Here is a 72089-nt window from a genome sequence, read left to right on the forward strand (position 1 = left end):
TGACTAGTGTTATGGAACATTGTGATCACAAGGTTTTGGGGCATTGTGATGACAGAGGTCATGGAGCATTTTGATTTCATTGTGATGACAATAGCACGAAGCATTACGATGATGGGCAAGTTGCATTGTGATGACAGCGTTCATGGAGCCTTGTGATGAAAAGTGGCATGGACCATTGGTCTGACAAGTTTCATGGATTTTTTGGATAAGAGTGGGCATGGCACATTGTGATGACAAGGGCATGGAGCACTGTGATGACAAGTTCATGGATTATTGTGAAGAAAGTTGTCAGGGAGCATTGTAATTAAATATGTCATGTTTCAGTTTGATGACAATATCATGGAGCATTGTGATGCCAAGTGCCATGGCGGATTGTTGTGACAAAGTAAAGGAGCATTGTGATGACAAGGGCATGGAGCATTGTCATATCAAGGGACATTGATCATTTTAATGTCCAGGTCGTGAAACATTGCGATGAAAAACACATGGAGCTTCCTATGACAGGGGTCATGGAGCATTGCGATGACAAGTGCATGGAGTATTGTGATGACAAGTGCATATAACATTGTGATGTGAAGTGACATGGAGCATTGTAATGACAAGGACGTGTAGAATTGTGAGGACAAGGGACATTGAGATTTGAGATGACAAGGCATGGAGCATGGTGATGGCAAAACCGTGGAGCATTGTGATGAGAATATCTTGGCTAAATGTGATGTCGAGCATCATGGAGCACTGTAATGACAAGGGGCATGAAGCATTGTGATGACAGGTGTCAGGGAGCATTGTGATGACAGGGGTCATGGAGCATTATTATGACAAGGGCATGGAGCATTGTGATGACAAGTGCATGGAGCATTGTGATGACAAGTGCATGGAGCATTGCAATGTCAATTGCATGGAGAATTGTGATGACAAGAGCATGTAACATTTTGATGAGAAATGTCATGTAGCATTGTGATGACAATGACGTTGAGAATTGTGATGACAAGGGACATGGAACATTGTGATAACCAGGGCATGGAGCATTGTGATGATAGGGGTCATGGAGCATTATTATGTCAAGGGCCATGTTGCATTCTGACATAAGATATCACTTATCAAGGGAATGTAAACATGGCTACATATGAACTGAATTAGGGAAGGGAACAGAGTCTCAGATTTAGAAAACACTCAAACGCTTGCTTAAGGAGAAAGAGAGGTGGGGAGATGCACAAAACAAAAGTTTGATATTAGCACAGGTACCGTTCCATAAAGCAAAAACAGAAGAGACAAGCCCTACTCCTTCCTCAGTGAACGGAACTCAACATCCCTATTCCCCGCAGAGAAATATATCTGACTAGTAAGAATTTTAAAACCTATGTATTGATATGTCTCCGTAAGGGAACCAAGTGTGTCTAGAACGACATAAACATGGCAGTGAGAATCAGCTCAAACCCACTATAAAAATGAATTTCAAAACAAAAGATAAAAACAGTAAAATTCTTGCACAATACCTTCAGGGGTTCTGATGAAACCTAGAATGACCCTATCTACAATGACAGGTGTATGTGGCATAAGGCTGGTCACTTGGGACTGAGAGGATTGGTGAGATTGGGTGAGCAAATGCAGACCCTTTAAAACAATAATGCCTGCCACCCATTCCATGGTTCCCAACTCTCCAGATAGTAGGGAATATCATTACTGTTATAACATGTATGGGAACCTAGAGAACGGAAACCATCTGATGGTGAAAGAATTCTAAAACTCTACTACTTTTCTCTCTCATTGTGTTCCAGTTTGACATTCCAACTGCTTTACTATCCATCTCCCAAATTGGAAACTCAGCCCCTATAACCTCCTGGTTCGCACAGTTGGCAAATTGTGTAGAAGATATAAGGGAAGAGAGAGAAACAATGAGAGAGTAGCTGTAGGCATTTGGACGGCCACAAGTCACTCTAATTTCCCGTCCAGAAGAGGAATTAACCAAAGTCTCAGCCTGCCCCCCAAGAACCAGTATAGGTCCAGAAGCAAAACTGTGGATTTGCGGTCAACTCACAAAAACGCGAGTTAAAAAATGGAGCTCAGGGCCACAGCAATTCACGAAACTGTGTTGTTATAAAGGACTACTCTCTTCCAAAAATCTGTTGAGGGAAAGCCACGAGGCAGAAGTGAAAATGAGGCAGAATGGTATGAAACAGATTTCAAAAGGTACATTGGAATCGCCTTTAAACACAGGAAAAGCATCACAACTTCGAAAATTATGGAAATGGCCATAAAGGGCATATGGGTTTTCCCGTGAATACATTCAGGAAAAAATACATATGCCCTTTTTGGACAAGCAAGCAATTGGGCAAGGCAAATCTGCACTACAAAGAAGTATCACTTCCCACGGGTCAAAAGGGACATCAGCAAAATTTGTAAAAACCAAAAAGGCAACACAGGTCCTGGAGAATAGGGAGCATTGTTATGCTGATGGGCGGGATGTAAATTGCCAATGGCCTCTCTGGAGGAGTGCATTGTGTTCCCTAAAACAAGTAAACAACAGAGCTACAGAGCCAAAGGCACTTCCAGTCTAGGGAATATACCTTGGGTAAACTGAAAATCAATAAGACAGATCCACACCAAAATTCAGGGCCGCACTGCTTACAAAAACCGCAACTTGGGTACATCTTAAATATCAAAGGAAAGACAAATATGGTACAAGAAATTGTGGTACTTAGGTATGATGGAATATCCCTCAGCCATGAAATCAATGTCATAAGTCCAGTAGCAGCAAAGTGAGTGGATTCAGGTACGACAATTCTAAGTGAAATAAGTCACGCAGAAAAAGAAACTTATCATAAGATATCACTTATGAAGATCCTGTAAACATGGCTACACATGAACTGAGTTAGGAAAGAGAAGAGAGTCTCACATTTAGAAAACACCCTTATGCCTTCTTAAAGGGGAAGGAGAGGTGGAGTGATGCAAAAAACCAGAGTTTGATATTACTATAGGTACCATTCCAAAAACCAAATACGGAATAGACAAGACCTACACCTTCCTCAGTGAAAGGGACTCAACAACCCATATCCACCGCAGAGTAATATATCTTACTAGTAAGAATCTTAAAACCTATGTATTGATATGTCTCTGTAAGGAAATCAAGTGTGTCTAGACTGGCATAAACATGGCAGTGAGAATCAGCACAAACCCCCTATAAAAAGGAATTTCAAAAACAAAACAAAAATACAGGGAAATTCCTTACAAATCCTTCAGGGTCTGTGATGAAACCTGGAATGACCCTATCTACAATGACAGCTGGATGTGGCATAAGGCTGGACACTTGGGACTGAGAGGAATTGTGAGATTGTTTGAGCAAAGGCAGACCCTTTAAAGCAATAATGCATGGCCCCCATTCCTTGGGTTCCAACTCTCCAGGTTGAAGGGAATATTACTACAGCTATAACATGTAGGGGAAACCTGGAGCATGGACACACGGTGAATACGAAAGGTTTCTAATACTCAACTAATAGTCCCTCTCCTGGGGCTCTGGTTTGACTTTCCAACTGCTTTACTATCAATCTCCCAACTTGGAGAGACAGTCCCTTTAACCTCCTGGTTCTCACAGGTTGCCAATTTGGAGGAGGATGGAAAGGAAGAGGGAGAACCAATGAGAGAGTAGCTGTTAGGCATTTGGACGGGCAAATATCACTCTAATTTCCTGGCCGGAAGAAGAATTAACCAAAGTCTCAGCCACACACTGGACACCAGTATAGGTCCTGAACCAAAATTTGGACTTGCATTCAGCTCACAAAATATGAGTTGGAAAATGGAGCTCAGGGGCACAGCAATTCACAAACTGGCAGAGTAATAAAGGACAAATATCGTCCAAAAATCTCTTGAGGGAAGGCTAAGAGGCAGACTTGAAAGTGAGGCCGAATAGCAGGAAACAGATTTCAAGAGGTATGTTGGAATCGCCTTGAAAGCAAAGGAAGACGGGCTCAATGTCGACAATGATGCACTTGGCCAAGAAGTGTGTATGGGTTTTCACCTGAATATAATCAGGAGAAAACGCATATGCCCTTTTTGGACAACCAAGCAAGCAGGTAATGAAAATCTGCACTACAAAGAAGTATCACTTCCCACGTGTCCAAAGGGACATCCGCAAAATGTGTAAAAACCAGAAAGGCAAGACAGGCGCTGGAGAACAGGGAGCCTTTTTATGTTGATGGGCGGGACGTAAATAGCCAACTGCCTCTCTGGAAGAGTTCATTGTGTTCCCTAAAACAAGTAAACAACAGAGCTACAGAACCAAGGGAACTTCCAGTCTAGGGAATATACCATGGGAAAACTTAAAATCAATAAGACAGAGCCACCCCCAAATTTAGGGCTCCACTGCGTACAAGAACCTCAACATGGGTACACCATAAATATCCCAGGAAATATAAAAATGGTAAAAAAAATTGTGTTACTTATGTACGATGGAATATCCCTCAGCCATGAAACCAATGTCATAAGACCAGTAGCAGCAAAGTGAGTGGATTCAGGTACGATGATTCTAAGTGAAATAAGTCACACAGAAAAAGAAACTTATCATAAGATATCACTTATGAAGATCCTGTAAACATGGCTACACATGAACTGAGTTAGGAAAGAGAACAGAGTCTCACATTTAGAAAACCCTCTTATGCCCGCTTAAGGGGGAAGGAGAGGTGGGTGATGCAGAAAACCAGAGTTTGATATAAGCACAGGTACCGTTCCAAAAAGCAACTATGGAATAGACAAGGCCTACACCTTCCTCAGGGAAAGGGACTCAAAACCCCTTATTTCCCGCAGAGGAATAGATCTGACTAGTAAGAATCTTACAACCTATGTATTGATATGTCTCCGTAAGGGAATCAAGTGTGTTTAGACTGGCATAAACATGGCAGCGAGAATCAGCTCAAACCCACTATAAAAAGGAATTTCAAAAACAAAACAAAAAAACAGTGAAATTCTTTACAATTCCTTCAGGGTCTCTGATGAAACCTGGAATGACCATATCTACAATGACAGCTGGGTGAGGCATAAGGCTGGACACTTGGGACTTAGAGGATTGGTGAGATTTGGTGAGAAATTGCATACCCTTTAAAGCAATAATGCATGGCCCCCATTCCATGGGTCCCAACTCTCCAGGTTAAAGGGAATATTACTACAGGTAAAACATGTACGGGAAACCTACAGAATGGACACACTGTGAATAAGAAACTTTTCTATAACTCAACCAATAGTCCCTCTCATTTTGATCCGGCTTGATTTCTAACTGCTTTACTATCAATCTCCCAACATGGAGAGACAGCCCCTTTAACCTCTTGGTTCGCAGAGATTGCCAATTTGGCAGAGGATGGAAGGGAAGAGGGAGAACCAATGAGAGAGTAGCTGTTAGGCATTTGGACGGGCACATGTCACTCTAATTTCCTGGCAGGAAGAAGAATTAACCAAAGACTCGGCCACCCATCGGGAACCAGTATAGGTCCTGAAGCAAAATTTTGGACTTGCATTCAGCTCACAAAAAAACGAGTTGAAAAATGGAGCTCAGGGGCACAGCAATTCACAAACTGGCAGAGTAATAAAGGACAACTATCGTCCAAAAATCTGTTGAGGGAAGGCAACGAGGCCGACATGAAAGCGAGGCAGAATAGCAGGAAACAGATTTCAAGAGGTACGTAGGAATCGCCTGTAAATCACAGGAAGAGGGGCACAACTTCGACAATGATTCACTTGGCCAAAAAGGGCGTATGCGTTTTCTCCTGAATATATTCAGGAGAAAATGCATACGCCCTTTTTGGCCAAGCAAGCAAGCGGGCAATGCAAATCTGCACTACAAAGAAGTATCACTTCCCACCGGTCCAAAGGGACATCCACAAAATGTGTAAAAACCAGAAAGGCAAGACAGGCCCTGGAGAACAGGGAGCCTTGTTCTGCTGATGGGCGAGATTTAAATTGCCTACTGCCTCACTGGAGGAGTGCATTGTGTTCCCTAATACAAGTAAACAACAGAGCTACAGAGCCAAGGCCACTTCCAGTCTAGGGAATATACCTTGGGAAAACTGAAAATCAATAAGACAGAGCCACCCCCAAATTTAGGGCTGCACTGCTTACAAGAACCTCAACTTGGGTACACCTTAAATATCCCAGGAAATATAAAAATGGTTCAAAAAAATGTGGTACTTACGTACGATGGAATATCCCTCAGCCATGAAATCAATGTCATATGCCCAGTAGCAGCAAAGTGAGTGGATTCAGGTACGATGATTCTAAGTGAAATAAGTCACACAGAAAAAGAAACTTATCATAAGATATCATTATGAAGATCCTTTAAACATGGCTACACATGAACTGAGTTAGGAAAGAGAACAGAGTCTCACATTTAGAAAATACTCTTATGCCTGCTTAAGGGGGAAGGAGAGGTGGGGTGATGCAGAAAACCAGAGTTTGATATAAGCACAGGTACCGTTCCAAAAACCAACTATGGAATAGACAAGACCTACACCTTCCTCAGTGAAAGGGACTCAAATCCCCATATTTCCCGCAGAGGAACAGATCTGACTATTAAGAATCTTAAAACCTATGTATTGATATGTCTCCATAAAGGAATCAAGTGTGTCTAGACTGGCATAAACATGGCAGCGAGAATCAGCTCAAACCCACTATAAAAAGGAATTTCAAAAACAAAACAAAAAAACAGGGAAATTCTTTACAATTTCTTCAGGGTCTCTCATGAAACCTGGAATGACAATATCTACAATGACAGCTGGATGTGGCATAAGGCTGGACACTTGGGACTGAGAGGATTGGTGAGAATGGGTGAGCAAATGCAGACCCTTTCAAGCAATAATGCATGGCCCCCATTCCATGGGTCCCAACTATCCAGGTTGAAGGGAATATTACCAGAGCTATAACATGTAAGGGAAACCTAGAGAATGGACACACTGTGAATATGAAAGGTTTCTAAAACTCAACGAATAATCCCTCTCCTGGTGCTCCGGTTTCACTTTCCAACAGCTTTACGATCAATCTCCGAACTTGGAGAGACTTCCCTTTTAACCTCCTGGTTCGCACAGGTTGCCAATTTGGCAGAGGATGGAAGGGAAGAGGGAGAACCAATGAGAGAGTAGATGTTAGGCATTTGGACGGGCACATGTCACTCTAATTTCCCGGCAGGAAGAAGAATGAACCAGTCTCAGCCACCCACCGGGAACCAGTATACGTCCTGAACCAAAATTTTGGACTTGCGTTCAGCTCACAAAAAAAAGAGTTGAAAAATTGAGCTCAGGGGCACAGCAATTCACAAACTGGGAGAGTAATAAAGGACAACTATCGTCCAAAACTCTGTTGAGGGAAGGCAAGGAGGCCGACTTGAAAGCTAGGCAGAATAGCAGGAAACAAATTTCAGGTGGTACTTAGGAATCGCCTGTAAAGCACAAAGAGGGGCACAACTTCGAGAAAGATGCACTTGGCCAAACAGGGTGTATGCGTTTTCTCGTGAATATATTCAGGAGAAAACGCATATGCCCTTTTTGGCCAAGCAAGCAAGCGGGCAATGCAAATCTGCACTACAAAGAAGTATCACTTCCCACGGGTCCAAAGGGATATCCACAAAATGTGTAAAAACCAGAAAGGCAAGACAGGCCCTGCAGAACAAGGAGCCTTGTTATGATGAAGGGCGGGATGTAAATTGCCAACTGCCTCACTGGAGGAGTGCATTGTGTTCCCTAAAACAAGTAAACAACAGAGCTACAGAGCCAAGGGCACTTCCAGTCTAGGGAATATACCTTGGGAAAACTGAAAATCAATAAGACAGAGCCACCCCCAAATTGAGGGCTGCACTGCTTACAAGAAACTCAACTTGGGTACACCTTAAATATCCTAGGAAATATAAAAATGGTTCAAAAAATTGTGGTACTTACGTACGATGGTATATCCCTCAGCCATGAAATCAATGTCATAAGACCAGTAGCAGCAAAGTGAGTGGTTCAGTTACGATGATTCTAAGTGAAATAAGTCACACAGAAAAAGAAACTTATCTTAATATATCACTTATGAAGATCCTGTAAACATGGCTACACATGAACTGAGTTAGGAAAGAGAACAGAGTCTCACATTTAGAAAACACTCTTATGCCTGCTTAAGGGGGAAGGAGAGGTGGGGTGATGCATAAAACCAGAGTTTGATATAAGCACAGGTACCGTTCCAAAAACCAACTATGGAATAGACAAGACATACACCTTCCTCAGTGAAAGGGACTCAAATCCCCATATTTTCCGCAGAGGTATAGATATGACTGGTATGAAACATAAAACCTATGTATTGATATGTCTCCGTAAGTGAATCAAGTGTGTCTAGACTGGCATAAACATGGCAGCGAGAATCAGCTCAAACACACTATAAAAAGGAAATTCAAAAATAAAACAAAAAACCAGGGAAATTCTTTACAATTCCTTCAGGGTCTCTGATGAAACCTGGAATGACCCTATCTACAACGACAGCTGTATGTGGCATAAGGCTGGACACTTGGGACTGAGAGGATTGGTGGGATTGGGTGAGCAAATTCAGACCCTTTAAAGCAATAAGGCGTGGCACCCATTCCATGGGTCACAACTCTCCAGGTTGAAGGGAATATTACTACAGCTATTACATGTACGGGAAACCTAGTGAATGGACACACTGTGACTCCGAAAAGTTTCTTAAACTCAACTCATAGTCCCTCTCTTGGTGCTCCGGTTTGATTTTCCAACTGCTTTACTATCAATCTCCCATCTTGGAGAGACAGCCCATTTAACCTCCTGGTTCACACAAGTTGCCTATTTGGCAGAGGATTAAAGGGAAGAGGGAGAACCAATGAGAGAATAGTTGTTAGGCATTTGGATTGTCACATGTCACTCTAATTGCCCGGCAGGAAGAATTAACCAAAGTCTCAGCAACCCGCATTGAACCAGTATAGTTCTTGAACCAATATTTTGGACTTGCGGTCATCTCACAAAAAAACGAGTTGATAAATGGAGCTCAGGTGCACGGCAAGTCACAAACTGGCAGAGAAATACAGGACAACTATCGTCCAAATATCTGTTTAATGGAAGGCAACGAGGCGGAATTGAAAGCGAGGCAGAATAGCAGGAAACAGATTTCAAGAGGTACGTTGGAATTGCATTTAAAGCACAGGAAGAGGGACACAACTTCGACAATGATGCACTTGGACAAACAGGGCGTATGCGTTGTCTCGTGAATATATTCAGGAGAAAAGGCATATGCCCTTTTTAGCCAAGCCAGCAAGCGGGCAATGCAAAACTGCACTACAAAGAAGTATCACTTCCCACCGGTCAAAAGGGACATCCACAAACTGGGTAAAAACCAGAAAGGCAAGACAGGCCCTGGAGAACCGGGAGCCTTTTTATGATGATGGGCGGGATGTAAATTGCCAACTACCTCACTGGTAGAGTGCATTGTGTTCCCTAAAACAACCAAACAACAGAGCTACAGAGCCAAGGGCACTTCCAGTCTAGGGAATATACCTTGGGAAAACTGAAAATCAATAAGACAGAGCCACCCACAAATTTAGGGCTGCACTGCTTACAAGAACCTCAACTTGGGTATACCGTAAATATCCCAGGAAATATAAAAATGGTTCAAAAAATTGTGCTACTTATGTACGATGGAATATCCCTCAGCCAAGAAATCAATGTCATAAGACCAGTAGCAGCAAAGTGAGTGGATTCAGTTACGATGATTCTAAGTGAAATAAGTCACACAGAAAAAGAAACTTATCATAAGATATCACGTATGAAGATCCTGTAAACATGGCTACACATGAACTGAGTTAGCAAAGAGAACAGAGTCTCTCATTTAGAAAAGCCTCTTATGCCTGCTTAAGGGGGAAGGAGAGGTGGGGTGATGCATAAAACCAGAGTTTGATATAAGCACAGGTACCGATCCAAAAACCAACTAAGGAATAGACAAGGCCTACACCTTCCTCAGTGAAAGGGATTCAAAACCCCATATTTCTCGAAGAGGAATATATCTGACTAGTAAGAATCTTAAAACCTATGTATTGATATGTCTCCGTAAGGGAATCAAGAGTTTCTAGACTGGCATAAACATGGCAGTGAGAATCAGCTCAAACCCATTTTAAAAAGAAATTCAAAAACAAAACAATAAAACAGGGAAATTCTTTACAATTCCTTCAGGGTCTCTGATGAAACCTGGAATGACCCTATCTACAATGACAGCTGGATGTGGCATAAGGCTGGACACTTGGGAGTGAGACCATTGGTGAGATTGGGTGAGCCAATTCAGACCCTTTAAAGCAATAATGCATGGCCCCCATTCCATGGGTCCCAACTCTCCAGGTTGAAGGAAATATTACTACAGCTATAACATGTACGGGAAACCTAGAGAATGGACACACTGTGAATACGAATGGTTTCTAAAACTCAACCAATAGTCCCTCTCTTTGTGATCTGGCTTGATTTCCAACTGCTTACTATCAATCTCCCAACATCGAGAGACAGACCCTTTAACCTCCTGGTTCGCACAGGTTGCCAATTTGGCAGAGGATGGAAGGGAAGAGGGAGAACCAATGATAGAGTAGCTGTTAGGCATTTGGACAGGCACATGTCACGCTAATTTCCCGGTAGGAAAAAGAATTAACCAAAGTCTCAGCCACACACCGGGAACCAGTATACATCCTGAACCAAAATTTTGGACTTGCGTTCAACTCACAAAAAAAGAGTTGAAAAATGGAGCTCAGGGGCACAGCAATTTACAAAATGGCAGAGTAATAAAGGACAACTATCGACCAGAAATCTGTTGAGGGAAGGCAACGAGGCCGACTTGAAAGCGAGGCAGAATAGCATGAAACAGATTTCAAGAGGTATGTAGGAATCGCCTGTAAACACAGGAAGAGGGGCACAACTTTGACAATGATGCACTGGGCCAAAAAGGGGGTATGCGTTTTCTCCTGAATATATTCAGGAGAAAACACATACTCCCTTCTTGGCCAAGCAAGCAAGCGGGCAAAGCAAATCTGTACTACAAAGAAGTATCACTTCCCACCGGTCCAAAGGGATATCCACAAAATGTGTAAAAACCAGAAAGACAAGACAGGCCCTGGAGAACAGGTAGCCTTGTTATGCTGATGGGCGGGATGTAAATTGCCAACTGCCTCACTGGAGGAGTGCATTGTGTTCCCTAAAACAAGTAAACAACAGAGCTACAGAGCCAAGGCCACTTCCAGTCTAGGGAATATACCTTGGGAAAACTGAAAATCAATAAGAAAGAGCCACCTCCAAATTTAGGGCTGCACTGACTACAAGAACCTCAACTTGGGTACACCTTAAATATCCCAGGAAATATAAAAATGGTTCAAAACATTTTGGTACTTACGTACGATGGAATATCCCTCAGCCATGAAATCAATGTCATAAGACCGGTAGCAGCAAAGTGAGTGGATTCAGGTACGATGATTCTAAGTGAAATAAGTCACACAGAAAAAGAAACTTATCATAAGATATCACTTATGAAGATCCTGTAAACATGGCTACACGTAAACTGAGTTAGGAAAGAGAACAGAGTCTCACATTTAGAAAACACTCTTATGCCTGCATAAAGGGGAAGGAGAGGTGGGGTGATGCATAAAACCAGAGTTTGATATAAGCACAGGGACCGTTTCAAAAACCAACTTTGGAATAGACAAGACCTACACCTTCCTCAGTGAAAGAGACTCAAAACCCCATATTTCCCACAGAGGAATATATCTGACTAGTAAGAATCTTAAAACCTATGTATTGATATGTCTCCATAAGGGAATCAAGTGTGTCTAGAGTGGCATAAACATGGCAGCGAGAATCAGCTCAAACCCACTCTAAAAAGGAATTTCAAAAGCAAAACCAAAAAACAGGGAAATTCTTTACAATTCCTTCAGGGTGTCTGAGGAAACCTGGAAAGACCCTATCTACAATGACAGCTGGATGTGGCATAAGGCTGGACACTTGGGACTGAGAGGATAGGTGAGATTGGGTGAGCAAATGCAGACCCTTTCAAGCAATAATGCATGGCCCCCATTCCATGGGTCCCAACTCTCCTGGTTGAAGGGAATATTACTACAGCTATAACATGTACAGGAAACCTAGAGAATGTACACACTGTGAATACGAAAGGTTTCTAAAACTCAACGAATAGTCCCTCTCCTGGTGCTCCAGTTTGACTTTCCAACTGCCTTACTATCAATCTCCCAACTTGGAGAGACAGGCCCTTTAACCTCCTGGTTTGCACAGGTTCCCAATTTGGCAGTGGATGGAAGGGACGAGGGAGAACCCATGAGAGAGTAGTTGTTAGGCATTTGGACGGGCACATGTCACTCTAATTACCCGGCCGGAAGAAGTATTAACCAAAGTCTCAGCCACCCACCGGGAACCAGTATAGGACATGATCCAAAATTTTGGACTTGCGTTCAGCTCACAAAAAACGAGTTGAGAAATGGAGCTCAGGGGCACAGCAATTCACAAACTGGCAGAGTGATAAAGGACAACTATCGTCCAAAAATCTGTTGAGGGAAGTCAACGAGGCGGACTTGAAAGCGAGGCAAAATAGCAGGAAACAGATTTCAAGAGTTACGTAAGAATCACCTGTAAAGCACAGGAAGAGGGGCACCACTTCGACAATGATGCACTTGGCCAAAAAGGGCCTATGTGTTTTCTCCTGAATATATTCAGGAGAAAACGCATTGGCCCTTTTTGGCCAAGCAAGCAAGCGGGCAATGCAAATCTGCACTACAATGAAGTATCACTTCCCACCGGTCCAAAGGGACATCCACAAAATGTGTAAAAACCAGAAAGGCAAGACAGGCCCTGGAGAACAGGTAGCCTTCTTATGATGATGGGCGGGGTGTAAATTGCCTACTGCCTCACTGGAGGAGTGCATTGTGTTCCCTAAAACAAGTAAACAACAGAGCTACAGAGCCAAGGGCACTTCCAGTCTAGGGAATATACCTTGGGAAAACTGGAAATCAACAAGACAGAGCCACCCCCAAATTAAGGGCTACACTGCTTACAAGAACCTCAACTTGGGTACACCTTAAATATCCCAGGAAAAACAAAAATGGTACAAGAAATTGTTGTACTTATGTACGATGGAATATTCCTCAGCCAAGAAATCAATGTCATAAGGCCAGTAGCATTCAAATGAGTGGATTCAGGTACGATGATTCTAAGTGAAATAAGTCACACAGAAAAAGAAACTTCTCATAAGATATCACTTATGAAAGTCCTGTAAATATGGCTACACATGAACTGAGTTTGGAATGATAACAGAGTACCGAATCTTATCATAAGTTATCACTCATAGTGGGAATGGACACATGGTTACGAATGAACTGAATTACAAACACAACAGAGTCACACACATAGGAAACAATATTCTGCCTGCTTAAGGGGAAAGGCGAGGTGGGTTGATGCATAAAACCACAGTTTTAAATTAGCACAGATAACGTTACATATACCAAGTATGTAATAGACGTCACCTACTCCCCGCACAATGAACTGGACTCAACACCCCCTATTCATTGCAGAGGAATATATCTGACTCCAAGAATTTTAATACATATGTATTCTCATGTCTCCATAAAGGAAACGTGTGTGTGTATAACAACATGAACACAGCCCTGAAATTCAGCTAAACACACTTATAAAAATAAATTTCAAAAGCAAAATGCAGGGGCTTCCCTGGTGGCGCAGTGGTTGAGAGTCCGCCTGCCGATGCAGGGGACACGGGTTCGTGCCCCGATCCCGGAGGATCCCACATGCCGCGGAGCGGCTGGGCCCGCGAGCCATGGACACGGAGCCTGTGTGTCCGGAGCCTGTGCTCCGCAACGGGAGAGGCCACAGCAGTGAGAGGCCCGCATACAGAAAAAAAAAAAAAAAAAAAAAACAAAGCAAAATGCAAAAACAGCGAAACAGAGAGAAAGCCTTAAGAATTACGTTCAGGGCCTGTGATGCAACCTGGATTGTCCACCTTTACACCCACAGCTGGATGAGACATAAAACTGGACACTTGGGGCTTACAAGATTGTTGAGGTTGTGTGAGCAAAAGAACACCACTTAGAGCAATACTGTGTACTACCCATTCTAGTGGTCCCAACTCTCCAGGTTTAAGGGAATCTTCCTACAGTTAAAGCATGCATGGGAAACCCAGTGGATGGTACACTGTGTAATTGGGAAAGTTTTCTAAAAGGTACCTCATTTTTCCTTTTGTCGTGCTCGGCTTCACCATTCCATCTGCATTACTAAAAATCTCCCCACTTGGAGTGTCAGCGCCTTTACCCTCCTGTTATGCACAGTTTGCAAATTGTGCAGAGGATGAACAGGAAGAGGGGGAATAAATGAGAGATTAGCTGTAGGTGTTTGGATGGGCACATGTCACTCTAGTTTCCCATCAGGAAGAAGAATTAACCAAAGGCTCAGCCTGAAGCCTCGGACCCAGACTAGGGCCTAAAACCATCCTGCGGTATTGCAGCCAGCTCACAAATAGGCGAGTTGAAAAATGGAAATCAGGGGCACAGCAATTCAAAAACTTGCAGAGTTATAAAGGACAACTATCATCCATATATATATTGAGGTAAGACAGTGAAGATGATTTGAATGCAAGGCAGAATTGAAGGAAACAGATTTCAAGAGGTAGATTGGAGTCGTCTTTAAAGCACATGAAAAGCGACAGAACTTCAACAATGTTGCCCTTGGCTGAAAAGGGAGTATGTGTATTTTCTTGAATATATTCGGGAAAAAATGCATACGCCCTTTTTGGCTAAGCAACCCATCAGGCATTGCAAATCCACACTACAGAGAAGTGTCCCTTACCTCCTGTGAAAAGGGCCATCCGCAAATAGTGTAAAAACCACAAATGCAGGACAGGCCATGGAGAAAAGGGAGCCTGGTTACGCCGATGGACAGGATGTAAATTGCCAACAGCCTCTCTGGAGAACTGTATGTTGTTTTCTAAAACAGAGCTACAGAGCATAGCACACTTCCACTCATTGGCGTGTATTTTGGGAAAACTAAAAATCCACAACACACAGCCAGCCCAAAGTTTAGGGCTGCTCTGTTTACAAGAACCTAGACTTCGGTACACTTTAAATATCCCAGGAAAGGAAAAAAAAAATGGATATAGATGTTGTGGTACTTATATACAATGGAATGTCACTCAGACATAAAATCAATGTCATAAGGCCAATAGCAGCATAATGAGTGGCTTTAGGTACGGTGATGCTAAGTGAAATGAGCCACAAAGAAAAAAGAAACTTATTGTAATATATCACTTATAGAGGGAATGTAAACATGGCTACACATGAACTGAATTTCAAAAGTGAACAGAGTTACACATTTAGAAAACACACTTATTCCTCCTTAAGGGGAAAGGTGACGTGGGGTGATGTGTAAAAGAAGAGTTTGAAATTAGCACAGATCCCATTCCATATACCAAATATGTAATAGACAAGACCTACTCCTTTCTCAATGAACTGGACACAAAACACCCTATTCACTGAAGAGGAATATATCTGACTGGTAAGAACCTTGAAACCTATGTATTTATATGTCTCCATAATGGAATCAAGTTTATGTAGACTGGCATAAACACAGATCAATGGAACAGGACAGAAAGCCCAGAGAGAAACCTACATACCTATGGCTATCTCATCTATGACAAAGGAGCTAAGGATATACAATGGAGAAAAGACAGTCTCTCCAGTAATTGGTGCTGGGAAAACTGGACCCCTACACATAAAAGAATGAAATTAGAACACTCCATAACACCATACACAAAAATAAACTCTAAATTGATTAGAGATCTAAATATAAGACCAGACACTATAAAACACTTAGAGGAAACCATAGGCAGAACACTCTATGACATAAATCACAGCAAGATCCTTTTTGACCCACCTCCTAGAGAAATTGAAATAAAAACAGAGATTAACAAATGGGACCTAATGAAACTTAAAAGCTTTTACACAGTACAGGAAAACATAAACAAGATGCAAAAACAACCCTCAGAATGGGAGAAAATATTTTCAAATGAAGCAATTGACAAAGGATTAATCTCCAAACTTTACAAGCACCACATGTAGCTCAATATCACAAAAACAAACAACCCAATCCAAAAACGGGCAGAAGACCTAAATAGACATTTCTCCAAAGAAGATATACAGATTACCAAGAAACACATGAAAGGATGCTGAACATTACTAATCATTAGAGAAATGCAAATCAAAACTACCGTGAGGTATCACCTCACAGCAGTCAGAGTGGCAATCATCAAAAAAATCTACAAAACAATAAATGCTGGAGAGGCCTTTATTGGAGAAAAGGGAACACACTTGCACTGTGGGTGGGAATGTAAATTGATATGGGAACTAGGGAGAACAGTACGGAGGTTCCTTTAAATAACTAACAATAGAAGTACCATACGACACAACAATCCAACTACTGGGCATCTGCCTTGTGAAAACCATAATTCAAAAAGAGTTATGTACAAAAATGTTCATTGCAGCTCTAATTACAATAGTCAGGACATGGAAGCAACCTAAGTGTCCAGAGACAGATGAATGGATAAAGAAAATCTGGCACATATACACAATGGAATATTACTCAGCCATAAAAAGCAGCAAAACTGAGTTATTTGTACTGAGGTGGATGGACTTAGAATCTGTCCTAAACAGTGAAGTAAGTCAGAAAGGGAAAAACAAATACTGTATGTTAACAGAGATATACAGATTCTAATGAAGAAAAAAAAAGATTTTGAAGAACCTAGTGGCAGGACAGGATTAAGGACACAGACATAGAGAAAGGACTTCCGGACACCGGAAGGGGGATGGGTAAGCTGGGACGAAGTGAGTGAGTGGCATGGACATAAATACATTACAAAATGTAACACCGATAGCTACTGGGAAGCAGCCACATAGAACAGGGAGATCAGCTCGGTGCTTTGTGACCACATAAAGGGGTGGGATATGGGGTGTGGGAGGGAGATGCAAGAGGGAGGGGATCTGGTGATATTTGTATATGTATAGCTGATCCACTTTTTTATACAGCAGAAACGAACACTCCATTGTAAATCAATTACACTCCAATAAACGTGTAAAAGGAAAAAGAAAAGAAAGCACAGGGATAAACCTACACACCTATGGTCACCTAATCTATGACAAAGGATGCAAGACTATACAATGGAGATAAGACAGTCTCTTCAATCATTGGTGCTGGGAAATATGGACAGCTACATGTAAAAGAATGAAATTAGAACACTCCCCAACACCATACATAAAAATATATTCAAAATGGATTAGAGAACTTAGTGTAAGACCGGATAGTATAACTCTGAGAGGAAAACTTATGAAGGATACTCTGACGTAAATCACAGCAAGATCTTTTTTGATCCACCTCCTATAGTAATGAAATAAAAAAGAAAACTAAACAGATGGGACCTAATGAAACGTAAAAGCTTTTGCAAAGCAAAGGAAACTACAAACAAGACAAAAAGACAACCCTCAGAATGGCAGAAAATATTTGCAAACGAATCAATGGACAAATGATTAATCTCCAATATATATAAACAGCTCATGCAGCTCAATATTAATAAAACAAACAACCCAATACAAAAATGGAAGAAGATCGAAATAGACATTTCTTCCAAGAAGACATAGAGATGGCCAGTATGCACATGAAAATCTGCTCAACATCACTAATTATTAGAGAAATGGAAATCGAAACTACAATGAGTTATCACGTCACATCATCAGAAAATCTACAAACAACAAATGCTGGAGAGGGTGTGGAGAAAAGGAACCTTCTTCCACTATTGTTGGGAATGTAAATCGATACAGTCTCTATGGAGAACAGTATGGAGGTTCCTTAAAAAACTAAAAATAGAATTACCATATAATCCAGGAATCCCACTACTGGGCATATACCCAGAGAAAACCATAAATCAAAAAGACACATTCACCACAATGTTCATTGCAGCACTATTTACAATAGCCAGGTAATGAAAGCAACCTAAGTGCCCACAGACAGACAAATGGATAAAGATGTGGTACATATATACAATGGAATATTAGTCAGCCATACATAGGAATGAAATTGGGTCATTTGTAGGGACCTTGATGGATCTAGAGACTGTCATACGGAGTGAAGTAAGTCAGAAAGAGAAAAACAAATATTGTATATTAATGCATATATGTGGAACCTAGAAAAATGGTACAGATGAACCGGTTTGCAGGGCAGAGATAGAGACACAGATGTAGAGAACAAACATATGGACCCCAAGGGGGGAACACCATGTGAGGGTGGTGGTGGGATGAATTGGGAGACGAGGATTCACATGTGCACACTTATATGTATAAAATAGATATCCAATAAGAACCTGCTGTATAAAAGAAATAAATAAATTTTAAAAAATTAAAAATAAATAAATAACATTTAATAAATTAAAACAGAAAAGAAGTTTTTCCCTTCACATAGACGTCTTTATATTAATGCATTATTTCCATGTTTATATCTCAAATTTAAAAAAAAGAGGAATAAATAAAATCTACCTTGAACCAAAAAGAAAAAAAAGAAAAAATACAAACAAGCAAAAAAACAGAACCCACCAGTTATACAGAGGAAAATCGTATCAGGGCACTTGCTCCAGTGGTAAAAAATTCTTAAGTTGGTCAGAGGTGGGAAATCGTCTCCCATGCAGTCAGCAGCACTCCCCCCCCCCCACAAGGAGCATCCTCATTGCAAAGCTGGGGGACTGTGTCGAGGCGTCTGTGAGTAAATGTGAGCTGAGCCCCAGTCCTGCTGCAGCTGAACTCTTCCCACCCTTTCCAGGTAAAACACCTGAATATGTACAAGCACTTGCAAGCCTAGAGGACGGGCTGTGGAGCCACACCAGCAACAGCACGCAGGCAGACTTGGTGCCTGCAGGCCAGTCAGGATGGTCCTGGCCCCAGATGCTCTTCTGGAAGCTTTCCATTTCCCTGCCTGAGATACCCCTCCTGCCACGGCCCCCACTGATTTTTTACTTCCTCACCTCTGCCTGGGGAGAAATTCCAGGGGCAGGTATGGATGACACATCCTCTTCTTTAGCAGGTGGCAGCCTGGCAACTCCTGCAGAAAGTCCAGCAGAGCCCCACTCACACTGGGCCACTCACAAAGCCACGGCCCCTCACTCCCTCCAACCACCCCAGCCCCGACACTGCTGACAAGACAGAGAATATGGCGTCAGGCACAGCTACAGGGTCTCTTGATGACTGGAGAGGTGTTTATATTGACCTCAACCCAGGCACACCTGGAGAGGGCTGGCAGGCAGTGTCAGGCTGCCCAAATCAGCCAATCCTCACCCCTCAGGGGCTCACAGTTGCAGAAAATGAACCTTGCTAAACAGGCCAGGCCCAAGGAACAGGTGTGGGCCCTTGAGAGTCAGGCTCGACAAGGGGCTGCAGCTGCGGCTTGTTTTCTTATCATTTTATCTGGTCCATGAGTGGAAAACAACTTCAAGAAGACCCTATCCTAATGAGAGGAACCCAGGAGTCAGGGAGAGGAGTGATGGTGGGTGGAGACAGAGGCCTGGTGCCCTGGCTGCAGTAGAAGTGTCTGGAAGACCAGGCAGAGAGAGGCTGCACAGAGTGATAGCCAGGGTCACAGACCTGTCAGAGCTGCTGTTTGTTAGTTCAAGTCCTGCTCTGAGGTGTTCTGTGTCAGCTGTGAGCGACAGGTGAGCTGGGAGTTCTCTGCAAGGTGGGCTATGTGCACAGTTCCTGTGTGTCCAGCCCTGCTGGGTTACCTGCCCAGGGGAGCTCTGTATCCTGGGAAGGGCCTGACTATGACAGCCCCATGGGCTGCTGGGTAGCTGCACAGGTGAGCTCCATACCCTGGGAGGGACTTGACCACGAGAGCCCAGTGGGCTGTTGGGTGAGGAGTGCAGCCCAGGTGAGCTCCATATCCTGGGATTGGCATGACCACGAGAGCCCCATGGGCTGCTGGAGACCTGGTAAAGGATATCAGGACAGTCAGTGAAGCCACCGAGGATATACATCCAGTAGCTCCTATTTCCTACACCCTGCTGCTCATTCTACCATCCAGCAGGCCATGGCATTCTGTATTAGACTTCAATGACGCCTTCTTCTGTATTCCATTCATCTCAGAGTCACACGAATTTTTGGCTTGTGAGTGGCAGGACACAACATGCAACAAAAGCAATAATGCTGGGCCGTCCTTCCCCAACGGTACAAAAATCCCCACACCATCATTGGGGAAATGACCTCTAAAGACCTAAACGTTCTACCTCTGTAAAAGGGAACCCTCTTTCAATATGCAGATGACATTCTGATCGCCAGGCCTACTAAAGACGCCTCTGAACTACCTAGGGAAGAAAGGATACAAGGTGTCCAAGAAAAAGGCTCAAATATCCCAGGCTCAGGTGACATGCCTGGGCTTCATTCTCACAGATATTCGGAGAAACGCATCCCAGGATAGGGAAGAAGCCATTTGCAGCCTTACCTCTTCTAAAACTAGAAGACAGCTTAGGGGTTCCTGGGGAGGCCAAGGTTTTCTGCATCTGGATCCCTAACTACAGTCTAATAGCTGGGCCTCTACATGAAACACTGACACGAAAAGATGATGATCCTTTTGAATAGAATCCAGAAGCAGCCTTTCAAGAATGGAAAGAGCAGTCAATTCAGACCCTTGCCCAGGAACTCCCTAATTTAGCTAAGCCCTTTGACCTTTACATACCAGGTCAAAGGTTAATCGTCCTTGGATCCTTACTGCAAAAACTGGGACCACTTGAAATGGAGCAACACAAGAATGCCCTTCAGGTATGATAAACTATGGTCACCAAGGGCTTTGCCCACCAACTCATCAGGCCAGGATACTGGGGTATCTAAAAAGCTGGAAATCAGCAGCCCGCAAGGCCAGCTCCCTCCTAAGGGAAAAAGACCCCACGTGGTGATCCTAACCACCCATCATGCCCTGAAGTTGCTGGGGTCACTCTGTGGACACACTGACCTCGAGTGAGGAGGCCCTCCAACTCCAACCTCTAGAGAGACAAACGGGGGCAACGGGTCCCCAAGATTACTCGTGTGACCATCACTTGACCTGGAGTTTCTCTCAGAAAACAACAAGGCTGTGCCCCGAAAGAGCAGACTACTGCTTGCAGGACTTACTGCACCCAGAGGGGAGCTAATAAGCTTGGCGGGGGAAACGTATATCATGCTTTCACCATAGAAAACCCTACAGACACCGCGGTGATGGTGGCCAATATGACCGGCTGGACTGCTGGCTACTTCTAAAGGCCGTTGACTCAGTGGACGTCATGGTCCTGGATCACCACTGACCCTGGACTGTCTGGGAGTTGCGCGGCCAGGGTTCTGACACATGGTGCTGTTTGTACATTAATTCAGGGACCTAATTAAAGAAAGCACAGACTACTGGTCAGAGCATCTAGGCTGGCAAAAACCGTCAGCCTAAGGTCGCCAAACAAATGTGGGGTGGGGTGAAACCTACCTCAGCATCTCTGCACATCTCTTTCCTGGACCCTTAAAGGTCATTAGAATTTATAACACTTCCAATGCTGGTGCTCAGGCGGACTAGAAGTGAGGCAGGAGGCCTCGGGACAATCAACCTCACCTGGAGGCTGGTGGGGAGATGTTTTGCCCCTCCCCCCAGGTATCAGGGCTCCCACCACAGCATGAAGCAGTTACAAAAGAGGGGTCTGCACCCTCAACACCCCAAGAATGAGGAATGGAACAAAAAGCAGAGGAGGTGTTCGTCTCCGGCAACGTTCATTAAAAATTCCTGGGAGATAAAAAAAGAATCTGGGCAATAAAATAAAGTGTAAGCTGTTTTTCCTTTGTGCTTTGTCTAATTTCACGTGCTCCTAGGGTTCCGCATGCAGAGGTCCCACACCCGGCACTTCAGACCCGATTTCCTAGTGCAGAATGGCTGGGTCGACACCTCAGCTAGCGGGGTCCAATGCAGACTCCGAGGCATAGTGCCTGAGCTGCAGCCAACCCAGCCCTCGAGAGCTCCATACCCTCCCTCCCACTGACGCTGCCGGGATCCCTACACAGCAGTCCAGCCCACAGCCCATGGGGGCGTGCACGCTCTCACCTCTCCATTCTGTTTTCAAAATAATATTTCCTTTGCTTCTGATCCAAACTCAGTCTTGACCTGTTGGCTCCAATGACACTGGGCATGGGGACTCCTGTTGGGGTCCACTCTGGAGGATCAGTAACAGAAATTGAGAACATTGTAACTTCAATGAACAGATGTGTGAGGCAAACTGTAGTTAACATAGAGCAGTGTATAATGCTCGGGTAAAATAAGATGTTTCTAAGACTTACCTTTGATATTTCCATCACTTTACTATAAGCAAGTTCAGTGAAGACGTCTGTCTTATTTGTCAGGTCAACATTAGAGAAATGAAGTGATTTATTTCCATGGATGTACATCGAATACTCTTGGCTGAAGCTTCAATCTTGTTTTGAATGCTTTTCCATTGAAAAGGATACCTCTCTTTCAGCTCCCCCATTTCTGAGAAGTATAAAATCTTATAATTTATTATTACCAAAGGGGAAAGGTAGGAGAAGGGATAAATTAACAGTTTGGGATTAACACATACACACTGCTATGTATAAAATAGATTATCAACAAGTAACTACTGTATAGCACAGGGAACTACACTGAATATTTTGCAATAACCTATAAGGGGAAATAATCTGAAAAAGAATCGATATTTTTATTGACATCATCTATCAATGACAGATAAAATGTAACCTAAACAAGGCCGATGGTGAGCGATTCTGACCCTGAAGATTTCAATCATCTAAAGTTTGGGCTCTGCCTATTTCCCAAGGCCCTTAATGGACATACGTGTAGCCGTAGATTAAAAATTCCCCAGTTTGGGGTTCGGGGAGGCACTGATTTTTGAAAAATCCCTGGTGTTCTCCTTACATGCACGGGACCCTTCCTACAGCTAAAACATGCCTGTCACACCTAGAGGATGGTACACCGTTTGATCGGAAAGAGTTTGGAAAAGGCACCTCATCTCCTCATCGCCTGGTTCTCGGGTTCACCCCTCCAGCATCTTTCCTAACAATCTCCTCACTTGGGGATATCAGCACCGTCAACATCCTGTTGCACACAGTTTGGAATTTGTCCAGAGGATGAAGCGGAAGGATGAGAAAAATTTAGAGACAAGTCTTAGGTGTTCAGACAGGCACATGCCACTCTAATTTCCAATCCGGAAGACAAATACATCAAAGGCTAGAATTGCCGACGGGAACAGAATAGGGCTAGAGGAAATGCTGCTGTTTTGTGTCCAGTTTCCAAAAACACAAGTTGAAAAAATGGAACTCAGGGGCACTAAAATTCATGAAACTGCAGAGTTGAAAATATCTATCGTCGACAAATGTCTTGAGGTAAGTCACAGAAAAGGACTTGTAAGCAGGGGAGAGTGGCAGGAAACAGATTTGAAGAGGTAGAAAGGACTCCCCATTAAAGCACAAGAAAAGGGGCTGAACATCACCAAGGATGCAGTTGGCCCAAAAGGGCGTATGCATTTTTTCTGAATATATTCAAGTAAAGTCCACACACACTTTTTATCCAACCAAACAGGTGGGCACTGAAAATCAATACTACAAAATGTATCACTTCACATCAGTCAGAAGGGCCATCCACATAAAGTGTAAACACCAGAAATGCAGGACAGGGTGAGGAGAAAAGGGAGCCCTGTGAGGCTGATAGTGGAAATGTAATTTGCCAACGGCTACTCTGGAGAAGTGTATTGTGTTTGCTAAAACATCTAAAAGATGAGCTACAGAGCATAGGGCACTTGCACTCATGGGCGTATACTTTGGGAAAAACAAAAATGGACAGAAAACAGGCACGCCAACGTTTACCACCTCTCTGTTAAAAAGGGCCTCCACTCAGATATAACCTAAATGTCCCTGGAAGGAAAAAATGGATAAAAGAGATGGGGTACTTATGTAGAGTGGAATATTACTCATCCAGAAATCCATGAAATAAGGCCAGTTGTAACAACTCTGGAGGAGTTACATACGATCATTCTAAGTGACATATGTCAGAAAGAAAAAGACACATATCATAAGATGTCACTTAAAGGTGGAATCAAAAATGGCTACACATGAAATAAACTACAAAACAGAAACATAGTCAAATATGTAGAAAATAGACATAAGGCTGCTAAATGGGAAAGGTGGGGAATGGTGAGGTATTATCCAGGATGTTGAAATTAGCAAAGATTCCATTCCAAGTACCAAATTGAATAACTGACAAGGCCTACACGGTACCTCAAAGAACTGCACTCAGCCCACTCAAGTCAGTGGACAATAATACATATGACTCGTAAGCATCTGAAAAATAATTTATTGTTGTCTCACAGTACATGAATCAAGTGGATGTACAGCAGCAAAAAACAGAGCTTTGAAAATCAGCTGTAACCAATATAAAAATAAATTTAAAAATTTTATAAAAACAGTGAGACAGACAAAAATTCTTACAACTTTTGTTGAAGGTCTATGATGTAACATGGATTGAACAAATGTAGACCCACAGCAGGATGATATATAAGGCTGGAAGCTATGCAGGCTAAGAGATGTTAGAGAGGCTGGGTGAGGAAATGCAGACCTTTTAAAGTAATACTGCCTGGTACCCATTCCATGGGTCCCAAATCTGCAGGTTCAAGGGAATCTTCTGACAGCGAAAACATGCCTGGGAAACTGAGATGAATGTACACCATATGCTCAGGAAAGGTGTCTAAAATGCACCTCATTTTTGATCTCCTGGTGCTGGGGTTCGCCATTCCAGCCACATTACTAACAATCTCCCCACTTGGAGAATCAGCACCTTTAACCTCCTGTTTCACACAGTTTGCAATTTCTGCAGAGGATAAATGGGAAGAAGGGGAACCAATGAGAGATTAGCTGTAGGAGTTTTGACAGGCACATGTCACTCTAATTTCCCATTAGGAAGAAGAATTAACCAAAGGCTCAGCCTGCCTCCTCAGAACCAGAATAGGGCCAGAAGCAATCAAATTTTTGGCGGCCAGCTCACAAAAAAAGCCAGTTGCAAAATGGAGCTCAGGAGCACGCATTTCAAAGACCTGCAAAGATATAAATGATAACCAATGTCCAAAAATATATTCAGGTAAGGCAACGAAGAGGATCTGAATGAGAGGCAGAATTGCAGGAAACAGATTTCAAAAGGTAGATTGTACTCACATTTAAAGCATATGAAAAGCAGCAGAATTTCTAAAATGATGCAGTTGGGCAAAAGAGTGTATGTGTTTTTTTCGTGAATATCTTCAGGAAAAAAACACATACAGAGTTTTTGGCCAACCAAGCAAGCAGGAAATGCAAATCCGCACAACAAAGAAGTCTCAATGTCCACTGCTCAGAAAGGCCATCCAAAAAATGTGTACAAACCAGAAATGCTGGAGAGGCCATGGAGAACAGGGATCCTAGTCACGATGATGGGTGGGGTATAAATATCCAAGAGCCACTCTGAAGAAGTGTATGCTGTTTCCTAAAACATCTAAAATACAAAGCCCGCAAGCAAAGGGGACTTCAACTCATGGGCATATAACTTGGGAAGACTAAATATCGACAAGACACATGCACCCCAAAGATTAGGGCTGCTCTGCATACAAGAACCTCAACTTCGGTACACCTAAAATATCCCAGGAAAAAGAGAAATGCATAAAGAACTTGTGGTAAATTTGTACAATGGAATATCACTCAGACGTGAAATCAATGTCATAAGGCCAGTAGCAGCATAATGAGTGGATTTAAGTTTGATGATTCTAAGTGAAATTAGTCACACAGAAAAAGAACCTTATCATAAGATATCACTTACAGAGGGAATGTCAATATCACATCACATGAACTGAATTAAGAAAGAGAACAGACTCACATTTAGAAAACACTCTTATGCCTTCTTAAGGGGAAAGGAGAGGTGGGGTGATGCATAAAACCAGAGTTTGATATTAGCACAGGTACCATTCCATAAACCAAATAAAGAATAGAAAAGACCTACACCTTCCTCAGTGAACGGGACTCAAAACCCGTATTCCCCGCAGAGGAATATATCTGACTAGTAAGAATCTTAAAACCTATGTATTGATATGTCACTGTAAGGGAATCCAGTGTGTCTAGACCGGCATAAACACGTCAGTGAAAATCAGTTCAACCTCATAAAAATGAATTTCAAAAACAAAACAAAAAAACAGCGAAATTCTTACACAATTCCTTCAGGGGTTCTGATGATACCTGGAATGACCCTATCTGCAAAAACAGCTGGATGAGACATAAGGCTGGACACTTGGGACTGAGAGGACTGGTGAGATTGGGAGAGAAAATGCATACCCTTTAATGTAGCAATGCATGCCACCATTCCATGGGTCCCAAATCTCCAGGTAGAATGGAATATCACTACAGTTATAACATGTATGGGAAACCTAGAGAATGGACACCCAGTGATGGTGAAATGTTTTTACATGTCTCCTAATTTTTCCTCTCCTTGTGCTCAGTTTGACATTCAAACTGCTTTACTATCAAAATCCCAACTTAGAAGAGCCAGCCCCTATATCCTCCTGGTTTGCAAAGTTTGCTAATTGTGCAGAGGATGAAAGGGAAGAGGGAGAACCAATCAGAGAGTAGATGTAGGCATTTGGACGGGCGCTTGTCACTCTAAATTCACGTCAGGAAGAAGAATTAACCAAAGCCTCAGCCACCCACAGGGAACAGTATAGCCACGCCTGGAACCAGTATAGGTCGTGAAGCAAAATTGTGGATTTGCGGTCAGCTCCCAAAAATGGGATTTGAAAATTGGAGCTCAGGGGCACAGCAATTCACAAACCTGCAGAGTTATAAAGGATAACTCTCTTCCAAAAATCTGTTGAGGGAAGGCAACAAAGCAGACTTGAAAATGAGGCAGAATGGCACAAAACATATTTCAAGAGGTAAATTGGAATCGCCTATAAAGCACAGGAAAAACATCACAACTTCGACAATGATGAACTTGGCCAAAAACGGCGTATGCCTTTTCTCCTGAATATATTCAGGAGAAAACGCATATGCCCTTTTTGGCCAATCAAGCAAGCGTGCAATGCAAATCCACACTACAAAGAATTGTCACTTCCCACCGGTCAAAAGGGACATCCGAAAATCTGTAAAAACCAGAAAGGCAAGAGAGAGAAGAGAAGGGCATGAAGCGATATGATCCCAAGGTTCATAGAGTATTGTGATGACAAGCACATGGAGCATTGTGATGACAAGAGTCCCGGACCATTGTGTTGTCAGCGTTCATGGAGCGTTGTGATGACAGGTGACATGGATCATTGTGATGACAGGGATCATGAAGCATTGTGATGAGAAGGTCATGGAGCATTGGGATGAAAATGTTCATGGAGTATTTTGATGACAGGCGTCATGGAGCATTGTGATGACAAGGTACTGGAGCATTGTGAGGAGAAGACCATGGAGCCTTGTGATGACAAGTCTCATGGAACATTCTGATGAAAAGTGGCATGGAGCATTGTGATTACAGGGGTCGAGGAGCATTGTGAGTACAAGGGCATGGAGCATTGGGATGAGAAGTCCATGGAGCGTCCTGATGACATGCATCATGGAGCTTTGTGATGACAAGGGCATGGAACATTGTGATGAAAAATGCATGGAGCCTTGTCATGACAGGGTTCAAGGAGCATACTGATGACAAGTGTCAGGGAGCATTGTGATGACAAGGGTATTGAGCATTGTGATGACAAAGGTCATGGAGCATTGTGATGAAAAGACCATGGATAATTGTGATGACAAGCGTCATGGGGCATTGTGATGATAAGTGTTATGGAACATTTTGATCACAAGGATTTGGAGCATTGTGATGACAGAGGTCATGGAGCATTTTGATTTCATTGTGATGATAATAGCATGAAGCATTATGATGATGGGCACAGTGCATTGTGATGCCAGGGTTCATGGAGCATTGAGATGAAAAGGGGCATGGAGCATTGTGATTACAGGAGTCTTGGCGCATTGTGATGACAAGGGCATGGAGCATCGTGAATGAGAAGGCCATGGAGCATTCCGATGACATGCGTCCTGGAGCTTTGTGATGACAAGGGCATGGAGCATTGTGATTACAGGGGTCTTGGAGCATTGTGATGAGAAGGGTCATGGAGCCTTGTGATGACAAGGCTGTGGAACATTCTGATGGCAGCGGTCATGGAGCATTGTTATGACAGGTGTAATGGAGCATTGTGATGACAAGGGCATGGAGCATTGGTCTGAAATGTTTCATGGATTATTGTGTTGAGAAGGCGTAAGGAGCATTGTGATGACAAGGGCACGGAACACTGTGATACATGGGTCATGGAGGATTGTAATGACAAGCCCAGGGGGCATTGTGAGAAGAATGGCATCGAGCATTGTGATGAAAAGCATCATGGAGCCTGTGATGACAAGGGCATGGAACAAAGTGATGAGAGGGTTCATGGAGCACTGTGATGACAATGGCATGCAGCATTGTGATGCCAAGGGTCATGGAGCTTTGTGATGACAAAGGTCATGGAGAATTCTGATGACAAGGGTGTGGTGCATTCTGTTGTGAAGGGCAGGGAGCATTGTGATGACAGGGTCATGGAGCAATATGATGAAAACTGTCATGGAACATTTTGATGAGAGGGGTTATGGAACATTGTGTTGTCAGTGGTCATGGAACATTTTCATGACAGGGGTTATGGACCATTGTGATTACAGGGGAGTGGGTGTATTGTGATGACTAGTGAGGGAACATTTTGATATCAGTAGTGAGAGAGCATTTTGATAAGATGTGCATGGAGCATTGTGATGACAAGTTTTATAGAGCATTGTGATGAAAAGGTTGTGGAGCATTGTGATGCCATGTTTTATGGAGGATTGTGATGACAAAGGTAATGGAGCATTGTGATGACAAGAGCTTGGAGCATTGTGATGACAAGGGTCATGGAGCATTGTGATAACAAGGGAATGGAACATTGTGGTGACAACGGCCATTGAGAATTTTGAGGAAAAGTTCGGGAAGCATTGTGATGACAAAGGCATGGAGCTTGCTATGAGAGGGGTTATGGGTCATTGCAATGACAAGTGCATGGAGAATTGTGATGACAAGAGCATGTAACATTGTGTTGAGAACTGTCATGGAGCATTGTGATGACAAGGACGTGGAGAATGGTGATGACAAGGGACATGGAGCATTGTGATAACCAGGGCATGGAGCATTGTGATGGCAAGACCGTGGAGCACTGTGATGAGAAGACCATGGATAATTGTGGTGACGAGCATCATGGAGCACTGTAAAGACAAGGGGCTTGGAGCAATGTGATGACACGTGTCATGGAGCATTGTGATGACAGGTGTCATGGATCATTGTGATGACAAGGTCATGGAGCATTCTGAAGAAAACTTGTGGAGTATTGTGATGACAAAGCATGTAACTCTGTGATGATAAGTGTCATGGAAAATAGTGATGCCAAGAATGTGGAGAATTGTGATGACAGGGAACATGGACCATTGTGATGACCAGGGCATGGAGCATTGTGATGGCAAGTCGGTGGAGCATTGTGATGAGAAGGCCATGGATAATTGTGATAACGAGCGTCATGGAGCACTGTAATTACAAGGGGTATGGAGCATTGTGATGACAGTGGCCATGGAGCATTGCGATGACAAGGGTCATGGAGCATTCTGATGACAAGCTTTTGGAGTATTGTGATGACAGTGGAATGGAGCATTGTGATGAAAACGGCATCGGGCATTGTGATGAAAAAGGCATGGAGCCTTTTCGTGACAGGGTTCAAGGAGCATTCTGACGACAAGTGTCAGGGAGCATTGTGATGACAAGTGTATTGAGAATTGTGATGACAAAGGTCATGGAGCATTGTGATGAAAAGGGCATGGAGTATTGTGATGACAGGCATCATGGAGCGTTGTGATGACAAGTGTTATGGAACACTGTGATCACAAGGGTTTGGAGCATTGTGATGACAGAGGTCATGGATCATTTTGATTTCAAGGAGCATGGAGCATTGTGATGACAAGGGCATGAAGCAATGTGATCCCAAGGTTCATGGAGGATTGTGATGAAAATGGTAATGGAGTACTGTGATGACAAGCGCATAGAGCATTGTAATGAAAAGGTCATGTAGCATTTTGCTGACAAAGGCATGGAGCATTGTGATGACATGTGTCATGGAGCACTGTGATGACAAGCGTCACGGAGCATTGTGAATACAGGGGTCATGGAGCATTGGAATGACAAGGGCATGGATGATTGTAATGACAAGGGTCATGGAGCATTGGGCTGAAAATGTTCATGGAGTATTGTGATGACAGGGGTCATGGAGCATTGTGATGACAGAGGTCATGGAGCATTTTGATTTCATTGTGATGACAATAGCTTGAAGCATTATGATGATGGGCATGGTGCATTGTGATGACAGGATTCATGGAGCATTGAGATGAAAAGTGGCATGGAGCATTGTGATTACAGGGGTCTTGGAGCATTTTGATGACAAGGGCATGGAACATTGTGATGAGAAGGCCATGGAACATTCTGATGACATGCGTCATGGAGCTTTGTGATGACAAGGGCATGGAGCATTGTGATTACAGGGGTTTTGGAGCATTGTGATGGCAAGTGTCATGGAGCCTTGTGATGACAAGGCCGTGGAAAATTTTGATGACATGGGTCATGGAGCATTGTTATGACAGGGGTAATGGAGCATTGTGATCAGAAGGGCATGGAGCATTCAATTAAAAGTTTTATGGAACATTGCTATTACAAATTTGTGGACTGTTGTGATGAAAAGAACGTTTCACATTGTGATGACATGGGTCATGATGCACGGTTCTGACAAAGGCATGGAGCATTGTGATGACAAGGGTCACGGAGCATTGTGATGAATACTTCAAGGAGCATTGTGGTTCCAAATGTCACAGAAACTTGTGATGACGCAGGCATGGACCATTGTGATGACAAACGTTATGCGGCATTGTGATGACTGGAGTCACGGAGCATTGTGATGACAGGGGTCATGGAGCATTGTGATGACAAGGGCATGCAGCATTGTGATGAGAAGGTCATGGAGTATTGTGAAGACAGTTGTCAGGGAGAATTGTGAGGACATATGTCATGTTCCATTGTGATGACAATGGAATGGGGCATTGTGATGCCAAATTTAATGGAGGATTGTGATGACTAATATAATGGAGCATTGTGATGACTAGGGATTGGAGCATTCTGATAACAAGGGCCATTGAGAATTTTCATGACAAGGTCGTGAAGCATTGTGATTACAATTTCCTGGAGTATTGTGATGACAAAACCATGGAGCCTTGTGATGAAAATTCTCATGGAGCATACTGATGAAAAGGGGCATGGAGCATTGAGATTATAGGGGTCTTGGAACATTGTGATGACAAGGGCATGGAGCATTGTGAGGAGAAGGCCTAGGAGCATTCTGATGACATGCGTCTTTGAGCTTTGTGATGACAAGGGCATGGAGCATTGTGATTACAAGGGTCTTGGAGCATCATGATGAAAAGGGCATGGATCATTGTGATGAAAATGGCATGGGCCCTTGTCATGACAGGTTTCAAGGAGCATACAGACAACAAGTGTCAGGGAGCATTTTGATGACAAGTGTATTGAGTATTGTGAGGACAAAGATCATGGAGCATTGTGATGGGAAGACCATGGATAATTGTGATGACGAGCGTCATGGTGCATTGTGACGACAGGTGTTATGGAATATTGTGATCACAAGGGTTTCGAGCATTGTTATGACAGAGGTCATGGAGCATTTTGATTTGATTGTGATGACAATAGTATGAAGCATTATGATGATGGGCATGGTGCATTGTGATGACAGTGTTCATGGATCATTGTGATGAAAAGGGCATGGAGCATTTTGATTACAGGGGTCTTGGAGCATTGTGATGAGAAGGGTCATGGAGCCTTGTGATGAAAAGGCCATGGAACATCGTGATGGCAGGTGTCATGGTATATTGTTATGACAGGTGTAATGGAGCATTGTGATGGCAAGGGAATGGAGCATTTTGATGACAAGGGTGTTGTGCATTGTGATGAGAAGGGCAGGGAGCATTGTGATGACAGGGTCATGGAGCAATGTGACGAAAGAGTCATGGAATATTTTGATGACTGTGGTTATGGAACATTGTGATGTCAGGGGTCATGGACATTTTGATGAAAAAGGTCATGGAGCATTTTGATGACAGGCGTTATGGAACATTGTGATGTGAGGGGTCATCAAACAAGGTGATGACAAGTGCATTTAGCATTGTGATGACAGGCGTCATGGAACACTGTGATGACAGAGGTGAGGGAGTATAGTGACGAATAGTTAGGTAACATTGTGACATCAATGGTGAGAGAGCATTTTGATGAGAAGTGCATGGAGCATCTTGATGACAAGTTTTATGGAGCATTGAGATGACAAGATGGTGGAGCACTGTGATGACAAGCGCATGGTGCATTCTGATGACATGTGTCATGCAGCATTGTGCTGACATGCGCATGGAGCATTGTGATGACAAGGGTCATGGAGAATTGTGCTGAGAAAGTCATAGAGCATTGTGATGACAAGGGTCAAAGAGCATTGTGATGAAATGTTCATGGAGCATTGTGTTTAAAATATCACAGAGACTGTTGATGACGAGGGCATGGACCATAGTGATGACAAAGGTCATGAAGTATTGTGATGACTGGAGTCACGGAACATTGTGATGACAGCGGTCATGGAGCATTGTGATAACGTGGGCATGGAGCATTGTGATGATAAGGGCATGGAGCATCGGTCTAATATTTTTCATGGATTATTGCGATGACAGTTGGAATGTCGCATTGTGATGACATGGGCATGGAGCATTCTGATGACAAGCTTGTGGAGTATTTTGATGACAAGAGAATGGAGCATAGTGATGACAAGATTATGTATCATGCTGACAAAGGCTTTGTGATTACAAGGTTCATGGAGCACTGTGATTACAAGCGTCATGAAGTATGGTGATTACACCGGTCATGGAGCATTGGTATGACAAGGGCATGGAGCATTTTGATGACAAGTGTCCCGGATCATTGTGTTGTCAGGGTTCATGGAACGTTGTGATGACAGTGGTCATGGAGCACTGTGATGACAGGGGTCACGGAACATTGTGATGAGAAGACCATGGATAATTGTGATGTCGAGCGTCATGGAGCACTGTAATGACAAGGGGTATGGAGCATTGTGGTGACAGTGGCCATGGAGCACTGTGATGACAAGGGTCATGGAGCATTCTGATGACAAGCTTGTGGAGTATTGTGATGACAATAGAATGGAGCATTGTGATGAAAAGTGCATGGAACATTGTGATGACAATGACATGGAGCATTGTAATGGCAAGTGTCATGGAGATTTGTGATGACAAAAGACATGGAGCATTTTGATGACAAGGGTTATGGAACATTGTGATGTCAGGGGTCATCGAACATTGTGATGATAAGTGCACGTTGCATTGTGATGAAAGGAGTCATGGAACATTGTGATGACAGGGGTGAGGGAGTATTGTGATGATTAGTGATGTAACATTGTGTTATCAGTGGTGAGAGAGCATTTTGATGAGAAGTGCATGGAGCACTGTGATGGCAAGGTTTATGGAGCATTGTGATGACAAGATTGTGGAGCACTGTGATGACAAGCGCATGGAGAATTGTGATGACATTGGACATGGAGCATTGTGCTGACAAGCGCATGGAGCATTGTGATGACAAGGGTCATGGAGCAGTGTGCTGAGAAAGGAATAGAGCATTGTGATGACAAGGGTCAAAGAGCATTTTGATGAAAAGTTCATGAAGCATTGTGCTTAAATATGTCAAAGAGACTGTTGATCACGTGGGCATGGACCACTGTGATGACAAAGGTCATGACGCATTGTGATGAGTGGAATCACGGAGCATTGTGATGACAGGGGTCATGGAGCATTGTGATAACCAGGGCATGGAGCATTGTGATGACAAGGGCATGGAACATTGGTCTAATAAGTTTCATGGATTATTGCGATGAGAGTTGTAATAGTGCATTGTGATGACAAGGGCATGGAGCAATGTGATGACCAGGTCATGCAGTATTGTGAAGACACTTGTAAGGGAGCATTGTGATGACATATGTAATGGCTCATTGTGATGACGATGACATGAAGCATTTTGATGCCAAGTGTCATGGAGGATTCTGATGACAAATGTAATGGAGCATTCTGATGACAAGGGTCATGGGGCATTCTGATGACAAGCATGTGGAGAATTTTGATGACAAGGGCATAGAGCATTGTGATGAGAAGTCCATGCATAATTGTGATGAAGAGTGTCATGGGGCATTGTGATGACAAGTGTTATGGAATATTGTGATCACAAGGGTATGGAGCATTGTTATGACAGAGGTCATGGAACATATTGATTTCATTGTTATGACAATAGCATGAAGCATTATGATGATGAGCAGGGTGCATTGTGATGACAGGGTTCATGGATCATTGAAATGAAAAGGGGCATAGAGCATTGTGATTACAGTTTTCTTGGAGCATTGTGATGAGAAGGGTCATGGAGCCTTGTGATGACAAGGCCATGGAATATCGTGATGGCCGGGGTCATGGAGCATTGTTATGAAAGGTGTAATAGAGCATTGTGACGGCAAGGGCATGGAGCATTGTGATGAGAAGGCCATGGAGCATTCTGATGACAAGTGTCATGGAGCTATGTGAACACAAGGGCATGGAGCAACGTGATGAGAGCGTTCATGGAGCATTGTGATGACAATGACATGGAGCATTGTGATGCCAAGGGTCATGGATATTTGTGATGACAAAGGTCATGGAGCATTTTGATGGCAAGAGCGTTATGCATTGTGATAGAAGGGAAGGGAGCATTCTGATGACAGGGTCATGGAGCAATTTGATGAAAAGTGTCATGGAACATTTTGATGACAGGTGTTATAGAACATTGTGATGTCAGGGGTCATCGAATATTGTGATGATAGGTGCATATAGCATTGTGATGACAGGAGACATGAAACATTGTGATGACAGGGGTGAGGGAGTATTGTGACAAATAGTGATGTAGCATTGTGATATCATTGGTGAGAGAGCATTTTGATGAGAAATGCATGGAGCATTGTGATGACAAATTTTATGGAGCATTGCATATGATAAAATGTGTAATGGAACATTTTGATGGCAGTGGTTATAGAACATCGTGATGTCAGGGGTCTTGGAGCTTTGGGATGGAAAGGGTCATGGAGCATTTTGATGACAGGTCTTATGGAACATTGTGATGGCAGGGGTCATGGAACATTGCGATGATAAGGGGATGTAGCATGGTGATGACAGGGTCATGGAACAATGTGATTACAAGGATGAGGGTTTATTGTGATGACTCGTGATTGAATATTGTGATATCTCTGGTGAGAGAGCATTTTGATGAGAAGTGCATGGAGCATTGTGATTACAAGGTTTATGGAGCATTGCAATGACAAGGTTTGGAACATTGTGATGACATGCGCGTGGCACATTGTGATGACAATGGTAATGAAGCATTGTTCTGACAAATACATGGAGCATTGTGATGACAAGTTTCTCAGAGAATTGTGATGAAAAGTTCATGGAGCATTGTGGTTACAAAGGTCACAGAGCCTTGTGATGACGCGGGCATGGACCATTGTGATGACAAACGTTATGAAGCATTGTGATGACTGGAGTCATGGAGCATTGTGATGACAGGGGCATGGAGCATTGTGATGACAGTGTCATGGAGCATTGGTCTGACAAGTTTCATAGATTATTGTGATGAGAGTGGGCATGGTGCATTGTGATGACAAGGGCATGCAGCATTGTGATGATAAGGTCATGGAGTATTGTGAAGACAATTGTCAGGGAGCATTGTGAGACATATGTCATGGTCCATGGCGATGACAATGGCATGGAGCTTTGTGATACCAAATGTAATGGTGGATTGTGATGACAAATATAATGGAGCATTGTGATGATTAGGGCTTGAAACATTATGATGACAAGGGCCATTGAAAATTTTGATGACAACGTCGTGAAGCATTGTGATGACAAGGTCCTGGAGCATTGTGATGACAAAACCATGGAGCCCTGTGATGACAAGTCTCATGTAGCATACTGATTAAAAGGGGAAAGGAGCATTTTGATTACAGGTGTCTTGAAACATTTTGAAGACAAGGGCATGGAGCATTGTGAGGAGAAGACCAAGGAGCATTCTTATGACATGCGTCATTGAGCTTTGTGATGACAATGGCATGGACCATTGTGATTACATGGGACGTGGAGCATTGTGATGAAAAGGGCATGGATCATTATGATTAAAAAGGCATGGAGCCTGGTAATGACAGGGTTCAAGGAGCATACAGACAACAAGTGTCAGGGAGCATGTTGATGACAAGTGTATTGAGCATTGTGATGACGAAGGTCAGGTAGCATTGTGATGAGAAGACCATGGATAATTGTGATGACGACCGTCAAGGGGCATTGTGTTGACAAGTGTTATGGAATATTGTGATCACAAGGTTTTGGAGCATTGTTATGACAGAGGTCATGGATCATTTTGATTTCATTGTTATGACAATAGCATGAAGCATTATGATGATGGGCATGGTGCATTGTGATGACAGGATTCATGGATCATTGAGATGAAAAGGGGCATAGAACATTGTGATTACAGTGTTATTGGAGCATGGTGATGAGAAGGGTCATGGAGCCTTGTGATGAAAAGGCCATGGAACATCGTGATGGCAGGGGTCATGGAGCATTGTTATGACAGGGGTAATGGAGCATTGTGATGGCAGGGGCATAGAGCATTGTGATGAGAACGCCGTGGAACATTCTGATGACATGTGTCCTGGAGTTATGTGAAGACAAGGGCATGGAGCAATGTGATGAGATCGTTCATGGAGAATTGTGATGACAATGACATGGAGCATTGTGATGCCAAGGGTCATGGATCTTTGTGATGACAAAGGTCATGGAGCATTTTGATGGCAAGGGCGTTGTGCATTGTGATGAGAAGGGCAGGGAACATTCTGATGACAGGGTCATGGAGCAATATGATGAAAAGTGGCATTGAACATTGTGATGACAGGTGTTATGGATCATTGTGATTTCAGGGGTCATCGAACATTGTGATGATAAGTGCATGTAGCATTGTGATGACAGGAGTCATGGAACATTGTGATGACATGGGTGAGGGAGTATTGTGACAAATAGTGATGTAGCATTGTGATATCAGTGGTGAGAGAGCATTTTGATGAGAAGTGCATGGAGCATTGTGATGACAAATTTTATGGAGCATTGTGGTGACAAAGTTGTGGAGTAATGTGATGACAAGCGCATGGTGCATTGTGATGACATGTGTCATGGAGCATTGTTCTGACAAGCGCATGGAGCATTGTGATGACAATGGTCATGGAGCATTGTGCTGAGAAAGGCATAGAGCATTGTGATGACAAGAGTCAAAGAGCATTGTGATGAAAATTTCATGGAGCATTGTGGTTAAAAAGGTCACAGAGACTGTTGATGACGAGGGCATGAACCATTGTGATGACAAAGGTCATGAAGAATTGTGATGACTGGAGTCACGGTGCACTGTGATGACAGGGGTCATGGAGCATTGTGATAACAAGGGCATGGAGCATTGTGATGACAAGGGCATGGAACATTGGTCTAATAAGTTTCATGGCGTACTGCAATGACAGTTGGAATGGCACATTGTGATGACAAGGGCATGGAGCATTGTGATGACCAGGTCATGCAGTATTGTGAAGACAGGTGTCAGGGAGCATTGTGATGACATATGTAATGGCCCATTGTGATGAGGATGGCATGGAGCATTGTGTTGCCAAGTGTCATGGAGGATTCTGATGACAAAGGTAATGGAGCATTGTGATGACAATGGCTTGGAGAATTGTGATGACAAGGGTCAGGGAGCATTGTGCTGACAAGTGCAAGGTGAACTGTGATGACAAGGGTCATGGAGCATTCTGATGACAAGCTTGTGGAGTACTTTGATGACAATGGCATGGAGCATTGTGATGAAAACGGAATGGGGCTTTGTGATGAAAAAGGCATGGAGCCTTTTCGTGACAGGGTTCAAGGAGCATTCTGATTACAAATGTCTGGGAGCATTGTGATGACAAGTGTATTGAGAATTGTGGTGACAAAGGTCATGGAGCACTGTGATGAAAAGGGCATGGATTATTGTGATGACCGGCATCATGGAGCGTTGTGATGACAAGTGTTATGGAACATTGTGATCACAAGGTTTTGGAGCATTGTTATGACAGAGGTCATGGAACATTTTGATTTCATTGTTATGACAATAGCATGAAGCATTATGATGATGGGCATGGTGCATTGTGATGACAGGGTTCATGGATCATTGAGATGAAAAGGGGCATAGAACATTGTGATTACAGTGTTATTGGAGCATGGTGATGAGAAGGGTCATGGAGCCTTGTGATGAAAAGGCCATGGAACATCGTGATGGCAGGGGTCATGGAGCATTGTTATGACTGGGGTAATGGATCATTGTGATGGCAAGGGCATAGAGCATTGTGATGAGAACGCCGTGGAACATTCTGATGACATGTGTCCTGGAGTTATGTGAAGACAAGGGCATGGAGCAATGTGATGAGATCGTTCATGGAGCATTGTGATGACAATGACATGGAGCATTGTGATGCCAAGGGTCATGGATCATTGTGATGACAAATGTCATGGAGCATTTTGATGGCAAGGGCGTTGTGCATTGTGATGAGAAGGGCAGGGAGCATTCTGATGACAGGGTCATGGAGCAATTTGATGAAAAGTGGCATTGAACATTTTGATGACAGGTGTTATGGATCATTGTGATTTCAGGGGTCATCGAACATTGTGATGATAATTGCATGTAGCATTGTGATGACAGGAGTCATGAAACATTGTGATGACAATGGTGAGGGAGTATAGTGACAAATAGTGATGTAGCATTGTGATATCAGTGGTGAGAGAGCATTTTCATGAGAAGTGCATGGAGCATTGTGATGACAAATATTATGGAGCATTGTGGTGACAAAGTTGTGGAGCAATGTGATGACAAACGCATGGTGCATTGTGATGACATGTGTCATGGAGCATTGTGCTGACAAGCGCAAGGAGCATTGTGATGACAAGGGTCATGGAGCATTGTGCTGAGAAAGGCATAGAGCATTGTGATGACAAGAGTCAAAGAGCATTGTGATGAAAAGTTCATGGAGCATTGTGGTTAAAAAGGTCACAGAGCCTGTTGATGACGAGGGCATGAACCATTGTGATGACAAAGGTCATGAAGAATTGTGATGACTGGAGTCACGGTGCACTGTGATGACAGGGGTCATGGAGAATTGTGATAACAAGGGCATGGAGCATTGTGATGACAAGGGCATGGAACATTGGTCTAATAAGTTTCATGGAGTATTGCGATGACAGTTGGAATGGCGCATTGTGATGACAAGGGCATCGAACATTGTGATGACCAGGTCATGCAGTATTGTGAAGACAGGTGTCAGGGAGCATTGTGATGACATATGTAATGGCCCATTGTGATGAGGATGGCATGGAGCATTGTGTTTCCAAGTGTCATGGAGGATTCTGATGACAAAGGTAATAGAGCATTGTGATGACAATGGCTTGGAGAACTGTGATGACAAGGGTCAGGGAGCATTGTGCTGACAAGTGCAAGGAGAATTGTGATGACAAGGGTCATGGAGCATTCTGATGACAAGCTTGTGGAGTACATTGATGACAATGGCATGGAGCATTGTGATGAAAACGGAATGGGGCTTTGTGATGAAAAAGGCATGGAGCCTTTTCGTGACAGGGTTCAAGGAGCATTCTGATGACAAATGTCAGGGAGCATTGTGATGACAAGTGTATTGAGAATTGTGGTGACAAAGGTCATGGAGCACTGTGATGAAAAGGGCATGGATTACTGTGATGACAGGCATCATGGAGCGTTGTGATGACAAGTGTTATGGAACATTGTGATTACAAGGTTTTGGAGCATTGTGATGACAGATGTCATGGATCATTTTGATTTCATGGAGCATGGAGCATTGTGATGACAAGGGCATGAAGAAAAGTGATCCCAAGTTTCATGGAGGATTGTGATGACAATGAAATGGAATATTGTGATGACAAGCGCATAGAGGATTTTAATGACAAGGTCATGTAGCATTTTGCTGACAAATGCATGGAGCATTGTAATGACATGTGTCATGGAGCAGTGTGTTGACAAGCGTCACGGAGCATTGTGAATACAGGGTTCAAGGAGCATTGGGATGACGAGGGCATGGATCATTGTGATGAAAAGTGTCATGAAGCACTGGGCTGAAAATATAAATGGAGTGTTGTGATGACAGGTGTCATGGAGCATTGTGATGACTAGGGAATGGAGCATTGTGTTGCCAAGTGTCATGGAGGATTCTGATGACAAAAGTAATGGAGCATTGTGATGACAATGGCTTGGAGAATTGTGATGACAAGGTTCAGGGAGCATTGTGCTGACAAGTGCATGGAGAATTGTGATGACAATGGTCATGGAGCATTCTGATGACGAGCTTGTGGAGTATTGTGATGACAGTGGCATGGAGCATTGTGATGAAAACGGCATGGGGCATTGTGATGAAAAAGGCATGGAGCCTTTTCGTGACAGGGTTCAAGGAGCATTCTGATGACAAGTGTCAGGGAGCATTGTGATAACATGTATATTGAGAATTGTGATGAAAAGGTCATGGATCATTGTAATGAAAAAGGCATGGATCCTTGTCATGACAGGGTTCAAGGAGCATACTGACGACAAGTGTCAGGGAGCATTTTGATGACAAGTGTATTGAGCATTGTGATGACAAAGGTCAACGAGCATTGTGATGAGAAGTCCATTGATAATTGTGATGACGAGCCACATGGGGCATTGTGATGACAAGTTTTATGGAATATTGTGTTCACAAGGGTTTGGAGCATTGTTATGACAGAGGTCATGGAGCATTTTGATTTCATTGTGAGGACAATAGCATGAAGCATTATGATGATGGGCATGGTGCATTGTGATGACAGGGTTCATGGATCATTGAGATGAAAAGGGGCATAGAGCATTGTGATTACAGTGTTCTTGGAGCATTGTGATGAGAAGGGTCATGGAGACTTTGATGACAAGGCCATGGAAATTCGTGATGACAGGGGTCATGGAGCATTGTTATGACAGGGGTAATGGAGCATTGTGATGGCAAGGGCATGGAACATTGTGATGAGAAGGCCATGGAGCATTTTGATGACATGTGTCATTGAGCTTTTTGATGACAACGGCATGGAGCAATGTGATGAGAGCGTTCATGGAGCATTGTGATGACAATGACATGGAGCATTGTGATGCCAAGTGTCATGGATCTTTGTGATGACAAAGGTCATGGAGCATTTTGATGGCAAGGGCGTTGTGCATTGTGATGAGAAGGGCAGGGAGCATTCTGATGACAGGGTCATGGAGCAATTTGATGAAAAGTATCATGGAACATATTGACGACAGGTGTTATGGAACATTGTGATGTCAGGGGTCATCGAACTTTGTGATGATAATTGCATGTAGCATTGTGATGACAGGAGTCATGGAACATTGTGACGACAAGGGTGAGGGTGTATTGTGACAAATAGTGATATAGCATTGTGATATCAGTGGTGAGAGGGCATTGTGATGAGAAGTGCATGGAGCATTGTGATGACAAATTTATGGAGCATTGTGATGACAAGATTGTGGAGCACTCTGATGACAAGCGCATGGTGCATTGTGATGACATGTTTCATGGAGCATTTTGCTGACAAGCGCATGGAGCATTGTGATGACAAGGGTCACGGAGCATTGTGCTGAGAAAGGCATAGAGCATTGTGATGACAAGGGTCAAAGAGCATTGTGATGAAAAGTTCATGGAGCATTGTGGTTAAAAAGGTCACAGATACTGTTGATGACGAGGGCATGAATCATTGTGATGACAAAGGTCATGAAGCATTGTGATGACTGGAGTCACGGAGCATTGTGATGACAGAGGTCATGGAGCATTGTGATAACAAAGGCATGGAGCATTGTGATGACAAGGGCATGGAACATTGGTCTAATAAATTTCATGGATTATTGCGATGACAGTTGGAATGGCACATTGTCATTTCAAGGGCATGGAGCATCCCGAAGACAAGGTCATGCAGTATTGTGAAGACAGGTGTCAGGGAGCATTGTGATTACATATATAATGGCCCATTATGATGACGATGGCTTGGAGCATTGTGATGCCAAGTGTCATGGAGGATTCTGATGAGAAATGTAATGGAGCATTGTGCTGACAAGTGCATGAAGAATTGTGATGACAAGGGTCATGGAGCATTCTGATGACAAGCTTATGAAGTATTTTGATGACAATGGCATGGAGCATTGTGATGAAAACGGCATGGGGCATTGTGATGAAAAAAGCATGTAGCCTTTTCGTGACAGGTTTCAAGGAGCATTGTGATGAAAAGTGTCAGGGAGCATTGTGATGACAAGTGTATTGAGAATTGTGATGAGAAAGGTCATGGAGCTTTGTAATGAAAAGGGCATGGAGTATTGTGATGACAGGCATCATGGAGTGTTGTGATGACAAGTGTTATGGTACATTGAAATCACAAGTGTTTGGAGCATTGTGATGACAGAGGTCATGGATCATTTTGATTTCAAGGAGCATGGAGAATTATGATGACAAGGGCATGAAGCAATGTGATCCCAAATTTCATGGAGGATTGTGATGACAATGGAAGTGGAGTATTGTGATGACAAGCGCATAGAGCATTGTCATGACAAGGTCATGTAGCATTTTGATGACAAAGGCATGCAGCATTGTGATGACATGTGTCATGGCCACAGTGATGACAATCGTTACCGTCCATTGTGAATACAGGGGTCATGGAACATTGGGATGACAAGGGCATGGATCTTTGTGATGACAAGTGTCATGGAGCAGTGGGCTGAAAATGTTCATGGAGTGTTGTGATGACAGGAGTCATGGAGCATTGTGATGAATAGGGAATGGAGCACTGTGATGAAAAGAGTCCCGGATCATTGTGTTGTCAGGTGTCATGGAGTGTTGTGATGACAGTGGTCATGGAGCATTGTGATGATATTGGCCATGGAGCATTGTGATGAGAAGGTCGTGGAGCATTGGGCTGAAAATGTTCATGGATTATTGTGATGACAGGGGTCATGGAGCATTGTGATGACAAGGGAATGGATCATGGTGATGTCAAGACCTGGAACATTGTGATGAGAAGACCATGGAGACTTGTGATGGCAAGTCTCATGGAGCATTCTGATGAAAAGGGGCATGGAGCATTGTGATTACAGGGGTCTTGGAGCATTGGGATTACAGGGACCTTGGAGCATTGTGATGAAATGGTCATGGATCATTGTGATGAAAAATGCATGGAAACTTGTCATGACAGGGTTCAAGGAGCATACAGATGACAAGGGTCAGGGAGCATTGTGATGCAAAGTTTATTGAGCATTGTGATGACAAAGATCATGGAGCATTGTGATGAGAAGACCATGGATATTTGTGATGATGAGCGTCATAGGGTGTTGTGATGATACGTGTTATGCAGCATTGTGATCACAAGGGTTTGGAGCATTATGATGACAGAGGTCATGCAGAATATTGATTTCATTGTGATGACAATAGCCTGAAGCATTATGATGATGGGCATGGTGCATTGTGATGACAGGGTTCATGGAGCATTGAGATGAAAAGGGGCATGGAGCATTGTGATGACAAGGGTCTTGGAGCATTGTGATGACAAGGGCATGGAGCATTGTGATGAGAAGGCCATGGAACATTATGATGACATGCGTCATGGAGCTTTGTGATGACAAGGGCATGGAACATTGTGATATCAGGTTCTTGAGCATTGTGATGAGAATTATCATGGAACCTTGTGATGACTAGGCCGTGGATCATTGTGATAGCAGGTGTCATGGTGCATTGTTATGACAGGGGTAATGGAGCATTGTGATGAGAAGGGTATGGAACTTTGGTCTGAAATGTTTCATGGATTATTGTGATGAGAGTGGGCATGGAGCATTGTGATGACAAGGGCACGGAACACTGTGATACATGTGTCATGCAGGACTGTAATGACAAGGGCATGGAGCATTGTGATGAGAAGGGCATCGAGCATTGTGATGACAAGTGTCATGGAGCTGTGTGATGACAAGGGCATGGAGCAATGTGATGAGAGGGTTCATGGAGCATTGTGATGACAATGACATGGAGCATTGTGATGCCAAGGGTCTTGGAGCTTTGTGATGACAAGTCATGGAGCATTTTGATGAGAAGGGCAGGGAGCATTTTGATGACCGCGTCATGCAGCAATTTGATAAAAAGTGTAATGGAACATTTTGATGGCAGGTGTTATAGAACATTGTGATGTCAGGGGTCTTGGAGCTTTGGGATGGAAAGGGTCATGGAGCATTTTGATGACAGGTCTTATGGAACATTGTGCTGGCAGGGGTCATGGAACACTGTGATGATAAGGGGATGTAGCATTGTGATGACAGGGTCATGGAACATTGTGATTACAAGGATGTGGGTGTATTGTGATGACTAGTGATGGAACATTGTGACATCTCTGGTGAGAGAGCATTTTGATGAGAAGTGCATGGACCATTGTGATTACAAGGTTTATGGAGCATTGCAATGACAAGGTTTGGAACGTTGTGATGAAATGTGCGTGGCACATTGTGATGACAATGGTCATGGAGCATTGTTCTGACAAAGACATGGAGCATTGTGATGACAAGTTTCACAGAGAATTGTGATGAAAAGTTCATGGAGCATTGTGGTTACAAAGGTCACAGAGCCTTGTGATGACGCGGGCATGGACCATTGTGATAACAAACGTTATGAATCATTGTGATGACTGGAGCCATGGAGCACTGTGATGACAGGGGTCATGGAGCATTGTGATAACAAGGGCATGGAGCATTGTGATGACAAGGGCATGGAACATTGGACTAATAACTTTCATGGAGTATTGCGATGACAGTTGGAATAGCACACTGTGATGACAAGGGCATGGAGCATTGTGATGACCAGGTCATGCCGTATTGTGAAGACAGGTGTCAGGGAGCATTGTGATCACATATGTAATGGCCCATTGTGATGAGGATGGCATGGAGCATTGTGATGCCAAGTGTCAGGGAGGATTCTGATGACAAAGGTAATGGAACATTGTGATGACAATGGCTTGGAGCATTGTGATGACAAGGGTCAGGGAGCATTGTGCTGACAAGTGCATGGAGAATTGTGATGACAAGGGTCATGGAGCATTCTGATGACAAGCTTGTGGAGTATTTTGATGACAATGGCATGGAGCATTGTGATGAAAATGGCATGGGGCATGGTGATGAAAAAGGCAGGGAGCCTTTTCGTGACAGGGTTCAAGGAGCATTCTGATGACCAGTGTCAGGGAGCATTGTGATGACAAGTGTATTGAGAATTGTGGTGACAAAGGTTATGGAGCATTGTGATGAAAAGGGCATGGAGTATTGTGATGACAGGCATCATGGAGCGTTGTGATGACAAGTGTTATGGAACATTGTGATCACAAGGGTTTGGAGCATTGTGATGACAGAGGTCATGGATCATTTTGATTTCAAGGAGCATGGAGCTTTGTGATGACAAGGGCATGGTGCATTGTGATGACAGGGGCATGGTGCATTGGTCTGACAAGTTTCATAGATTATTGTGATGAGAGTGGGCATGGTGCATTGTGATGACAAGGGCATGGAGCATTGTGATGATAAGGTCATGGAGTATTGTGAAGAGAGGTGTCAGGGAGCATTGTGATGACATATGTCATGGTCCATTGCGATAACAATGGCATGGAGCATTGTGATGCCAAATGTAATGGAGGATTGTGATGACAAATATAATGGAGCATTGTGATGATTATGGCTTGGAGCATTATGATGACAAGGGCCATTGAAAATTTTCATGACAATGTCATGAAGCATTGTGATGACAAGGTCCTGGATCATTGTGATGACAAAACCATGGAGCCTTTTGATGACAATTCTCATGGAGCATACTGAAGAAAAGGGGCATGGAGCATTGTGATGACAAGGGCATGAAGCAATGTGATCCCAAAGTTGATGGAGGATTGTGATGACAATGGAAATGGAGTATTGTGATGACAAGTGCATAGAGCATTGTAATGACAAGGTCATGTAGCATTTTGCTGACAAAGGCATGGAGCATTGTGATGACATGTGTCATGGAGCAATGTGATGACAAGCGTCAAGGAGCATTGTGAATACAGGGGTCATGGAGCATTGGGATGACAAGGGCATTGATCATTGTGATGACAAGGGTCATGGAGCACTGGGCTGAAAATGTTCATGGAGAGTTGTGATGACAGGTGTCATGTAGCATTGTGACGACAAGTTAATGGAGCATTGTGATGACAAGAGTCCTGGATCATTGTGTGGTCAGGTGTCATGGATTGTTGTGATGACAGTGGTCATGGAGCATTGTGATGATATTGGCAAAGGAGCATTGTGATGACAAGTAAATGGAGCATTGTGATGACAAGAGTCCTGGATCATTGTGTGGTCAGGTGTCATGGATTGTTGTGATAACAGTGGTCATGGAGCATTGTGATGATATTGGCAATGGAGCATTGTGATGAGAAGGTCGTGGAGCATTGGGCTGAAAATGTTCATGGATTATTGTGATGACAGGGGTCATGGAGCATTGTGATGACATGGGAATGGATCATGGTGATGTCAAGGTCCTGGAACATTGTGATGAGAAGACCATGGAGACTTGTGATGGCAAGTCTCATGGAGCATTCTGATGAAAAGGGGCATGGAGCATTGTGATTACAGGGGTCTTGGAGCATTGTTATGACTAGGGCATAGAGCATTGTGATGAGAAGGCCATGGAGCATTCTGATGACATGCGTCATGGAGTTTTGTGATGAAAAGGGCATGCAGCATTGTGATTACAGGGACCTTGGAGCATTGTGATGAAATGGTCATGGATCATTGTGATGAAAAATGCATGGAAACTTGTCATGACAGGGTTCAAGGAGCATACTGACGACAAGGGTCAGGGAGCATTGTGATGACAAGTGTATTGAGCATTATGATGACAAAGATCATGGAGCATTGTGATGAGAAGACCATGGATAATTGTGATGATGAGCGTCATGGGGTGTTGTGATGATACGTGTTATGCAGCATTGTGATCACAAGGGTTTGGAGCATTATGATGACAGAGGTCATGCAGAATATTTATTTCATTGTGATGACAATAGCCTGAAGCATTATGATGATGGGCATGGTGCATTGTGATGATAGGGTTCATGGAGCATTGAGATGAAAAGGGGCATGGAGCATTGTGATGACAAGGGTGTTGGAGCATTGTGATGACAAGGGCATGGAGCATTGTGATGAGAAGGCCATGGAACATTCTGATGACATGCGTCATGGAGCTTTGTGATGACAAGGGCATGGAGCATTGTGATATCAGGGGTCTTGAGCATTGTGATTAGAATTATCATGGAACCTTGTGATGACTAGGCCATGGATCATTGTGATAGCAGGTGTCATGGTGCATTGTTATGACAGGGGTAATGGAGCATTGTGATGAGAAGGGTATGGAACTTTGGTCTGAAATGTTTCATGGATTATTGTGATGAGAGTGGGCATGGAGCATTGTGATGACAAGGGCACGGAACACTGTGATACATGTGTCATGCAGGACTGTAATGACAAAGGCATGGAGCATTGTGATGAGTAGGGCATCGAGCATTGTGATGACAAGTGTCATGGAGCTCTGTGATGACAAGGGCATGGAGCAATGTGATGAGAGGGTTCATGGAGCATTGTGATGACAATGACATGGAGCATTGTGGTGCCAAGGGTCTTGGAGCTTTGTGATGACAAGTCATGCAGCATTTTGATGAGAAGGGCAGGGAGCATTTTGATGACCGGGTCATGCAGCAATTTGATAAAAATTGTAATGGAACATTTTGATGGCAGGGGTTATAGAACATTGTGATGTCAGGGGTCTTGGAGCTTTGGGATGGAAAGGGTCATGGAGCATTTTGATGACAGGGCTTATGGAACATTGTGCTGGCAGGGGTCATGGAACATTGTGATGATAAGGGGATGTAGCATTGCGATGACAGGATCATGGAACATTGTGATTACAAGGATGAGGGTGTATTGTGATGACTAGTGATGGAACATTGTGACATCTCTGGTGAGAGAGCATTTTGATGAGAAGTGCATGGACCATTGTGATTACAAGGTTTATGGAGCATTGCAATGACAAGGTTCGGAACGTTGTGATGAAATGTGCATGGCACATTGTGATGACAATGGTCATGGAGCATTGTTCTGACAAAGACATGGAGCATTGTGATGACAAGTTTCTCAGAGAATTGTGATGAAAAGTTCATGGAGCATTGTGGTTACAAAGGTCACAGAGCTTTGTGATGATGCGGGCATGGAGCATTGTGATGACAAGGGCATGGAACATTGGACTAATAACTTTCATGGAGTATTTCGATGACAGTTGGAATAGCACACTGTGATGACAAGGGCATGGAGCATTGTGATGACCAGCTCATGCCGTATTGTGAAGACAGGTGTCAGGGAGCATTGTGATCACATATGTAATGGCCCATTGTGATGAGGATGGCATGGAGCATTGTGATGCCAAGTGTCAGGGAGGATTCTGATGACAAAGTTAATGGAGCATTGTGATGACAATGGCTTGGAGCATTGTGATGACAAGGGTCAGGGAGCATTGTGCTGACAAGTGCGTGGAGAATTGTGATGACAAGGGTCATGGAGCATTCTGATGACAAGCTTGTGGAGTATTTTGATGACAATGGCATGGAGCATTGTGATGAAAATGGCATGGGGCATTGTGATGAAAAAGGCATGGAGCCTTTTCGTGACAGGGTTCAAGGAGCATTCTGATGACAATAGTCAGGGAGCATTGTGATGACAAGTGTATTGAGAATTGTGGTGACAAAGGTCATGGAGCATTGTGACGAAAAGGGCATGGAGTATTGTGATGACAGGCATCATGGAGCGTTGTGATGACAAGTGTTATGGAACATTGTGATCACAAGGGTTTGGAGCATTGTGATGACAGAGGTCATGGATCATTTGGATTTCAAGGAGAATGGAGCATTGTGATGACAAGGGCATGAAGCAATGTGATCCCAAAGTTCATGGAGGATTGTGATGACAATGGAAATGGAGTATTGTGATGACAAGTGCATAGAGCATTATAATGACAAGGTCATGTAGCATTTTGCTGACAAAGGCATGGAGCATTGTGATGACATGTGTCATGGAGCACTGTGATGACAAGCGTCAAGGAGCATTGTGAATACAGGGGTCATGGAGCATTGGGATGACAAGGGCATTGATCATTGTGATGACAAGGGTCATGGAGCACTGGGCTGAAAATGTTCATGGAGAGTTGTGATGACAGGTGTCATGTAGCATTGTGACGACAAGTTAATGGAGCATTGTGATGACAAGAGTCCTGGATCATTGTGTGGTCAGGTGTCATGGATTGTTGTGATGACAGTGGTCATGGAGCATTGTGATGATATTGGCAATGGAGCATTGTGATGAGAAGGTCGTGGAGCATTGGGCTGAAAATGTTCATGGATTATTGTGATGACAGGGGTCATGGAGCATTGTGATGACATGGGAATGGATCATGGTGATGTCAAGGTCCTGGAACATTGTGATGAGAAGACCATGGAGACTTGTGATGGCAAGTCTCATGGAGCATTCTGATGAAAAGGGGCATGGAGCATTGTGATTACAGGGGTCTTGGAGCATTGTTATGACTAGGGCATAGAGCATTGTGATGAGAAGGCCATGGAGCATTCTGATGACATGCGTCATGGAGTTTTGTGATGAAAAGGGCATGCAGCATTGTGATTACAGGGACCTTGGAGCATTGTGATGAAATGGTCATGGATCATTGTGATGAAAAATGCATGGAAACTTGTCATGACAGGGTTCAAGGAGCATACTGACGACAAGGGTCAGGGAGCATTGTGATGACAAGTGTATTGAGCATTATGATGACAAAGATCATGGAGCATTGTGATGAGAAGACCATGGATAATTGTGATGATGAGCGTCATGGGGTGTTGTGATGATACGTGTTATGCAGCATTGTGATCACAAGGGTTTGGAGCATTATGATGACAGAGGTCATGCAGAATATTGATTTCATTGTGATGACAATAGCCTGAAGCATTATGATGATGGGCATGGTGCATTGTGATGACAGGGTTCATGGAGCATTGAGATGAAAAGGGGCATGGAGCATTGTGATGACAAGGGTGTTGGAGCATTGTGATGACAAGGGCATGGAGCATTGTGATGAGAAGGCCATGGAACATTCTGATGACATGCGTCATGGAGCTTTGTGATGACAAGGGCATGGAGCATTGTGATATCAGGGGTCTTGAGCATTGTGATTAGAATTATCATGGAACCTTGTGATGACTAGGCCATGGATCATTGTGATAGCAGGTGTCATGGTGCATTGTTATGACAGGGGTAATGGAGCATTGTGATGAGAAGGGTATGGAACTTTGGTCTGAAATGTTTCATGGATTATTGTGATGAGAGTGGGCATGGAGCATTGTGATGACAAGGGCACGGAACACTGTGATACATGTGTCATGCAGGACTGTAATGACAAAGGCATGGAGCATAGTGATGAGAAGGGCATCGAGCATTGTGATGACAAGTGTCATGGAGCTCTGTGATGACAAGGGCATGGAGCAATGTGATGAGAGGGTTCATGGAGCATTGTGATGACAATGACATGGAGCATTGTGGTGCCAAGGGTCTTGGAGCTTTGTGATGACAAGTCATGCAGCATTTTGATGAGAAGGGCAGGGAGCATTTTGATGACCGGGTCATGCAGCAATTTGATAAAAATTGTAATGGAACATTTTGATGGCAGGGGTTATAGAACATTGTGATGTCAGGGGTCTTGGAGCTTTGGGATGGAAAGGGTCATGGAGCATTTTGATGACAGGGCTTATGGAACATTGTGCTGGCAGGGGTCATGGAACATTGTGATGATAAGGGGATGTAGCATTGCGATGACAGGGTCATGGAACATTGTGATTACAAGGATGAGGGTGTATTGTGATGACTAGTGATGGAACATTGTGACATCTCTGGTGAGAGAGCATTTTGATGAGAAGTGCATGGACCATTGTGATTACAAGGTTTATGGAGCATTGCAATGACAAGGTTCGGAACGTTGTGATGAAATGTGCATGGCACATTGTGATGACAATGGTCATGGAGCATTGTTCTGACAAAGACTTGGAGCATTGTGATGACAAGTTTCTCAGAGAATTGTGATGAAAAGTTCACGGAGCATTGTGGTTACAAAGGTCACAGAGACTTGTGATGATGCGGGCATGGAGCATTGTGATGACAAGGGCATGGAACATTGGACTAATAACTTTCATGGAGTATTTCGATGACAGTTGGAATAGCACACTGTGATGACAAGGGCATGGAGCATTGTGATGACCAGCTCATGCCGTATTGTGAAGACAGGTGTCAGGGAGCATTGTGATCACATACGTAATGGCCCATTGTGATGAGGATGGCATGGAGCATTGTGATGCCAAGTGTCAGGGAGGATTCTGATGACAAAGTTAATGGAGCATTGTGATGACTGGAGTCACGGAGCATTGTGATGACAAGGGTCAGGGAGCATTGTGCTGACAAGTGCGTGGAGAATTGTGATGACAGTGGCATGGAGCATTGGTCTGACAATTTCATAGATTATTGTGATGAGAGTGGGCATGGTGCATTGTGATGACAAGGGCATGGAGCATTGTGATGATAAGGTCATGGAGTACTGTGAAGACAGGTGTCAGGGAGCATTGTGATGACTTATGTCATGGTCCATGGCGATGACAATGGCATGGAGCTTTGTGATACCAAATGTAATGGAGGATTGTGATGACAAATATAATGGAGCATTGTGATGATTAGGGTTTGGAGCATTATGATGACAAGGGCCATTGAAAATTTTGATGACAAGGTCGTGAAGCATTGTGATGACAAGGTCCTGGAGCATTGTGATGAAAAAACCATGGAGCCTTGTGATGACAAGTCTCATGGAGCATACTGATTAAAAGGGGAATGGAGCATTGTGATTACAGGGGTCTTGGAACATTGTGAAGACAAGGGCAGGGAGCATTGTGAGGAGAAGTCCAAGGAGCATTCTGATGGCATGCGTCATTGAGCTTTGTGATGACAATGGCATGGACCATTGTGATTACATGGGACTTTGATAATTGTGATGAAAAGGGCATGGATTATTGTGATGAAAAAGGCATGGAGCCTTGTCATGACAGGGTTCAAGGAGCATACAGAAAACAAGTGTCAGGGAGCATGTTGATGACAAGTGTATTGAGCATTGTGATGACGAAGGTCATGGAGCATTGTGATGAGAACACCATGGATAATTGTGATGACGAGCATCCTGGGGCATTGTGCTGACAAGTGTTATGGAGTATTGTGATCACAAGGGTTTGGAGCATTGTTATGACAGAGGTCATGGAACATTTTGATTTCGTTGTTATGACAATAGCATGAAGCATTAATGATGATGGGCATAGTGCATAGTGATGACAGGGTTCATGGATCATTGAGATGAAAAGGGGCATAGAGCATTGTGATTACAGTGTTCTTGGAGCATTGTGATGAGAAGGGTCAATGAGCTTTGTGATGACAAGGCCATGGAACATCGTGAAGGCAGGGGTAGTGGAGCATTGTTATGACAGTGGTAATGGAGCATTGTGATGGCAAGGGCTTAGAGCATTGTGATGAGAAGGCCATGGAGCATTCTGATGACATGTGTCATTGAGCTATGTGAAGACAAGGGCATGGAGCAATGTGATGAGAGCGTTCAAGGAGCATTGTGATGACAATGACATGGAGCATTGTGATGCCAAGGGTCATGGATCTTTGTGATGACAAAGGTCATGGAGCATTGTGATGGCAAGGGCTTTGTGCATTGTGATGAGAAGGGCAGGGAGCATTCTGATGACAGGGTCATGGAGCAATTTGATGAAAAGTGTCATGGAACATTTTGATGACAGGTGTTATGGAACATTGTGATTTCAGGGATCATCGAACATTGTGATGATAAGTGCATGTAGCATTGTGATGACAGGAGTCATGGAACATTGTGATGACAGGTGTGAGGGAGTATTGTGACAAATAGTGATGTAGCATTGTGATATCAGTGGTGAGAGAGCAATTTGATGAGAAGTGCATGGAGCATTGTGATGACAAATTTTATGGAGCATTGTGATGACAATGTTGTGGAGCACTGTGATGACAAGCGCATGGTGCATTGTGATGACATGTGTCATGGAGCATTGTGCTGACAAGCGCATGGAGCATTGTGATGACAAGGGTCATGGAGCATTGTGCTGAGAAAGGCATAGAGAATTGTGATGACAAGGGTCAAAGAGCATTGTGATGAGAAGTTCATGGAGCATTGTGGTTAAAAAGGTCACAGAGACTGTTGATGACGAGGGCATGGACCATTGTGATGACAAAGGTCATGAAGCATTGTGATGACTGGAGTCACGGATCATTGTGATGATAGGGGTCATGGAGCATTGTGATAAGAAGGGCATGGAGCATTGTGATGACAAGTGCATGGAACATTGGTCTAATAACTTTCATGGAGTATTGCGATGAGAGTTGGCATGGCACACTGTGATGACAAGGGCATGGAGCATTGTGATGACCAGGTCATGCTGTATTGTGAAGACAGGTGTCAGGGAGCATTGTGATCACATATGTAAAGGCCCATTGTGATGAGGATGGCATGGAGCATTGTGATGCCAAGTGTCAGGGAGGATTCTGATGACAAAGGTATTGGAGCATTGTGATGACAATGGCTTGCAGCATTATGATGACAAAGGTCAGGGAGCATTGTGCTGACAAGTGCATTGAGAATTATGATGACAAGGGTCATGGAGCATTCTGATGACAAGCTTGTGGAGTATTTTGATGACAATGGCATGGAGCATTGTGATGAAAAAGGCATGGAGCCTTTTCGTGACAGGGTACAAGGAGCATTCTGATGACAAGTGTCAGGGAGCATTGTGATGACAAGTGTATTGAGAATTGTGGTGACAAAGGTCATGGAGCATTGTGATGAAAAAGGCATGGAGTATTGTGATGACAGGCATCATGGAGCGTTGTGATGACAAGTGTTATGGAACATTGTGATCACAATGGTTTGGAGCATTGTAATGACAGAGGTCATGGATCATTTGGATTTCAAGGAGAATGGAGCATTGTGATCAAAAGGGCATGAAGCAATGTGATCCCATAGTTCATGGAGGATTGTGATGACAATGGAAATGGAGTATTGTGATGACAAGCGCATAGAGCATTGTAATGACAATGTCATGTAGCATTTTGCTGACAAAGGCATGGAGCATTGTGATGACATGTGTCATGGAGCAATATGATGACTAGCGTCAAGGAGCATTGTGAATACAGGGGTCATGGAGCATTGGGATGACAAGGGCATTGATCATTGTGATGACAAGGGTCATGGAGCACTGGGCTGAAAATGTTCATGGAGAGTTGTGATGACAGGTGTCATGTAGCATTGTGACGACAAGTTAATGGAGCATTGTGATGACAAGAGTCCTGGATCATTGTGTGGTCAGGTGTCATGGATTGTTGTGATGACAGTGGTCATGGAGCATTGTGATGATATTGGCAATGGAGCATTGTGATGAGAAGGTCGTGGAGCATTGGGTTGAAAATGTTCATGGATTATTGTGATGACAGGGGTCATGGAGCATTGTGATGACAAGGGAATGGATCATGGTGATGTCAAGGTCCTGGAACATTGTGATGAGAAGACCATGGAGACTTGTGATGGCAAGTCTCATGGAGCATTCTGATGAAAAGGGGCATGGAGCATTGTGATTACAGGGGTCTTGGAGCATTGTTATGACTAGGGCATAGAGCATTGTGATGAGAAGGCCATGGAGCATTCTGATGACATGCGTCATGGAGATTTGTGATGAAAAGGGCATGCAGCATTCTGATTACAGGGACCTTGGAGCATTGTGATGAAATGGTCATGGATCATTGTGATGAAAAATGCATGGAAACTTGTCATGACAGGGTTCAAGGAGCATACTGACGACAAGGGTCAGGGAGCATTGTGATGGCAAGTGTATTGAGCATTATGATGACAAAGATCATGGAGCATTGTGATGAGAAGACGATGGATAATTGTGATGATGAGCGTCATGGGGTGTTGTGATGATAAGTGTTATGCAGCATTGTGATCACAAGGTTTTGGAGCATTATGATGACAGAGGTCATGCAGAATATTGATTTCATTGTGATGACAATAGCCTGAAGCATTATGATGATGGGCATGGTGCATTGTGATGACAGGGTTCATGGAGCATTGAGATGAAAAGGGGCATGGAGCATTGTGATGACAAGGGTGTTGGAGCATTGTGATGACAAGGGCATGGAGCATTGTGATGAGAAGGCCATGGAACATTCTGATGACATGCGTCATGGAGCTTTGTGATGACAAGGGCATGGAGCATTGTGATATCAGGGGTCTTGAGCATTGTGATGAGAATTATCATGGAACCTTGTGATGACTAGGCCGTGGATCATTGTGATAGCAGGTGTCATGGTGCATTGTTATGACAGGGGTAATGGAGCATTGTGATGAGAAGGGTATGGAACTTTGGTCTGAAATGTTTCATGGATTATTGTGATGAGAGTGGGCATGGAGCATTGTGATGACAAGGGCACGGAACACTGTGATACATGTGTCATGCAGGACTGTAATGACAAGGGCATGGAGCATTGTGATGAGAAGAGCATCGAGCATTGTGATGACAAGTGTCATGGAGCTGTGTGATGACAAGGGCATGGAGCAATGTGATGAGAGGGTTCATGGAGCATTGTGATGACAATGACATGGAGCATTGTGGTGCCAAGGGTCTTGGAGCTTTGTGATGACAAGTCATGCAGCATTTTGATGAGAAGGGCAGGGGGCATTTTGATGACCGGGTCATGCAGCAATTTGATAAAAAGTGTAATGGAACATTTTGATGGCAGGGGTTATAGAACATTGTGATTTCAGGGGTCTTGGAGCTTTGGGATGGAAAGGGTAATGGAGCATTTTGATGACAGGGCATATGGAACATTGTGCTGGCAGGGGTCATGGAACATTGTGATGATAAGGGGATGTAGCATTGTGATGACAGGGTCATGGAACATCGTGATTACAAGGATGAGGGTGTATTGTGATGACTAGTGATGGAACATTGTGACATCTCTGGTGAGAGAGCATTTTGATGAGAAGTGCATGGACCATTGTGATTACAAAGTTTATGGAGCATTGCAATGACAAGGTTTGGAAGGTTGTGATGAAATGTGCATGGCACATTGTGATGACAATGGTCATGGAGCATTGTTCTGACAAAGACATGGAGCATTGTGATGACAAGTTTCTGAGAGAATTGTGATGAAAAGTTCATGGAGCATTGTGGTTACAAAGGTCACAGAGCCTTGTGATGACGCGGGCATGGACCATTGTGATGACAAACGTTATGAAGCATTGTGATGACTGGAGTCACGGAGCATTGTGATGACAGGGGTCATGGAGCATTGTGATGACAAGGGCATGGAGCATTGTGATGACAGTGGCATGGAGCATTGGTCTGACAAGTTTCATAGATTATTGTGATGAGAGTGGGCATGGTGCATTGTGATGACAAGGGCATGGAGCATTGTGATGATAAGGTCATGGAGTATTGTGAAGACAGGTTTCAGGGAGCATTGTGATGATTTATGTCATGATCCATGGCGATGATAATGGCATGGATCTTTGTGATACCAAATGTAATGGAGGATTGTGATGACAAATATAATGGAGCATTGTGATGATTAAGGTTTGGAGCATTATGATGACAAGGGCCATTGAAAATTTTGATGACAATGTCGTGAAGCATTGTGATGACAAGGTCCTGGAGCATTGTGATGACAAAACCATGGAGCCTTGAGATGACAAGTCTCATGGAGCATACTGATTAAAAGGGGAATGGAGCATTGTGATTACTGGGGTCTTGGAACATTGTGAAGACAAGGGCATGGAGCATTGTGAGGAGAAGACCAAGTAGCATTCTGATGGCATGCGTCATTGAGCTTTGTGATGACCATGGCATGGACCACTGTGATTACATGGGACTTGGAGCACTGTGATGAAAAGGGCATGGATCACTGTGATGAAAAAGGCATGCAGCCTTGTCATGACATGGTTCAAAGAGCTTACAGACAACAAGTGTCAGGGAGCATGTTGAAGATATGTGTATTGAGCATTGGGATGACGAAGGTCATGGAGCATTGTGATGAGAAGACCATAGATAATTGTGATGACGAGCCTCATGGGGCATTGTGATGACAAGTGTTATGGAATATTGTGATCACAAGGGTTTGAAGCATTGTTATGACAGAGGTCATGGAACAATTTGATTTCGTTGTTATAACAATAGCATGAAGCATTATGATGATGGGCATGGTGCATTTTGATGACAGGGTTCATGGATCATTGAGAGGAAAAGGGGCATAGAGCATTGTGATTACAGTGTTACTGGAGCATTGTGATAAGAAGGGTCATAGAGCCTTGTGATGACAAGGCCATGGAACATCGTGATGGCAGGGGTCATGGTGCATTGTTATGACAATGGTATGGTGCATTGTTATGACAGGGGTAATGGATCATTGTGATGGCAAGCGCATGGAGCATTGTGATGAGAAGGCCATGGAGCATTCTGATGACATGTGTCATGGAGCTATGTGAAGACAAGGGCATGGAGCAATGTGATGAGAGCGTTCATGGAGCATTGTGATGACAATGACATGGAGCATTGTGATGCCAAGGGTCATGGATCTTTGTGATGACAAAGGTCATGGAGCATTTTGATGGCAAGGGCGTTGTGCATTGTGATGAGTAGGGCAGGGAGCATTCTGATGACAGGGTCATGGAGCAATTTGATGAAAAGTGTCATGGAATATTTTGATGACAGGTGTTATGGAACATTGTGATGTCAGGGGTCATCGAACATTGTGATGATAAGTGCATGTAGCATTGTGATGACAGGAGTCATGGAACATTGTGATGACAGGGGTGAGGGAGTATTGTGACAAATAGTGATGTAGCATTGTGATATCAGTGGTGAGAGATCATTTTGATGAGAAGTGCATGGAGCACTGTGATGACAAATTTTATGGAGCATTGTGATGACAATGTTGTGGAGCACTGTGATGACAAGCACATGGTGCATTGTGATGACATGTGTCATGGAGCATTGGGCTGACAAGCGCAAGGAGCATTGTGGTGACAAGCGTCATGGAGCACTGTGCTGAGTAAGGCATAGAGCATTGTGATGACAAGGATCAAAGAGCATTGTGATGAAAAGTTCTTGGAGCATTGTGGTTAAAAAGGTCACAGAGACTGTTGATGACAAGGGCATGGACCATTGGGATGACAAAGGTCATGAAGCATTGTGATCACTGGAGTCACGGAGCATTGTGATGACAGGGTCATGGAGCATTGTGATAACAAGGGCATGGAGCATTGTGATGGCAAGGGCATGGAACATTGGTCTAATAACTTTCATGGAGTATTGCGATGAGAGTTGGAATGGCACACTGTGATGACAAGGGCATGGAGCATTGTGATGACCAGGTCATGCCGTATTGTGAAGACAGGTGTCAGGGAGCATTGTAATCACATATGTAATGGCCCATTGTGATGAGGATGGCATGGAGCATTGTGATGCCAAGTGTCAGGGAGGATTCTGATGACAAAGGTAATGGAGCATTGTGATGACAATGGCTTGGAGCATTGTGATGACAAGGGTCAGGGAGCATTGTGCTGACAAGTGCATGGAGAATTGTGATGACAAGGGTCATGGAGCATTCTGATGACAAGCTTGTGGAGTATTTTGATGACAATGGCATGGAGCATTGTGAAGAAAATGGCATGGGGCATTGTGATGAAAAAGGCATGGAGCCTTTTCGTGACAGGGTTCAAGGAGCATTCTGATGACAAGTGTCAGGGAGCATTGTGATGACAAGTGTATTGAGAATTGTGGTGACAAAGGTCATGGAGCATTGTGATGAAAAGTGCATGGAGTATTGTGATGACAGGCATCATGGAGCGTTGTGATGACAAGTGTTATAGAACATTGTGATCACAGGGGTTTGGAGCATTGTGATGACAGAGGTGATGGATCATTTTGATTTCAAGGAGCATGGAGCATTGTGATGACAAGGGCATGAAGCAATGTGATCCCAAAGTTCATGGAGGATTGTGATGACAATGGAAATGGAGTATTGTGATGACAAGTGCATAGAGCATTGTAATGACAAGGTCATGTAGCATTTTGCTGACAAAGGCATGGAGCATTGTGATGACATGTGTCTTGGAGCACTGTGATGACAAGCGTCAAGGAGCATTGTGAATACAGGGGTCATGGAGCATTGGGATGACAAGGGCATGCATCATTGTGATGACAAGGGTCATGGAGCACTGGGCTGAAAATATTCATGGAGAGTTGTGATGACAGGTGTCATGTAGCATTGTGAAGACAAGGGAATGGAGCATTGAGATGACAAGAGTCCTGGATCCTTGTGTTGTCAGGTGTCATGGAGTGTTGTGATGACAGTGGTCATGGAGAATTGTGATGATATTGGCAATGGAGCATTGTGATGAGAAGGTCGTGGAGCATTGGGCTGAAAATGTTCATGGATTTTTGTGATGACAGGGGTCATGGAGCATTGTGATGACAAGGGAATGGATCATGGTGATGTCAAGGTCCTGGAACATTGTGATGAGAAGACCATGGAGACATGTGATGGCAAGTCTCATGGAGCATTCTGATGAAAAGGGGCATGGAGCATTGTGATTACAGGGGTCTTGGAGCATTGTTATGACTAGGGCATAGAGCATTGTGATGAGAAAGCCATGGAGCATTCTGATGACATGCGTCATGGAGTTTTGTGATGACAAGGGCATGGAGCATTGTGATTACAGGGACCTTGGAGCATTGTGATGAAATGGTCATGGATCATTGTGATGAAAAATGCATGGAAACATGTCATGACAGGGTTCAAGGAGCATACTAACGACAAGGGTCAGGGAGCATTGTGATGACAAGTGTATTGAGCATTGTGGTGACAAAGATCATGGAGCATTGTGATGAGAAGACCATGGATAATTGTGATGATGAGGGTCATGGGGTGTTGTGATGATACGTGTTATGCAACATTGTGATCACAAGGGTTTGGAGCATTATGATGACAGAGTTCATGCAGAATATTGATTTCATTGTGATGACAATAGCCTGAAGCATTATGATGATGGGCATGGTGCACTGTGATGACAGGGTTCCTGGAGCATTGAGATGAAAATGGGCATGGAGCATTGTGATGACAAGGGTCTTGGAGCATTGTGATGACAAGTGCATGGAGCATTGTGATGAGAAGACCATGGAACATTCTGATGACATGCGTCATGGAGCTTTGTGATGACAAGGGCATGGAGCATTGTGATATCAGGGGTCATGAGCATTGTGATGAGAATTATCATGGAACCTTGTGATGACTAGGCCGTGTATCATTGTGATGGCAGGTGTCATGGTGCATTGTTATGACAGGGGTAATGGAGCATTGTGATGAGAAGGGTATGGAACATTGGTCTGAAATGTTTCATGGATTATTGTGATGAGAGTGGGCATGGAGCATTTTGAAGACAAGGGCACGGAACACTGTGATACATGGGTCATGCAGGAATGTAATGACAAGGGCATGGAGCATTGTGATGAGAAGGGCATCGAGCATTGTGAAGACAAGTGTCATGGAGCTTTGTGATGACAAGGGCATGGAGCAATGTGATGAGAGGGTTCATGGAGCATTGTGATGACAATGACATGGAGCATTGTGATGCCAAGGGTCTTGGAGCTTTGTGATGACAAGTCATGCAGCATTTTGATGAGAAGGGCAGTGAGCATTTTGATGACCGGGTCATGCAGCAATTTGATAAAAAGTGTAATGGAACATTTTGATGACAGGGGTTATAGAACTTTGTGATGTCAGGGGTCTTGGAGCTTTGGGATGGAAAGGGTCATGGAGCATTTTGATGACAGGGCTTATGGAACATTGTGATGGCAAGTGTCATGGAACATTGTGATGATAAGGGGATGTAGCATTGTGATGACAGTGTCATGGAACAATGTGATTACAAGGATGAGGGTGTATTGTGATGACTAGTGATGGAACATTGTGATATCTCTGGTGAGAGAGCATTTTGATGAGAAGTGCATGGACCACTGTGATTACAAGGTTTATGGAGCATTGCAATGACAAGGTTTGGAACGTTGTGATGAAATGCGCGTGGCACATTGTGATGACAATGGTCATGGAGCATTGTTCTGACAAATACATGGAGCATTGTGATGACAATTTTCTCAGAGAATTGTGATGAAAAGTTCATGGAGCATTGTGGTTACAACGGTCACAGAGCCTTGTGATGACGCGGGCATGGACCATTGTGATGACAAATGTTATGAAGCACTGTGATGACTGGAGTCACGGAGCATTGTGATGACAGGGGTCATGGAGCATTGTGATGACAAGGCCATGGAACATCGTGATGGCAGGTGTCATGGAGCATTGTTATTAGAGTGGTAATGGAGCATAGTGATGGCAAGGGATTGGAGCATTGTGATGAGAAGACCATGGAGCATTCTGATGACATGTGTCATGGAGCTATGTGAAGACAAGGGCATGGAGCAATGTGATGAGAGCGTTCTTGGAGCACTGTGATGACCATGACATGGAGCATTGTGATGCCAAGGGTCATGGATCTTTGTGATGACAAAGGTCATGGAGCATTTTGATGACAAGTGCGTTGTGCATTGTGATGAGAAGGGCAGGGAGCATTCTGATGACAGGGTCATGGAGCAATTTGATGAAAAGTGTCATGGAACATTTTGATGACATTTGTTATGGAACATTGTGATTTCAGGGATCATCGAACATTGTGATGATAAGTGCATGTAGCATTGTGATGACAGGAGTCATGGAACATTGTGATGACAGGGGTGAGGGAGTATTGTGACAAATAGTGATGTAGCACTGTGATATCAGTGGTGAGAGAGCATTTTGATGAGAAGTGCATGGAGCACTGTGATGACAAATTTTATGGAGCATTGTGATGACAATGTTGTGGAGCACTGTGATGACAAGCGCATGGTGCATTGTGATGACATGTGTCATGGAGCATTGTGCTGACAAGCGCATGGAGCATTGTGATGACAAGGGTCATGGAGCATTGTGCTGAGAAAGGCATAGAGCATTGTGATGACAAGGGTCAAAGAGCATTGTGATGAAAAGTTCATGGAGCATTGTGGTTAAAAAGGTCACAGAGACTGTTGATGACGAGGGCATGGACCATTGTGATGACAAAGGTCATGAGGAATTGTGATGACTGGAGTCACGGAGCATTGTGATGACAGGGGTCATGGAGCATTGTGATAACAAGGACATGGAGCGTTGTGATGACAAGGGCATGGAACATTGGTCTAATAACTTTCATGGAGTATTGCGATGAGAGTTGGAATGGCACACTGTGATGACAAGGGCATGGAGCATTGTGATGACCATGTCATGCCGTATTGTGAAGACAGGTGTCAGGGAGCATTGTGATCACATATGTAATGGCCCATTGTGATGAGGATGGCATGGAGCATTGTGACGCCAAGTGTCAGGGAGGATTCTAATGACAAAGGTAATGGAGCATTGTGATGACAAGGGTCAGGGTGCATTGTGCTGACAAGTGCATGGAGAATTGTGATGACAAGGGTCACGGAGCATTCTGATGACAAGCTTGTGGAGTATTTTGATGACAATGGCATGGAGCATTGGGATGAAAATGGCATGGGGCTTTGTGATGAAAAAGGCATGGAGCCTTTTCATGACACGGTTCAAGGAGCATTCTGACGACAAGAGTCAGGGAGCATTGTGATGACAAGTGTATTGATAATTGTGATGACAAAGGTCATGGAGCATTGTGATGAAAAGGGCATGGAGTATTGTGATGACAGGCATCATGGAGCATTGTGAGGACAAGTGTTATGGAACATTGTGATCACAAGGGTTTGGAGCATTGTGATGACAGAGGTTATGGATCATGTTGATTTCAAGGAGCATGGAGCATTGTGATGACAAGGGCATGAAGCAATGTGATCCCAATGTTCATGGCGGATAGTGATGACAATGGTAATGGAGTATTGTGATGACAAGTGCATAGAGCATTGTAATGAAAAGGTCATGTAGCATTATGCTGACAAATTCATGGAGCATTGTAATGACAGGTGTCATGGAGCACTGTGATGACAAGCGTCAAGGAGCATTGTGAATACAGTGGTTATGGAACATTGGGATGACAAGGGCATGGATCAATTTGATGACAAGGGTCATGGAGCATTCGGCTGAAAATATTCATGGAGTATTGTGATGACAGGGGTCATGGAGAATTGTGATTACAGGGTTCTTGGAGCATTGTGATGACAGGAGTCCCTGATCATTGTGTTGTCAGGTGTCATGGAGTGTTGTGATGACAGTGGTCATGGAGCATTGTGATGATATTGGTCATGGAGCATTGTGATGAGAAGGTAATGGAGCATTGGGCTGAAAATTTTCATGGAGTATTGTGATGACAGGGGTCATGAAGCATTGTGATGACAAGGGAATGGAGAATGGAGATGACAAGGTCCTGGAGCATTCTGATGAGATGACCATGGAGAATTGTGATGACAGGAATAATGGAGCATTCTGATGAAAAGGGGCATGGAAACTTGTGATTACGAGGGTCTTGGAGCATTGTGATGACAAGGGCATGGAGCATTGTCATGGCAGGTGTCATGGAGCATTGTTATGACAGAGGTAATGGAGCATTGGGATGAGAAGGGCATTGAGCATTAGTCTGAAATGTTTCATGGATTATTGTGATGAGAGTGGGCATGGAGCATTGTGATGACAAGGGCACGGTACACTGTGATACATGGGTGATGGAGGATTGTAATGACAAGGGCATGGAGCATTGTGATGAAAAGGGCATCGAGCATTGTGATGACAAGAGTCATGGAGCTTTGTGATGACAAGGGCATGGAGCAATGTGATGAGAAGGTTCATGGAGCATTGTGATGACAATGACATGGAGCATTGTGATGCCAAGGGTCATGGAGCTTAGTGAGGGCAATGGTCATGGAGCTTTTTGGTGACAAGGGTGTGGTGCATTGTGATGAGAAGGGCAGGGAGCATTTTGATGACATGTTCATGCAGCAATTTGATGAAAAGTGTAATGGAACATTTTGATGACAGGCCTTATAGAACATTGTGATGCCAGCGGTCATGGAGCTTTGGGATGAAATGGGTCATGGAGCATTTTGATGACAGGGGTTATAGAACATTGTGATGTCAGGGGTCATGGAACATTGTGCTGATAAGGGGATGTAGCATGGTGATGACAAGGGTTATGGAACATTGTGATAACAGGGGTGAGGGAGGATTTTGATGACTAGTGATGGAACATTGTGATATATCATGTGAGAGAGCATTTGGATGAGAAGTGCATGGAGCATTGTGATTACAAGGTTTATGGAGCATAGCGATGACAAGGTTGTGGATCATTGTGATGAAAAGCGCATGACACATTGTGATGACAAGTGTCATGGAGCATTGTTCTGACAAAGGCATGTAGCATTGTGTTGACAAGGGTCACGGAGCATTGTGATGAAAAGTTCATGGAGCGTTGGGGTTAAAAATGTCACAGAGACTGTTGATGGTGAGGGCATGGACCACTGTGATGACAAAGTCATGAAGCATTGTGATGAATGGAGTAACGGAGCATTGTGATGACAGGGGTCATGGAGCATTGTGATAACAAGGGCATGGAGCATTGTGATGACAAGGGCATGGAACATTGGTCTAATCACTTTCTGGTTTGTTGCGATGACAGTTGGAATGGCCTATTGTGATGACAAGGGCATGAAGCATTGTGATGACCAGGTCATGCAGTATTGTGAAGATAAGTGTCAGGGAGCATTGTGATGACATATGTAATGGCCCATTGTGATGACAATGGCATGTAGCACTGTGATGCCAAGTGTCATGGAGGATTCTGATGAGAAAGGTAATGGAGCATTGTGATGACAAGGGTCCGGGAGCATTCTGATGACAAGCTTGTGGAGTATTTTGATGACAATGGTATGGAACATTGTGATGAAAATGGCATGGGGCATTGTGAAGAAAAAGGCATGGAGCCTTTTCGTGACGGGTTTCAAGGAGCATTCTGATGACAAGTGTCAGGGAGCATTGTGATCACAAGTGTATTGAGAATTGTGATGACAAAGGTCATGGAGCATTGTGATGAAAAGGGCATGGAGTATTGTGATGACAGGCATCATTGAGCGTTGTGATGACAAGTGTTATGGAACAATGTGATCACAAGGGTTTGGAGCATTGTGATGACAGAGGTCATGGATCATTTTGATTTCAAGGAGCATGGAGCATTGTGATGACAAGGGCATGAAGCAATGTGATCCCAAGGTTGATGGAGGATTGTGATGACAATGGAAATGGAGTATTGTGATGACAAGCGCATAGAGGATTGTAATGACAAGGTCATTTAGCATTTTGCTGACAAAGACATGGAGCATTGTGATGACAATGGCATGGAGCATTGTGATGCCAAGTGTCATGGAGGATTCTGATGAGAAAGGTAATGGAGCATTGTGATGACAAGGGTCCGGGAGCATTCTGATGACAAGCTTGTGGAGTATTTTGATGACAATGGTATTGAACATTGTGATGAAAATGGCATGGGGCATTGTGATGAAAAAAGCATGGAGCCTTTTCGTGATGGGTTTCAAGGAGCATTCTGATGACAAGTGTCAGGGAGCATTGTGATCACAAGTGTATTGAGAATTGTGATGACAAAGGTCATGGAGCATTGTGATGAAAAGGGCATGGAGTATTGTGATGACAGGCATCATGGAGTGTTGTGATGACAAGTGTTATGGAACAATGTGATCACAAGGGTTTGGAGCATTGTGATGACAGAGGTCATGGATCATTTTGATTTCAAGGAGCATGGAGCATTGTGATGACAAGGGCATGAAGCAATGTGATCCCAAGGTTGATGGAGGATTGTGATGACAATGGAAATGGAGTATTGTGATGACAAGCGCATAGAGGATTGTAATGACAAGGTCATTTAGCATTTTGCTGACAAAGACATGGAGCATTGTGATGACAATGGCATGGAGCATTGTGATGCCAAGTGTCATGGAGGATTCTGATGACAATGGTAATGGAGCATTGTGATGACAATGGCTTGGAGCATTGTGATGACAAGGGTCAGGGAGCATTGTGCTGACAAGTGCATGGAGAATTGTGATGACAAGGGTCATGGAGCATTTTGATGACAAGCCTGTGGTGTATTTTGATGACAATGGCATGCAGCATTGGGATGAAAACGGCATGTGGCTTTGTGTTGAAAAAGACATGGAGCCTTTTTGTGACAGGGTTCAAGGAGCATTCTGACGACAGGTGTCAGCGAGCATTGTGATGACAAGTTTATTGAGAATTTTGATGACAAAGGTCATGGAGCCTTGTGATGAGACGACCATGGATCATTGTGATGATGAGCGTCATGGGGTGTTGTGATGATAAGAGTTATGCAACATTGTGATCACCAGGATTTTGAGCATTGTGATGACAGACGTCATGGAGCATTTTGATTTGATTGTGATGACAATTGCCTGAAGCATTATGATGATGGGCATTGTTCATTGTGCTGACAGGGTTCCTAGGAGCATTGAGATGAAAAGGGGCATGGAGCATTTTGATTACAGGGGTCTTAGTGCTTTGTGATGACAAGAGCAGGGAGCATTGTGATGAGAAGTCCATGGAACATTCTGATGACAGGTGTCATGGAGCACTGTGATGACAAGCGTCACGGAGCACTGTGAATACAGGGGTCATGGAACATTGGGATGACAAGGGCATGGATCATTGTGATGACAAGGGTCATGGAGCATTGGGCTGAAAATGTTCATGGAGTATTATGATGACAGGGGTCATGGAGCATTGTGATTACAGGGGTCTTGGAGCATTGTGATGACAAGAGTCCCGGATCATTGTGTTGTCAGGTGTCATGGAGTGTTGTGATGACAGTGGTCATGGAGCATTGTGATGATATTGGTCATGGAGCATTGTGATGAGAAGGTCATGGAGCATTGGGCTGAAAATGTTCATGGAGTATTGTGATGACAGGAGTCATGGAGCATTGTGATGACAAGGGAATGGAGCATGGTGATGACAAGGTCTTGGAGCATTGTTATGAGTTGACCATGGAGACTTGTGATGACAAATATCATGGAGCCTTCTGATGAAAAGGGGCATGGAGCATTGTGATTACGAGTGTCTTGGAGCATTGTGATGACAAGGGCATGGAGCATTGTGAGGAGAAGGCCATGGAACATTCTGATGACATGCGTCATGGAGCTCTGTGATGACAAGGGCATGGAGCATTGTGATTACATGGGTTTTGGAGCATTGTGATGACAATGGTCATTTAGTCTTGTGATCACAAGGCCGTGGAACATTGTGATGGCAGGGGTCATGGAGCATTTTTGACAGTGGTAATGGAGCATTGTGATGAGAAGTGCATTGAGCATTGGTCTGAAATGTTTCATGGATTATTGTGATGAGAGTGGGCATGGCGCATTGTGATGACAAGGGCACGGTACAATGTGATACATGGGTGATGGAGGATTGTAATGACAAGGACATGGAGCATTGTGATGAGAAGGGCATCGAGCATTGTGATGACAAGTGTCATGTTGCTTTGTGATGACAAGTGCATGGAGCAATGTGATGAGAGGGTTCATGGAGCATTGTGATGTCCATGGCATGGAGCATTGTGATGCCAAAGTTCATGGAGCTTATTGATGACCATGGTCATGGAGCATTTTGATGACAAGTGTGTGGTGCATTGTGATGAGAAGGGCAGGGAGCATTTTGATGACAGGGTCATGCAGCAATTTGATGAAAAGTGTAATGTAATATTTTGATGACAGGGGTTATAGAACATTGTGATGCCAGGGGTCATAGAGCTTTGGGATGAAAATGGTCATGGAGCATTTTGATGACAGGGGTTATGGAACATTGTGATGTCAGGGGTCATGGAACATTGTGCTGATAAGGGGATGTAGCATTGTGATGACAGGGGTCATGGAACATTGTGATAACAGGGGTGAGGGAGGATTGTGATGACTAGTGATGGAACATTGTGATATCTCATGTGAGAGAGCATTTGGATGAGAAGTGCATGGAGCATTGTGATTACAAGGTTTATGGAGCATAGCGATGACAAGGTTGAGGATCATTGTGGTGAAAAGCACATGGCACATTGTGATGACAAAGGTCATGGAGCATTGTTCTGAAAAAGGCATGGAGCATTGTGATGACAAGGGTCACGGAGAATTGTGATGAAAAGTTCATGGAGCATTGTGGTCACAAAGGTCACAGAGCCTTGCGATGACGCAGGCATGGACCGTTGTGATGACAAACGTTATGAAGCATTGTGATGACTGGAGTCACGGAGCATTGTGATGACAAGGGTCATGGAGCATTGTGATGACAAGGGCATGGAACATTGTGATGACAGGGGCATGGAGCATTGGTCTGAAAGTTTAATAGATTATTGTGATGACATTGGACATGGTGCATTGTGATGACAAGGGCATGGGGCATTGTGATGACAAGGGCATGGAGTATTGTTAAAACAGGTGAAAGGGGGCATTGTGATGACATATGTCATGGTCAATTTCAAAGACAATGGCATGGAGCATTGTGATGCCAAATGTCATGGTCCATTGCAATGACAGGGGCATGAAGCATTGTGATTACATGGGTCTTTGAGCATTGTGATGACAGGGTCATGCAGCATTGTGATAACAAGGGGATGGAGCATTGTGATGACAAGGGCATGGAACATTGGTCTAATAACTTTCATGGAGTATTGCAATGAGAGTTGGAATGGCACATTGTGATGACAAGGGCATGGAGCATTGTGATGACCAGGTTATGCAGTACTGTGAAGAGAGGTGTCCGGGAGCATTGTGATGACATATGTAATGGCCCATTGTGATGACAATGGCATGGAGCATTGTGATGCCAAGTGTCATGGAGGATTCTGATGACAAAGGTAATGGAGCATTGTGATGACAATGGCTTGGAGCATTGTGATGATAAGGGTCAGGGAGCATTTTGCTGACAAGTGCACGGAGAATTGTGATGACAAGCGTCATGGAGCATTCTGATGACAAGCTTGTGGAGTATTTTGATGACAATGGCATGGAGCACTGGGATGAAAACGGCATGTGGATTTGTGATGAAAATGGCATGGAGCCTTTTCGTGACACAGTTCAAGGAGCATTCTGACGACAAGTGTCAGGGAGCATTTTGATGACAAGTGTATGGAGAATTGTGATGACAAAGTTCATGGAGCATTGTGATGAAAAGGGCATGGAGTATTGTGATGATATGCATCATGGAGCGTTGTGAGGACAAGAGTTATTGAACATTTTGATCACAAGTGTTTGGAGCATTGTGATGACAGAGGTCATGGATCATTTAGATTTCAAGGAGCATGGAGCATTTTGATGACAAGGGCCTGAAGCAATGTGATCCCAAGGTTCCTGGAGGATTGTGATGACAATGGTAATGGAGTATTGTGATGACATGCACATAGAGCATTGTAATGACAAGGTCATGTAGCATTTTGCTGACAAAGGCATGGAGCATTTTGATGACAGATGTCATGGAGCACTGTGATTACAATCGTCATGGAACATTGGGATGACAAGTGCATGGATCATTGTGATGACAAGGGTCATGGAGCACTGGGCTGAAAATATTCATGGAATATTGTGATGACAAGGGACATTGAGCATTGTGATGACAAGGTCATGGAACATTGTTATGACAGGGGCATGGAGCATTGGTCTGACAAGTTTCATAGATTATTGTGATGACAGTGGACATGGTGCATTTTGAAGACAAGGGCATGGAACATTGTGATGACAAGGGCATGGAGTATTGTGAAGACAGGTGTCAGGGGGCATTGTGATGAAATATGTCATGGTCCATTGCGATGACAATAGCATGGAGCATAGTGATGCCAAATGCAAGGGAGGATTGTGATGACAAATATAGTGGAGCACTGTGATGACTAGGGCTTGGAGCATTATGAAGACAAGGGCCATTGAGAATTTTCATGAGAATGTCGTGAACCATTGTGATGACAAGGTCCTGGAGCATTGTGATGAGAAAATCATGGAGCCTTGCGATGACAAGTCTCATGGAGCATACTGATGAAAAGGGGCATGGGGCATTCTGATTACAGGGGTCTTGGAACATAGTGATAACAAGAGCATGGAGCAATGTGATTACAAGGGCATGGAGCATTCGTCTAATAAGTTTCATGGATTATTGTGATGACAGTTGGAATGGCGCATTATGAAGACAAGAGCATGGAGCATTGTGATGAAGAGATCATGCAGTATTGTGAAGAGAGGTGTCAGGGAGCATTGTGATTACATATGTAATGGCCCATTGTGATGACAATGGCTTGGAGCATTGTGATTCCAAGTGTCATGGAGGATTCTAATGACAAAGGTAATGGAGCATTGTGATGACAATGGCTTGGATCATTGTGATGACAAGGGTCAGGGAGCATTGTGCTGACAAGTGCATGGAGAATTGTGATGACAAGGGTCATGGAGCATTCTGATGACAAGCTTGTGTAGTATTTTGATGACAATGGCATCGAGCTTTGGGATGAAAACAGCATGGGGCTTTGTGATGAAAAAGGCATGGAGCCTTTTCGTCACAGGGTTCAAGGTGCATTCTGACGACAAGTGTCAGGGAGCATTGTGATGACAAGTGTATTGAGAATTGTGATGACAAAGGTTATGGAGCATTGTGATGAGAAGACAATGGATAATTGTGATGATGAGCGTCATGGGGTGTTGTGATGATAAGTGTTTTGCAACATTGTGATCACCAGGGTTTGGAGCATTGTGATGACAGAGGTCATGGAGCATTTTGATTTCACTGTGATGACAATAGCCTGAAGCATTATGATGATGGGCATGGTGCATTGTTATGACAGTGTTCATGGAGCACTGAGATGAAAAGGGGCATGGAGCATTGTGATTACAGGTGTCTTGGAGCATTGTGATGACAAGGGCCTGGAGCTTTGTGATGAGAAGTGCATGGAACATTCTGATGATATGCATCATGGAGCTTTGTGATGACAAGGGCAAGGAGCATTATGATTACAGTGGTCTTGGAGCACTGTGATGAAAAGGGCATGGATCATTGTAATGAAAAAGGCATGGAGCCTTGTCATGACAGAGTTCATGGAGCATACTGATGACAAGTGTCAGGGAGCATTGTGATGAAAAGAGTATTGAGAATTGTGATGACAAAGGTCATGGAGTCTTGTGATGAGAAAACCATGGATAATAGTGATGATTAGCGTCATGGGGTTTTGTGATGATAAGTGTTATGCAACATTGTGATCACCAGGGTTTGGAGCATTGTGATGACAGAGGTCATGGAGCATTTTGATTTCATTGTGATGACAATAGCCTGAAGCATTAT

Source organism: Mesoplodon densirostris, unplaced genomic scaffold (assembly GCF_025265405.1).
Source record: "Mesoplodon densirostris isolate mMesDen1 unplaced genomic scaffold, mMesDen1 primary haplotype scaffold_37, whole genome shotgun sequence".
Taxonomy (NCBI): Eukaryota; Metazoa; Chordata; class Mammalia; order Artiodactyla; family Ziphiidae; genus Mesoplodon; species Mesoplodon densirostris.